Genomic DNA, 70,982 nt, shown 5'->3' with positions numbered 1-70,982 from the left:
ATATATTGAACCAACAATGGTATGAAATAGACTTACATGATTTAGACTACGAAAGAATAGAATGGTACGATTTAGAAATAAATTCAGACTAAAATGAAATACGAATATTTACAATATTGGACAGAATCTATGGAAGATATAAAATTATTAGAACAATTAATAGAAGAAAATTTATGTATGTATCAAAGAACCCAAGATATGTTATATTTAGAATATATCATAAATAATATTAATGAAATGTTCAGATTAAAACAATTATCGGAAGAATATTACAATAAATATTATTACATATTATCATGAATTTAGTACTACCTAAAAGTAATATTAAAGAGATATCAAGATTAAGACACTTAGTAAAAAAATATTATAATAAAATCTTAAAAATAAGTTACTCACCTACCACACTACCATCTACCACACTACCACTTTCATGAATTCACCAGCTACCAGTTTCGCACCGAAAAATGACACCAATAGGGACTTCTTCTTATCGAATGGTGTTTAGAAAAGCATGCCACTTACCAGCTGAATTAGAGCATAAGGCATATTGGCGGATCAAGAAGTCGAATCTTGACGTTGAGTTATCCGAAAGGAAGAGAATAACGCAGCTGCATGAATTAGAAGAGTTTAGCCTTCACGCCTATGAGAATGCTAAGTTGTACAAAGAGAAGTGAAGAGGTGGCATGAAAAGAGTATTGTGTCACGCACCTTTGAGCCTAGTCAACTAGTGCTATTGTTTAACTCAAGGTTGAAGTTGTTCCCCGGAAAGCTTTGGTCTAAGTGGAGTGGTCCTTTTGAAGTTGTGAGAATGACCCAACATGGTGTCATAGAGTTAAGGAACAAGGACAAGAGTTCTACTTTCCTTGTAAATGGACAAAGGGTCAAACACTATTTCAAAAATGATATGGATCATGAGCTTGAAGTGCTCACTGTAAATGACGAATGATTCATGAGATGGGTCGTGTCGCGACGTTAAATCAGGCACTACACAAGAGGCAAATTGTGACCCCTTGTAATAGTTAGGATTTATTTACTTTTGTTTTGATATTTAAATTCTTAGGAATTAAAAAGAATGATAAATCGATAAAAAATACAAATAAATAAGTTGTGCCATGACCAAAACCAAGGCGCTCGATAGGAGGCAACCCACCATGTTTTCCCTAATGGGTTATGAGCTTACAATGTGCAGGGATCAAGTATTTTTACCCATGGCGAGTCGCGGAGCCACTGCCTCAATTGGAATTAATTTTCTAATTTGAGGCAGACCACTCCATGTATTTGTCGCGTCGCGGAGGGGGATCCAAATTTTGAATTCGATAGGACTTAGTGTTTACGTCAAGAAAAAGGCTACTCCATGCTAGTCCCGCGTCGTAGAGCAAGGGATAAATATTGGTGTCACCCGGAACTAAATTTCCAGAGAACTCCGTAGATGGACGCGTCGCGCCCTCATGTATGAAGTTTTTTTTTTCATTAAACAATACGGGTTTGACCTGTTTTGGATGTAAAATAACCCGACCCAATCCCTTTTTAAGTCCAAATCCCCCATCCCTAAACTTATTCTACTCCAAATTTCACGGGATTTCCCCCTCCCCTTAGCTTGTGCGACTTCTCCCATTTTACTTTGTATCGTGCAGCATCACTCGCTCTTCGCTTCTTCATTTTTGTACAACCATGTGTTGCTAGGTATGTGCTCTTGTTTCATTCTTGAGATTTTAGGCATGTTTGAAGGTGTATTGACATGGATTGTTCTTTGATCGTATGTTGGGGTTTGGAAGTGTGTTTTCTGTTTGTAATGTCGTGTATTTTCATGTTTGCTTAGAGGTGTTACGAAATCTGAGTAGATACACTTCTGGTTACTTGAATGTGGATAATGGGTTAATGTGGCGAACTTGATAGGTCTTGTCTATGGGTTATGCTTGGTTTGTGTACATGTTTAGTAGTTCGTTTGAAATCTTGCAAAACCTCATGGAAATTTTGCTTGCATGTGAGTGCTAAAATCTGAAATTCTGTATTGTTTAGAAGATAGTTCGAATTATTGAGTAGAACTACCCTATTCTTGGTTGCTTGTGGGTATCGAAAGGTTTTGTGACCAAAGTCAAGGTAGAACTCACGTGGGTTAGCTTGATTGATATTGTTTGTGGTTGAGTTAAAAATGAGTGATTTTATTTCTTTGACTCACATTTCAGATGACTTCATTATGTTTGGTTGGTCATGTGTGTTGGATGCTGGACTTAGATTGTATGCTATATGTTTAGCTAGTGTGCACATTTACAGAGGGGCAGGAGTTAGCATGCGAATAGTTGGTAGTGTGGTTGCCTGAGTTTGATTGTTCCTAATGCTAGGGTAAATTTGAAGTTTGAGTAGAATGTCCTTTTCATTGCTCAAGTGTGCCAGTGTTAATTGAGTATGTGTAGACGCCAATGGGAAGTGTGAGTACCTAGGCTTCTGATTACTTTGAACTAAGTGTGGGGTGCAGAACTTTGCTATATTTAGCAGGTAATCATGTCAAGTTCACAAACACCCGGCAAGGAAGTGGCCACGTCAAGCAACAGGAAACGCGTCCAGAGTGGAAATGTCCCACCCGCACCTGCTGTGCCCAAGGGCCAAACTAGACGGTTTGGGGTCAAAGCAGTCACCAAGGAAGGCAAAGCATGGCACAAAAAGCACAGTGAGGAGTCATATTTTTCTGACGTTTTTATTGACAGGGACAGCCTGGCACGTGAATTCCCATAGATCCTGAGGAGGATTAGGGCACTAGGGATGGAGCTTCTCTTCGTTAACCCGGCAGAGTGCAACTTGCACATGGTTCGAGAGTTCTACGCCAATTGAGCGCCGAAGGCGAGATCCCATTATGTGATGGTGCGAGGAAGGAATGTGCCCATCACACCTACATGTATAAATGATATATTAGGGACACCACAAGACGCAGACCCACTCGTGCTAACAGGGTTGATCATACGCCATCCTTACTAGGCCATCTGACACACTCTGTGTGGTCCACAGTCCATTGCACAATGGACAAAGCATAGTTGGAAGAGATATCACCAATCTCTTCCCTACGCTCACATGCTTAGGCAGACACGCGTCTGGTTGAAAGTTGTCATGAATTGTCTGATACCAGGGCTCCACTACATCGACATCACTCGTGACAGGGTGTGCTTGGTATATGCCTTGATGACCGGCACGGAGCTAAACATTGGAGATATTGTGAAATCTGCTTTGCGTAAGGCCCGAGTTCATAAAAGGCACTGGTATGCTTTTGGTGGTTTGATTACATAGATGTGTCGTGCGGCAGGTGTCCCTGAAGAAAGTTTGGACTCTTTGGCACCCTTCTATCCAGCGTCGGTGGACATTACTCGGACAAATGGGCCTGACACTAAGTTTGGCCCAACTCTCTCCACTGCTGAGCGCCATCGACGCGATGAGTTGATCATGGCTAGGATGTATGGCTTAGAGATTCTGTTCCATCAGAATGGCAGCCGAGCTTCTACTGATCTACAGTTGGACGAGGACGAGAGGCGCTACCTCCTGAATGACCATGCTAATGCACTGCTGGGCATTGGTCCTGACTTTCATGAGCCGGTCTATAATGATATTTCGACCGATGTGCAGAACATGCGTACCAGCTCAGATGTACAGTCCGACTCGGAGGAGAAGATAGACCCCGTTCAGGCCGGTACTGAGGCCGACGGGGGTGATGCGATGGAGGACTGATCAGGGAGTATTTTCACCTTACTTATTGAACTATTTTGATATTTTGTACAGAACTGGGACAGTGCTATTGTATAAGTGTCGGGTGAGGGGTGAAAAACATATCTGGTCTGTATATAATTTTTTTATTGTTGAACATTGTTAGAGTTTATTTTGTCTTTCTTTGTTTTATTTTGGGTTCCTTGGAGGTTGTTTTCGGTTCTTTGGCCAAGGATAGTCCCTTTGAACCGTACAAAATACAAAAAGATTTTGTCTCTATAGGAATGAGTCAGTAGTCATAGTTGAGTCACGTTGCCCAATGATAGATGGATGGCGACCGTCTTAAGGGCAATTTCGTCAATTGAGTCTTAGGTTGGGTTGTGATGAAGCTGAAATTCTGAAAGGAATATTTATGAAAAGCATGTTTGAAATTGATGTATGAATGTAGTGAATTCTTGTATATGATTTGAATGATGCAACTTAAGCTTAATCTGAACCTTGTGCAGGATATGATTGTGTTGTTGTGATTGATCCATTCTGAGTATAACTTGTGCCGTGAGCTGTAAGTTTTTGTGAAACCCATGAATGCATCTGAGTCTAGAACTTGCCCGGCTTGTTATTGAAGCGAAATACAAGTGTTGTTGTGTTTAGAAGATGATAATAGTCCTTCTTTGAATTGTCTGGAAATTTTAGCCTTTCAGAAATAGTATCTCTAGTTTAGCCCAATTGAGCCTTTTTAACCTTGATTTTGTTCTAACCCACATAATGAAACCGAATTCCTTTTATTGATACCGTTAGCTTTGATCCCAAATGTTGAATGCACTGTATTAGAAGGAAAATTTAAAACAGCGGAAAGAGTAAATAGGGTGGAATTGTTTAGTTTGTTGGGGAAGAGTGAAAAGAAGAGGTAACTGTATACCCCATGAGAGGAAATCTGAGATTGGCCCTGGTCCTTACAAAGGCATTGTGCACTTTAGCTCGAGAGAAATCTCTAAGTCAAGGGTGGCTATTATTGAGTGTCAAAAAAACAGAAAAAAGAAATAAAGGGGCCAGTGAGAAATAAAGACAAGGTTAGTAACACTAGTGGAAACCTATGACGTCTGAGGGCTGAAGGGAAGAAAAAGTTGTAAATGTAAGAAGAAAGTAGAATATGGTGCATTAGGGAGGATAAGTCACTAATTTTATCTAAATAAATCTTTCCTTACCTTGAACCAACATTACAACCGGAACAAGTCCTATTTGATTTTGAGCATAACACATTTTATTAGTAGAGATATACATAATGGGCAAGCTTATGGTTATCAATGCATACATGTTTGATGTTGTTGTTGAGTGAAAGTGTACCTTGGTTGCAAAGTCCTTAAAATATATTCAGTTTGCTGAGTTGAGTGTGTGGACTATTCTTTGGAGTAAGGGACACTTTTTGTATGAAGGATGGGTGATACGTAATGGTGCACATGTTGTTGAATGTGTTGGTTGCAAAAACTTCTCAAGTCAATTACAGGGGTCATGCACACTTTGAATGAAATCATGCCTGTGTTAACTGTTTATAGATCCTTGGAAGAAAGTGGCGGATGCACAAATACCACAGTAGTGAGTGTAGGTCTAGGAGTAGTCAGTAAGTTGTTCGAGGACGAACAAAGCTCGAAGTGTGGGGTAGTGAACTTAGGCATATTTATATGCCTAGAAATCTAATAATGCCCATATTTAAGCTAGGTTTGAATTTAATATGTAACATTTATAGTCTTATCGAGTCTTTTGGTTGTGTATGAGCTAACCAACATGATTAGTTGTGTAGGTGAGCTTAATTGGAGAAACGAGCTCAAAAATGGACAATGGAGAACACAAAAGATCCGAGTCGAAAAGAAGCAAGGAAGAAGATTGAATAAATGCCATTCAAGGCATCTCCGTATCCTCTCCGTGTCGCGGAAAGGAATTTTAGTTTGGCTCATGAAATGGCGAATTGAGGCAGAGCCTCCGTGTAGCAGCCGCGTCGCGAATGAGTGCATTTTCTCACAAATCAAATTATGGAGGTGACTCCGTGTCGCGGAGAGGGATTACATTTTAATTAGCAAAAGTTAAGTTTGAGGCAGAACACTCCGTGGAGTGCCCGCGTTGCGAAGAAGACTAATACGCCTTGAAGTGAATCTGGGAAGCACCCCCGCGTCGCGCTCCTGAGCCCAAGTTTTTGGCTATTTCGACTTTTAGTATAAATAGGTTGTTATTTTATTTTATTACATATTCTTTTTCTGGGTTTTGAAAAATGACGACTTGGGAGAACGTGTTCACCGGTTTTAGGGTTCTTTCCTAAACTCTTTTCCTTTCGATCTCTGTATGTTTATTGAACATTGCTTGATCGTATCTTGGATTATGAGTAGCTAAATACCCTAGTTCTAGGGTTGTGGCTACAGGATGATTGTAATCTATTAAGTTTTCATTGGGTTAGTGTCAATTATCTTATGAATCTTTCTTATGTTCTTGCTTTTCGTATTTTGTGATTGAAATACATTGTCCGAATTGAACTCGGGAGAGGAATAAGAGGATAGAACGTGGGACATAAGGAGCATGATTAATTCTAAATAACTAGGGTTAGTTTCTATCTAGGATAGGGATATACCTAGAAACCATGCTTGGGTCACTATACAGGAAGAAATCGTAATGCTCGGTACTTAATCCATCCTATCCCCGCTTAATGATGTAGTTAGGGTGTTATTTATCATAGGCGATTAGAGGTCGGGAGACCATGATCATACATTTAACCCTGTGATTCATTGATTCGATATTTGAAAAATACCCATATAAATGAAATTGATTGCATGAATTCTGATAAAAGCTACAGCCCTGGACTTTACCCAATCACTATTTTTAAACCCTTGAAATTGAATCACGTTTGCTACATTTTGTTGAAGTCTTAGAATTAGAAACTAAATCACTTTTGAAATCTTGGTACCACTTGTGATTATCTTAAAGTTACAGAAATTGAGTGATTCTAAGCGTAATTCCCTATGGGTACGATACCCAGATCTTTAAAAGAGTCACTTTAATACTTGAACAACCACGTGCACTTGCCTGTCCGATTTGGGCGCAACAGCTACATCTAGTGACCTTAAGACTCAAGAAAAACTAAATTCCTTGGTAAAAACTTACTCGCTACGAAGGATGGCTCAAGTCTTAGCTCAAAATATTTATGGGGTGTTACAAAAATTCCTCTCTATTTATACCCAAATAAAGATAGTAGAACATGTGTTATTGTGTCTTATAATCGGAAATATCACAACTCTTCAAAAAAGTCACAACCACCCTTCAATATCAAAATATGCTATTCAAATTAGATTTTTTTCAAAAAAAATACTTTATTTCTTATTTACACCTTTTAATATCCAACAATAATCACCTTATAAAGCTTCGCAATGACTCTTTTGTTACATATCTCACGGACCTATAATTAATAACTACAGAAGTTTTACTCTTTGTTAACTCTATCTTCTACCAAGTAGTAACATTTGTTCTTAGAAATATTTGTTAGGGTTTTGCCCTTATTTGAAGTTTATTTTCTCCTAAAAGAAAAGACAAAACATTACCATAAATGTTTTTACTTTTCATGATAGGAAAATATATTGTTCTTCCATATTTGGTTTATTCTTTCCTTAGAGAGTAAGTTTGAAATCCTATAAGTTGAAGATCCATATTCTCAAAGCAAATCATATATCATATAATATATATATATATATATATATATATATAAAGAGAACTCTGGGCCGCCTACATGGCGCCGCCACAAACAAGAATTCCCTTTTAATTTATTCATTTCCAATACTAGACTTCCCCTTTCATGAAAAATTTTGACTTTTATGGAAAGTTGCGACTTTAATGAAAAGTTGCGACTTTTATGAAAAGTTGTGACTTTTATCAAAAGTTGTGACTTTGATGAAGAGGTGCGACTTTAATAAAAAGTTGTGGCTTTTATGAAAGGTTGTAACCTTTCCAAAGGGTTGCATCTTTTCCAAATAGTTGTAACCTTTCCGATAAGGCACAATAAACATTTGTTCACACTACCCTTTTTTATCTATAAATAGAGGTCTCATTTTAAAACAACGAAAATTTGAAGCTCTTATTCTTCTTCTTCTTCTTCTTTTTCTCCACAATTAAATATTTGTGTACTTTGCTCCTGTTGAGTGGCTCACTGATACCATTGCTTATGTTACAGATCCCGGTATGTATTTTTACGGTCATTAATTTATGCTTATATTATAAATTGTTGTTTTTGAGTACATGCTTTAAACTTTGTTGTTTATGTTTATGCAAAGTTAATGTTATAAGTATTTGTTAGTACAAATTAAAGAACAAACATTAATTGAGTACTCAAACAAGTTTTCTCTAACTGAAAATGTTGAAGGTACAATATAAAAAAAGACCTTACAAATCTCTAATTTCTTCATCAACAACGTCATTTCTTCAAATACAAGTATGCGATTTTGTGTTTTTTAGAAAATTCTCTGAGAGTGAATAACTTTGCATGCCCATATTTTTTGGTTTTTTGTTGTTGTTATCTATTTTTACTAAATTTTATCAATGGATATTATGAGTACTTTAGGAATTGAAAGTTTATTGAAGTGTTGGTCAATTTTTTGAGGTATGTTATTTCAAAACATAGAAACTTTTATGATTAGGATGATTTGTTATCATCATTGGATATCTCATAGTTTACTCCCTTTAATGTAAGTTTTTCCTCGCAGTTTTGTTGTATCCTTAAAATTATATTGATTATTTTTTGTTTGCCATGTATATGATCTCACTTGTACAAAGCTTTTCGTCCTTTTAATGTTTTTTCTTTTTTTCCTTCTCATTAGTCTGTTCTAAATATTTTTTGTGTGAGTTATGACTATTTTCGGCAAGCTTAGTTTCAAAAATATGAAACAAAACCTACTCTAAATAAAAGTAAAATCTTAAACTACAAATGATAAGTTTATTAACATAGATTTGTTGTCCTTCATGTCCCAAGTCATTGTTGAGCATTTGAGTTATCTAGGTTAGACTCATTTTTATTTTTTTAATGTTCGAGAATATTTCTTTAACATGAGTCTAGAATATAACATTTTAATCTACTTGTACTTTCATAATGCAACAATTATACATACATATTTCTGAAAAAATCATAAAGTTGCTTTGATGAAGCATCTAGAAGAGCCTTTAGATCTGCAGTTTAATGAAGAAAGAATTTCTAAAAGGGTCAACAATATTATTTTGCTGTTGTTTCAAATTTATTTTTCTCCTTCTATAAAATTTGTTAGAATAACAATAACGAAAAGTGGTGAACGTTTGACCACAGACAAGTAGATTGTCTCTAAAAAAATTATTTATGTTGTTGTGTTGTACATTTTTTAACAGTCTTAACTTATTTATAACTAATATTGATTATCAAAAACATTCACATAATTTTTCTCACAAGGAGTTATTCTAACAATAAAACTATCAGATACATATATTATGATAAATTATGGAAAAGATAAAAATGATTAGATATCACGATATTTTTAATCATTAATTATATATTTAGAGTTCTTGAGATATGTGATAATGTCAAATCATGTAATTTCAGTTGAAATGTTCTAAAAACCTATCAAAATTTACTTTTTTTTCTTATACCAGTCGATTATTGCAAAGATTGTTCAAAAGCTTAGAAAGATTATTAATGCCCGCGCTTACCTAGTCAAAATAGAATCCACAATGCAGTTGTTTATAAACTTTTGTTTATGGAGAGATTTTCTCTCTACAACTTCTATGCTTTTAATTAGTTTTTAATTATGTAGGCCAATTGGTCATATCAATAATAATATTATGTTTTTAGAGTACTTTATTTTATCTGATTTATCGTCTCTACAATTTTGCAATTGTAAGCTTCCGCACGACGCCCTATTCACTTTCAAAGCCCAACAATATCTTGGCTTCTCAAGAATTTCTATGGTGAGTTTAGATAAGGTGTACTTGTAAACAAATGATACAAAAGAGATAATTAAAAGATTTGAAAAAATCGATAAACTTAAGGAATACATTGCCACAAAAACCCATCTAGATTCTTCCATGAAATAGCTGTGTGTATAAAACAAAAAACTTATTAAGTGAAAAATGAAATAACTTTTCCAGTAAAGAAAGGGTTAGCCCATAAAAAATAATACAATGAGGCAAAACCGAGAGTTTAGGAAGGCAAAACAAAGAGTTTAGGAATTTTCTTTACAAGGGTGGTTGCCCCTCTCTTGTTTTAGCCAATGATTTTCCAAAAAAAAAAAAAAAAAACAACCCTTATGTTAATTTCCTGGTAATTACTGGATCATTGAACTTGGAAAGCATATATATATACTACTAGTTTTTTTTTGTCTGTGTTACTCTATGTATGTATGTTGATTGATTTTCTCATTTTTGATACATAAAATTTGAGGCGGTAATGATGATATCTTGTGATTCTGGGCTAACTGAATCGTGGATGGAGACTACCGATCCGTATCTTGGCTACCAATACTAACAAAACTTACTTATATTTATGAGTAAACTTAAACATTTTGCATTAGTAGATAAAAAGACAAATCACACCACATGTATCAAAAGGTACTTTTGAAAAATCCAATTTCCATGAAAAACAACAATGAGCTACTAGTTGGTAGACAGGAGCAACAAAATAGATAATAGAGACAAATCACACCAGATTAACACTACTTGTCTTTTCCAGTAAGTTGTTGAAGATGCCGAACATGCTTCTTTCCTAACCTATGTGCCTCCATCGTCTTTTCAGAGAAGGTCCCTATTTTGCATGTCTCACACCAAAATGTGAAATCCCTATTGTTTTCCTTTTCATTAGCTGTGTTGTTTCTCAAGTCATCTGCATTGTTATCTATCAACAAGGATGGTGGATCATTAACGTTTGGACTTGATATCATATCATCACAAGGACGCTCCACAAGCTGGATGAATTTTGATTTCTTTGGAAAAAGACCAATCCTCCAATTTTTGTTCTCCTCCTTGCGTTTGTGTTTTTTCACATGGAAGTGGGCATTCAGGCAATCTTGATTTGTAGTACTTACCTGACAGAGTTCACAATTCCACTCCGTAACATTTTTCACATGCTTGTCAGCAACCTCTTCAGTTAGAGTTATAGCTTTCAGTTTTTCTCCAGAGAAAATTGTGTCAGGCTTAGCCTGTATCAACACCAAAAGAAGCACTTCTCATAAATTTAAGCACCTTGTATATGGTTTACGGATCTGAAAGCAATGACGAATTCATAAACATTAAATGAATGTATAAAAGCAATAGTAGCTTCTACTAAAGCATGGAACAACGGCCTAGGGAGAACATGTTTTGGAGCACATTAAAATGAAAGCATCATCTGACCTATTTCTACTCAGCCATGCCAATACTCACCTATATAAGAATGAATGTCATCACTATTGATAACGTTTCATTTATGACTATTTCTAGTCCAGGAAATTATTACGAGGTTTGGTTGCTCAATTTAGAGATGACTTAAATAGCATTTCGGCTAGGTAAACTAGTCACCAGAAAACCAAATACATGACTAGACGGAATACCTAAAGGAAGAAAATTAGGGAATCTAGGACTTTTTTCGAAAATCAAAACAAATACGATGACACAACAATATCATGAACAAGTTTTGATAATGAAAACATGGACCAGGTTTTCAAGAGAAGAAGAACAAACAGTGAAAGACACGAGGAACTAGGAGGTTCTATTTAAGGAGAAGTTTTCTTAAAGGAGAAGTACTCTTCTTGTAGGACTGAACAAGGGTTTCATGTAGTCCTGTAAATAGATAATGAGCAAATGAGAACATTAGCTTTCACAATCATCAAACGAGTTGTTCTAAGCAGAACGTTGCAGAAGAAAGAAGAACTAGAATTAGGTTTTCTTTCTGAAGCTAGATGTTTGGTTAGTTCAACTTAGAATCGTTGATGAGTGGTAATTATTCTAAGTGTGAATCTGAGCTTGTGAGGTTTGTAATAAGAAGTGAATTTGGATTCTCAGAGATTTTGTAACAAGAACTGGGTTTGACTTCATGGAGATCAAAGTTAGCAGTTATAGTTAATCATTACAGTTGATGTACTAGAGTTAGTCCCTTTGATTATTGAGTTGTAATCTAAAGTTTCTCTTTGAAGACGCGGGAAACTAGGAGGTTCTATTGAAGGAGAAGTTTGCCTAGAGGAAAACTACTCTCCTTGTAGGACTGAACTAGGATTTCATGTAGTCCTGTAAATAGATTATGAGAACATTAGCTTTCGCAATCATAAAACGAGTTTTTTTAAGCAAGAGCAAAGATGGAGCAAAGAAGCGGAACTGCAGAAGAAAAAAGAACAAGAATTAGGTTTTGTTTCTGAAGTTAGGTATTTGCTTAGTTCAACTTTCTAAGTTTGAAATTGAGCTTGTGAGGTTTGTAACAAGAAGTGAATTTGGCTTCTCGGAGAGTTTGTAACAAGAAGTGGGTTTGACTTCCTGGAGATCAAAGTTAGCAGTTATAGTTAATCATTACAGTTGAGGTACTAGAGTTAGTCCCTTTGATTATTGAGTTATAATCTAAAGTTTTTATTTGAAGTTCAGTGAGCTGTTGTTGAAATCCTACACGTTGTAGGTCCTGGTTAGTAAGGAGGCTTTCCACGATAAATATCTTTGTCATTCTGTTACGTTATTATTTTTGCTATTACTGCAAAAACCTAGTTCTTGTATTGGTTTGCTTGTTACAGTTTCTTCAATTGGTCTCAGAGCAGGTCTTTTCACTTAAAAGGTTCAAACCTTGTAAATGATCAATGGTTGCACAATAATGCCACTATTCAATGGAATGTCTTATGGATGGTGGAAGAGCATATGCTACAACTGAAGGAGAGAAAGGAACGGGATGTTGCTGACAAGTTGGCAATTCATAACAACGCAAAGGCTAAGAAAATCTTGATATGTGGAATAGTTCCAAATGAGTATAATAGAATTTCAGCATGTCTAGATTCTAAAGTGAGATGGGAGATCCCGCAAATAGCTCATGAGGGAACAAGTCAGGTAAATAAATCCTTTATTGATAATTTGAATAGGCAGTATGAGTAAAAAAAAAATAATAGGCAGTATGAGTTGTCTAGAATGATGGAAGGAAGGATAATTCAAAACATGCATACACGATTCACTGCTATCATTAATGAAATCTACTCACTAGGAGAAAACTTCTGAATGTTGTCCCTAAGTTGAAGCAATAACTGAAGCACGTGACCTAGAAACTATGACGATGGATGAACTTTTTGGAAATTTCATGACCTATGAGATGAAAAACAATCAAGATAAGGAAATAGGAGACAAAAGGAAAGATAAGAACCTAGTCCTCAAAGCAATTGAAAAGGATGATTTCAAGGTAGAGAATGTTGCTTTAATGACAAAGAGGTTCCAAAGAATGTTGAAAAGAGGACATGAAAATCAAAGGAGAAACCCTCAGAAGATGACCGACAAAGACATAAAAGAAGAATTGTGCCACAAATGCGCAGGCCTAGATCATTTCATCAAATTTTATCCCTTGTGGACTGGAATTCAAAAGGAACAAACCAGAAAAGGAATATGATATCAGGAACGATCAGTACATTCCTTCAATTCATAGACTAAGCAATCAAGGGGCTGATTTATCTATAAATAAAGGCTTTTGCGGCAATAGGAAATTCATCAGGTGAAGAATCTGATGAGGGAGGACTTGAAAACCAAATCTTACTGGCAATGGAAGAAACATGGAATTGTGACTTTCTTGCGCTGATGGTAATAACCGAGTGAGATGATGAAGAGAACCTATGTCAGTCCAAAGAAACAATCACGACACTAATGGCTAGAACAGACTCAAAAGAAGATGAAAATGGCAAGATGTCCAAGGTAAGTTTTAATTAAATTTAAGAAAATCTTCATCTTTATTCAAAGAAGAAAATGGAATCTCTATTTTGTACCCTCATAGATGCATATCCCTCAGCATGTGCTTATGAAGAGAAAATGCCAAAAGACTATGCATCTCTAAGAGCAGAAAATGAGAATCTTAATCAACATCTTCATGAAAAAATAATTAATGACTTCAAATCCTCTAGGAAAGATAAAAATATTAAAAACAATGTTCACATGGCTCTGGAGGAAAATGTAAAAGTCTTAAGTAACAACGTGTATTCCATGACTAAAAGGAATGAAGTTCTCGTTGAGGAACTTCAAAAGACAAATATGGAATTAGAACAGAATATTGAGATGGACAAAATCCACCACAATGCTTGGTAATATCCAAAACATTCAATCATCAACTAGACAAAATCTTCAAATTTTGAACCCATGAAAATGAAATCCTAAATCCTTCACTGAGGAATACATGTTTCCAACAACCATAGATTATGAGGTTACTTGATATTCATCAAGATTGTTGTATGTGCATGAGAAACTACACACAGATGAAAGTAAATAGATAATAGATTAGTGATGCATTATCAACTTAACTTTGAATTGAATAAATAACAAACTCGAACATTCTAACCCACTCCATCCATCCACAAAAACAGAGTGAAACAAACGCAAAAAGCTACTTTAAAAACATTATTTTTCCATAATATCAATAATATCACTGGTTTCAAACTTTTTCACTACTTTATTTGATTTCAAGGTAACAACTATTGTAAAGCTATTAATGTTCAAAACTAAAATAGTCATTATTCTAAAGATTTTCTAACTACTTCTGCATGAGCCGAGAATCTATCAGAAACTTTATCTCCCACGTAGGTAAGTTCAGAGGGGAGCTAGTAATGGCTCAAGGGTTCATGCAAATAAATTACATTCTTAAATTTATTTTTTATGTATATAAAATATATGTTGACCCCCCCCCCCCTTCCCCAAGACTTCTTCGTGTGTTTATCTCTTTAAATTTTGAACCCCTTCATATCCGTCACTAAGTAAGGTCACCTTCCCCAGACCCCACTCGTGAAATTATATTGGATATACATGTTCATACTTCAATTTATAGAAAAAAAAAACTTGAAAGAGTCAATGCATATAACCTTGGTTGATAATGTTAACCACTCAAAAAGCAAGAAAGACAACATGTTAAGTGAATGACATAGAGACCTACCTGTGAAGTAAATCCCTCAGACAAACTAACTATACATATAGATAAAAAAAATTATCTACTCTGAAAATCAGCAATTTAAGAGTTAATAAACATGACAAACAATAAAGAAGAACACGAACCAACAAAATTTTGCTAAGGCTAGGTGGTAGCACTTCTAAAATTTCTGCCTTTGGACTTTGATTCAATGTTGAAATATTTGGTTCCACAGCACGGTGGCGAAAATGAATCTCTGATATGTGATCCATGTCATGTCTAGACACAGTAGAGACGCCCATTCCCAACTTTTCCTTAAACGACATGGAATTAGCCTGATTCTTGAAGAATGAAGCAAATCTATCTCCTCCAAACATTGTTATTTCTCTTTCCATCATAATTTCTCTCCTTACTTCCAACTCCAACATCTGCTTTTGAGCAACCTCTTCTGCAACGATCTCTTTCCTGATACGCTCCTTATGAATCTCATTCCTTATTTCCTCAACCATATTGCTACTACGGTTCAATGACTCGGGCTCCATCAAACTAGCTAAAATAAAAAGGAAGGTATATAAATGCACTTTTACACACAATAAAACAAGTTGATTTTTTCAAGAAAAACCTGCAGGGATGATGAGTTGAGTCGAACCTGAAATCTGATCAGATGATGTATACTCCAACACCATAGGTACAACTGCAAAAAAAAATTGATATTGAAACCTAATTAAATATTTCTAACAAACATTCGTATATTCTTTAAATAGATTGAAAAATTTTTAAAGTTCCAATTTTATGCCCAAACAGAGTTGGATCTGACATTTTAGAAGAAGATAAGTCAAACAAAGTTGCAAAATTTTACCTTGGATTTGTTGCTATTGCTTTAGACAAGGTGGCTGTCAATAGCCTGTTTCTTCAATCTAGTTCATGTGGCTTTTTCTTAGATTTGAATAAAAAAAATTATGTAACTCTTTATTAAATTATTTTTTCTTGTTCTAATTAGTTTAGGTCAAACATATCATAAATTCTATGTAATAAGGTTGCTTTGACAAAAACATGTCAATATGGACACATGTCATAAAGCCTCATGGTAAAATGATTTCAAAGTTTGAATTTAATAAATATAACTTATTTATTTACTAAGCCCAATGATTTTCATATTTCTTTTGATTCTTTTGTTTTCTATTCCCTAAGTTGCCTTAAATACCAATTGTCTATGAGGTTTGGTATCTAAAATCTTTTCAATAGCTTCATGTCGTTGGAGCCATATATGTCATGCCGTGTTGAGATTAATATTGATTGTCGCATCAAAAGCAAGCTGAATTGAAATGTTTTTCATTGGCAACATGGACTCTATCCTTTTTAATTTTATTTTGCTGGTATATGGCAGACCACTAATGGTCTCCATATGAGACTAAAAAGATAAAAATAATCTCCAACCTTGATAAACAAGTACTTGGTGCATCTTATCCTTTTTATAATGGCAAAAGAAGCAGATGAAGAGTTTAAACATTCAAACTTGGCATAGATGTTATGATGTGTTTGAACCTTAATTTGAATTTTGGCATGAAAACTTCTAGAAACTTGGCGAAGAAATGGAGTGTCCTATCCTTTCAGCCTCATTGACTTCTCACTACATCTTCACAAAAATATGTATGTCTTGATGCAGGAGATATAAAATAAAAAGGAACTTGATCCTACAAAATAAGTACTCAATGGTATGGAATATGTCAAAAATACATATCAAAATACCTCCTGGATTGATCACACTCAATTTATGAAGTTGACTTATAAATATGACATTACTACAAAAGTAGGGGATGGAATTGCTAACCTTTACAAAGATTTGTGATGATTTGTTTTTTTATATTTGCCCTAGGTCATGCCCTTTCTCTTCTAAAAAATATTATTGGGTGATAATGAGTGATTTTGGGATTTTTCCCTACATTTACAGTAACTTACACCACTATAGTGGCCCAAACCAACTACTTTTTTGTCTGCTCGATTTCTTTTATTTCACTTGTAACTATGGATGTGTTGTTATACTATCATATATTAAAGAATATAATGTAATAGTATCAAAATTAGTTTGATTAATAAATTTTAAAACCCAATAATTAATTTTATTATGTATTTTATATAGTCATACCAACCCGGTCTATATACATGGCTAAACCTAATTATTATATAGTTACTTAAATCAAGTAGGGGAAGCTATTAAGAGGGTTGGAAAGTAGATGTAAGTGTTGTTCGAATTTCAGATAGAAGATGAAGTACCACGCCTGCAAAGAAAGATAGAATATTACTCAACAAAGCTATAGTGACACAATTTCATTCTCTTTGAAGGAATTTGAAGTTAGCATCTTTCCAATGCACATATTATTTTCTTGTTTATGTGAATATCATTCATTCCATAATCTAAAACACCAAACCATGCGGTTAGAAGATGAGCAGAAAGTAAGTAATTCACTACATTCTAAAAGGTATAAGCATGAATGTAGTTTTAAGAAACAAAAAAACAAAGATTTTTTTTAAAAATATTACAAATTATATTATCATAAATATTTATAAGATTGATTTTTTTTTTTAAAAGACGAAGTGTATACATATGTCACGACCCAAAATTGGGTGTGATGACACTCGGGGGATTAATTTACGCTTAGAAGAGGTTTTGGTTGAATTTTTAGAGGTCCCAAGCTTGATTTAGCCTTTTTAGGTGTAATGTTTGTTTCTTGTGACTTTCACAAGTTTCGGGTCAAGGAGACCTTAGATTCATTTTTGGATGGTTCCATTAAGTTCAAAATGTAGAGTTTAGTCAGGTTCATATATGATTTGTGTGTACAGGGTCCCGAATGACTCCCGAGGGTCTATTTTGAGAATTTTGTGTTGGCTAATGTTACTGGTTCTACAGGACACGCGTTCGTGAAGGGTTTTCAATTTCATGACCTTTTCTATAGCGAAAGTTGGTTTGCGAAAGCGAGACTAGACGTTTTTGCGGGGTTTTCTTTAGTGATTTTTGCTTAAGCGGGCCTAGGTCACTTTTGCGAGATCAGAGGGGGTTTTGGCCTATCATTTCGAGGATTTACTCCCATTTACCCTGTTTTGAGTTTGGAAAATCCTTGGAGGCGATTTTTAAGAGATTTTTCATGGTGTATCATTTGCATAGGTCTTTGTAACGCTAAAACATAATTTCTCTTTGATCATTTGTGGATTTTAATATCAAAACTTGGAATTTTGATTGACAAATGGCTAGGTTTTTCAAGAACATGAGTTCTAAAGTAAAATGGTGATTGCGAGCTGAATTTTACTCTTTTTCCAAAATGTTTTTCATCAATGAGTTCCAAATACCTTGAGTAACATTTTCAAGTAAAGATTTTCGGGATTGAATTTTTTGAGTTGATTTGACCGAGTTTTCAAAATGTATGGTATGGGTATTGTTATTTCCAGAATGTAATTGTGATTACTTGATTAGATTAGATTGTATAGATTCAGACATTGTTCGGAAAGGAAAGGCTCAAGTCGTGGATTGAGTTTTGATTGAATTGATCTAAGTGAACTTCTAAACCTTGTAAAACAGCTTGTAGAATCTTGTATTTCCCTTTATTGTGTGTGGGGTGATGGGTGAAATTATTCCACTTGATTGATCTTAATTAATAAAATGGGTATAAATAAAAAAGGCAACTTGTTGATAGTTGTGCTTTATGGATTGCCTTGTTGTGGACCCTAATTTGTTGATTGATGAAATAATTTGATGGCATCATTGTGGACTTAAATTGCTTGAATTTCTTGTCTCTTTCCTATGGTTTGAAATTACTTATTTACATTGACTTATGTGCACCGTGATGAGATATGTGATGATCATGCTGAAGATCAATGGTTCTGACAAGTGATACTATATAAAGCCGATGACAAATGGCTTCGACTAGTGATATTGTGCCGAAGGGAAATGGTTCCGACAACTGATACAATATAAAGCCGATTGGAAATACTTTTGGCTAGTGATATTGTGCCGAAAGGAAATGGCTTCGGCAAGTGGTTCTATATAAATTCAAAGGGAAATGGTTCCAGCTGGTGATATTGTGCCCATAGGAAATGGTTCCGACAAGTGTTCGATTTTTGTGGTTTGATGAACTTGATACTTGTGATTGATTTAATTGATACTTGTGATTGACATACTTGATACTTGTTGGTTATTGAATTGTGATTATTAAGACTTGTGAACTGTGTATTGTAAAACTGTTAGGTTGGGTTAACTTGACATACTTAATACTTGTTGGTTGTTCACAATTCAACAACCAACCCGAGCCTACACCATCGACATGGCCAATTGCAACACTCAAGAACCATTGATGCCCTAAGCGAATCGTTGGCCTGACTCAACTCTCAGCAGAAAACTTACTCAAAAACATATGAACTCAAAAGTAAACTTTACTCAACTGTCTTAAAAGATAATCTCATAATATTTTAGAAATAAAGCATTCAAACTAGCCTCAAGGGCAACTCAGGTCTAGAACATAACTACTGAAATGAACAAGATTCATGAATTACTACAGTCTATCTATCTATCTATGAAGCCTCTAACAACTATGAGGGATGTCGGGACAGGACCCCCGATCATCCTAACAAACTAAATAACATAAATAAATGAGGGATCCTTTGGAAGCAAGGAGGCTCACCAAACAAAACTGGAGCTCGAATGGATCAACGAAGCAATGGTTGGTGATCCTACTTACTTGTATCTACATCATGAAAGATGCAGGCCAAATGGCGTCAGTACATGGAATGTACGAGCATGTAAGGGGAACACTGAACATAACCTGCAAGCTTGAACTGATAAAAAGGAAACATACTCACATCGACTCTACTCAACTCAACCTCAACTCATTGATATTCAACTCAATGCACCATAAAACGACGATAAAAATGCAGTTTATATAAAGCATTTAAAACAGTAGATAACAACTCAATGTATTTAAAAATACAATAATAACTCAATTTTTATGTAAAGATACAAAATAACTTTGTTTGGGAGATTCTCTAACTGACAACCATCACTATGTGCTATGTGATGATACAATATCTCTCCCACACTGCCAGAAGTTTCATATATCTTGTCGGGGTATAAAACTTATCAACTAAGTGGATCCACTAAGCTATGCTTAAAAAACAATAAGGAATCATCTAAAAAGTATGACACTTTCTACCCACGTTGGCTACATGGTTTATGAGGAATTTGAGTTATCTGAACTCGTCCCTATATCGGTGCTCAATATTATTCCTAAAATATAACTTAGCTCATATATTTAACATTTCCTCATCCTCAACTTTGAGATTATTACTCGAACGATTTCTCTTAAAATAGATAGTACTCAAAACTCCTCATGAACTCTTTCAGAAATCGATGTTTCCCCTTATTTTAAATGTGAAAATATTTACTCTTGGGAATACTTAGTTCCCATATATTATTTTTTAAAAAGGAACCCAACTCTCCTCATCATCAAACTCAAGTACTCAAGTCTTAGGAGATTGTAAAATACTTCTCAAAATAAATCGAAAGAACTCTTAAGAATTTGCTCTTAACTCTACCTTGAATTTGAGTTATGAATTCAAGGGCTATGATTCATGTTATGAACGATCTCTCGATGTTTAAATGTAGTTTAGAGTAGTTAGAATCAGTAGGGAGTAAAGGTATACTTTAAAAGAACTTAGAAGGAGCAAACGATGGAAAAAGGGTGGGCGCAGGCGACCCTGAACTTCAAAGGCTCCATTTTGGCGCACTGCTGGGGTGGCGCATCGCACCACCCCTCCCCCAGAATGACCCGACAATTTTTTTTTCTCGTTTTGTGACCCTAACTCACCTAGAATCGATTGTTTTCCTCAAATTTCCTTAGATTCAATTACTCAATACAAGTACACAAGAATCTACCCACTTTTCCTCAAGAGCAACTCTCAACAATCGAAACCCTCACCTCAAAATTCATCAAAACTTTATAAACAAAGCATGCAGAACAAAACCTCAAGAACACCCAGCAAGAAATCAAATCATTCAACCTCAAGAACGAAGTTACAGATGGAATTTACATGATTGGTGTGTGGGAGACCGAACCCAACACTATGAAAGGTTACATACCTCGATCTGGCAAATCAAATCCTCGATTCGCAAGAGATCTTGTTCGTTCTTCTTTCTGTCCTCTTTTCCTCTTCTTGAACTCTCTTCTAAATCCCTAAGCGTAATTTAGGATTTGTAAAACTGACCCAAATCAAATTTGACCCCAAAATGTCACTAAAAACGTTTTAAGCTGATCAGGTAAGAAAAAGACCAAAATACCCCTACTAATTTGGGTAACTTTCCTTAACTGGACATGATACCTTCAAGTGGACATATCTCCCTCATCCGAACTCAAAACTTAGCAAACTCGGTGCCATTGAAAAGAGGATTCAAAGACCTTTCCATTGAGCCGAATACAACTAAGATTCTATTGTATATATTTTGATCAAGATTTGAAATACAAATCTAGAAAACCAAATCAAAATTAAAGACTCAAATCTTTCTATTGTTGTCTTGGATCCACAATTAATCCTACGGATTCTCAGGATTGGTATATTAATTTCTATCCTATAGTTTGTAGTTTCCCTGAATCAAGCATAGTATTACAACTCTTTCTACCCATTCAATGTAAAGACGGTGTTCAGTGCTAGTTATCCAGTTACAGAAGCAACCCCATAGGCTTTCACTTTTGCGTCTCTCTAAAATGCAGTCATGGTAAAATCTTGGTTTATTTAATCATCAAGGACTCCCAAGAACAAGAGTTTTCTACAAATCATATATATATATATATATATATATATAAAAGAGAACCCTAGGCCCGCCTATGTGGAGCTACCACAAACAAGGATTCCTTTTTAATTTATTTATTTCCAAAATTAGCCTTCCCTTTTATGAAAAATTGTGACTGTTATTAAAAGTTTTGACTTTTATGAAAAGTTGTGACTTTTATGAAGAATTGCGACTTTTATGAAAGGTTGACTTTTATTAAAAGTTGTGACTTTTATGAAGAGTTGCAACTTTTATTAAAAGTTGTGACTTTTATGAGAAGTTGTGACTTTTACGAAGAGTTGCGACTTCTATGAAAGGTTGTAACATTTATGAAAGGTTGTGACCTTTCCGAAGAGTTGTGACTTCTCCGAAGAGTTGTGACCTTTCCAGTAAGGCACAATAAACATTTGTTCACACTACCCTTTGTTGTCTATAAATAGAGGGGTTCCCTCTCATTTTAAAACAATGAAAATTCTGAACTTCTTCTTCTTCTGCACAATTAAATATTTAATTCTGAACTTTTTCTTCTTCTTCTTCTACACAATTAAATATTTGTGTACTTTGCTCATGTTGAGTGGCTCACTGACACTATTGTTTTTGTATTATTACACTGGTGAATAAAATTGTTTCATCCTGAGAGGATCTATTGCTTTAAACCTCGGGTACTAGAGGGGAATGACTTCCTTAAGGAAACACTGTGCATTCAATGAGCTTGATTTTTCCTTTCTGTTTCATTTTATTGTTACAGATCCTGATATGCTTTTTTACAGTCATTAATTGTTGTTTTTAAGTACATACATTTCTTTACAACATTCTCCAAAGAAATATTTTCTTCTCCAAGAGATCAAGCCTAGAAATTTATATGATTTTTTGTTGTTGTCATAATAATGTTAATATTAACGGGAGTAAAAAAAAATAGAAAGTCAAATGATAGAACTAAAACTAGCAATTAATTACAATTGTATGATACACAATAGTGACTATTCTCTCGCACCAAAGTACTCTTTTGAACTTTTTTTCCCATTATCTGTTACTTCTCTTTCACCCTTTTCAAGGATCCTTAATGTTTTGTTCGTGAACAACTTCAATTCCTAAACACTATCATAACTATATTACATATGAAATTTGGATTTCGGAAGATTGCATTTTAATTTTAAAACACATAATAACTACATATTACTTATTGGTATATCATATGATTATGGAACCTTTGCTCTTGATAAACACATAAGTTATATATATATATATATATATATATATTGACGAAATTTGCAAAATATAAAATTGAGAAAAATATTTATGTGACTCTCTAATTAAAGACACTATGTAACCATGCATGCATATAGATGATAAAACTAAACTAACATAGTAAAAGCTCAAAAACAAATTAATGAATCTGTAAAATGAAATTATGTAAACTAGGAGAAAATAGTCGTATGATTTGTAATTTTGCCTTTTCTTTTAATAAAACAAATGGTAAACTACAATTTAATAACCTCTATACTCTTGAAAATAGATTTATATAAAAATGCTATAACATCAAAATACGAGAAAATTTTTGTTCTAATAAATTTTAAAGAAAAATAATCTATCCGCTTGAAGCGCGGGCCCATTAACTAGTCAAAATAGAAAATGGAAGGATTTTTATTCAACAGTATAACATGATTTATATACTCATGTCAACCAAGGTGTATGTTGATGAAGTTGTTTTGATATCTTATGGGCCACCTAATGCATTTTGTACTGAAAATTATGGTCGTTTGACGTTGACCCAAAACTCACAACTTAAGCTTAACTTGAACAAATCTCAAATTAGCTCTTTCCAAATTAGTTCTTTCTAAATTTAGCTCTTTCTAAGGTGGATGCTATGATAAATGTTCTCTAACTACCCAATAAGTAAATAAGTGAAATTTGCTAAAATATGTGTATTTGTTCCACATGCTTCAAGCAGATTGTGTGACACTAATTTTGAGATACCGCAAGCAGAAGGTGAAGTTGATTGTGAATATGAAATGTCAATGATGTAATCGGAGGTGCTATGTTTCCCTTTTCCTCAAAACTAGGTAATTTGTTCGATTTTAAATAAAAACAAACAGCAAAACACTAACAAAAATAAAATAGAATTCAATAGGATAAAAGTCAAGCCTATTGAATTTACATTGTGTTCTAAAGAATATTATTCTCCTCAATGTATCCGAGATAATGAAATATATCCTGGTAGAATTGAACAATTTACTCATCAGTATAGTGGTAATAAAAATTTTAGTGAATAGTAAACTCATTTAACAACATTAAATCACACGAGTTTTTTTTCAAGTGCAAGAAAAAGAAGAGCAGAAGATCAGAAAATAAGAAAAAACTTCTCTATTTATACTTAACAAAGGAGTAGAACAAATGATTCTTGTGTCTTATGAGAAAAATCACAACACTTAGAAAAAGTTAACCCTTTAAAAAACTCATAACCACCCTTCAATATGAAAAGATGCTATTCAAATTGTAATTTTGAAGAAAAACTACTTTATTTCTCATTTGCATTTTTTAATAGCCAACACTAATCACCTCATCAAACTTAGCAATCCCTTGTGAACTTTTGTCAAAGGCCTATATCAATCTTTCCGAAATGTCAGATCCCTTCAAAAAGGTCACAACCTTTTAAAAACATCAAAGCTCTTAAGAAAAGTCTCAACTTTTAATAAAAGTCACAGCTCTTCCTTTTCTATTCACACCTTTCAAAATTCAACCACACATCTAACCAAGATCATAGATGAGACAAATCACACCACATGTATCAAAAGTTATCATTCATAAATTTTATTTCCTTAAACAAAAAAAATGAAATAGTATTGGTAGACAGGACCACGAATCCAAAGGTAATATTGGTAACAACAGTTTTACTTGACAACAAAAATAAGCTACTATTTGTTGACACAATCATTCCTCTACATTTTTTACACTACTTGTCCTTGCGAATAAAATCATAGTTGATCGTTATCATTTGTACCTGATGATCCTTCCTTTGATTTCTTCCCTGATATCATATCATCGGAAGGATATTCCACAAGCTGGATGAATGGTGGTTTCATTGGTGAAAGACCGACATTGCAGTTTTTGTTCTCCTCTTTGCGTTTGTGTTTTTTTCCAATCTTATGTGCCTCCATCACCTTTTCAGCGAAGGAACCTATTTTGCATGTGTCACACCAAAACGTGAACCCCCTAATGTTTTGCTTTTCATGATCTGCGCTCTTTCTCATGTCATCCGCATTGTCATATATCAACAAGGATGGTGGATCATTATTTTTGGACTTGATGATCCTTCCTCTGATTTCTTCCCTAATATCATATCACCGCAAGGACGTTCTACAAGTTGGATGAATTTTGATTTCTTTGCAAAAAGACAAATGCTCCAGTTTTTGTTGTCCTTCTTCTGTTCTCTAAAAGTTGCCTCCTTGTGTTTGTGTTTTTTTCCCTGCAAGTGATCATTCAGGCCATCTTGATTTGTAGTACATACCTGATAAAGTTCACAATTCCACTCCGCAACATTTTTTAGTAGAGCACTGCTTAACGAAGGCTTATCAGCAACCTCTTCAATTAGAGTTATAGCTTTCCGTTTTTCTCCAGAGTAAATAGTGTCAGGCTTAGCCTGTATCAATGCCAAAATAAGCACTTCTTAGAAATTTAAACACCTCGTAAATGGCTTGCGGATCTGAAAGCATTAAATGAATCTACACTTGTTTTTATTAAGAAAACATATTTTGGAGTACACTTTCCTGATTTGGCTCAACATTCACTCACTTGCCATTGATAACGTCTAGGAAACAGATATAACCAGAAATTTAAGAGTTAATAATCAGGGCCAACAATAAAGAAGAACACTAACCAGCAAGATTTTGCTAAAGCCAGGGGGTTGTTCTTGTGAAATCTCCACCTCTATACTTCGATTCAATATTAAAATTTTTGATTCCCCAGCACGGTACTGAGAAGGAACCTCCGAGATCATCTCCTCAAAGGCCTCAGCCTGGTTCTTCAATCTATCTCCTTCACACATTGCTTATTCTCTTTCAATCTGAAATCACACGAGATTTATTGAAGTGCAAGAAGAAGAAGAGTAAGAAATCAGCAAATATATGAAAACTGAGGGAAACCTCTATTTATAGCAAACAAAAAGTAGTATATTTTCTCTCGTTGATGTTTTATCCTAAAAAGAACTTCATTTCTCATTAACAGCTTCTTAATTGCAATGTTTCTCTAATTGATGTTTTTTCCTAAAAGGAACTGCATTTTCATTAATACCTTTTTAAATGGCATGTTTTCTCTAATTGATGTTTTTTCCTAAAAAAAAACTTCATTTTTCATAATACCTTTTAAACGGCATGTTTTTTCTTATAGATGTTTTTTTCCTAAAAAAGAACTTCATTTTTCATTAACACCTTTTAAATTACATGTTTTCTCTAATTGATATTTTTTTTTCTAAAAAGAACTTCAGTTTTCGTTAATACCTTTTAAACGGCATGTTTTCTCTAATTGATGTTTTTTTCCTAAAAGAAAACTTCATTTTTCATTAACACCTTTTAAATTGCATGTCTTCTCTTTCTCTAATTGATATTTTTTTCTTAAAAAAAACTTTATTTCTCATTTACACCTTTTAAAAAATCAACAATATCACGTCATAAAGCTTAGCAGTGATTGTTAGAGCTGGACATAAAATATTGAAAATCGAATCGGTGAACTAAAACTTTTGATAATTTGGTATTCAATAATTCGATATTTGGTATGATATTCTGGAGTAAACTTTTTAGAATTATGGTATTCGAGTTTGAGTTTGGTATGAGACATTAGTACCATTTGGTATTCGATTTTTTTCTGAATACCAAATAATTTACTTAATGAAAGTCATATATCAACATGTTCATTACTCTTTAGTACAAATCCAAAGAGAGTTAAAGAATAAACTTAAACAACTCAAATACACACACACATATATATATATATAGTTGTATCAATCTGTTTTTCTTGATGTCTTTTTACTTGTTGATATTCTATTTTATCGTGCATCAACATAAAAAATAAAAATAATCAGAGAAATAATATTAACTTTGTAATACAATCAACTGCAACTTCAATACGATATTATCGAATATCGTACCAAATTAAAGTTTAATTTATCAATTACTAAATAACCGAATCAAAATTTAAAAATTTAGTATATGATATCTACTTTTAATTACCAATTACCGAACTCAAAATTTGAGAATCTCGAACCGAACACTGAACACGCCCCCCTAAATTAATTCTTCCCAAATATCCAACAATTAAAATTAACGAAAAGGGTTTTGTTACCGATGATTAATTAATTATTACAAAAGTTGGAATTAATCCCTCCAAAAGTTTCTCTGTGTCAACTTTATCTTCTAGCCGATAGTAATAATTGTTCCTAAAAATAAATATATTGGCTCCCCAATAATTAATGATCTTGTATGAAATAATCAAGTATTATTATAAAATATTACTCCCTCTATTTCATATTAACTGAATTTTTGAGATTTTTTTCACTGTTCAAAATAGTTGAATTGTTCAATGTTCAAGATGGATGTTAATTTTTTTTTTCAATATTTGTGCTCTTCTTTATTGAAGTTTGATATTTACTAGGAATCAAAGAGAACTACTTATAAATTAAATCATGATTTTTACTCCCTCTATGTGTTCGTTGGTTAATGAACAATTTTTTTGTTTAGTTGCCTCCCCACTTATATGAGAATACAATCTAGACCCTCCTTCTGCAACACTGAAAACAACTTAGTACACTTACTTAAGAGCAACAATATCATTCAATTTAACAACAAAATGTTGAAGCAAGAATGGGCTACAATTCACGCCGGCATGTAAGTACTCAATTAATTTAGTTATAGCCTAAATCTTTGATTATATGAAAATATGAGCAAAAGATTGAGTTATAGGATTACTAACGCAACATCTAATATTTTACATAAAGAATAAATATAATTTCTTTTTTGAAAAACCTATAAGAATTATAAAATCAAATATTTGTAGTGCATATTCTAAATTTGTTTGACATATTACATTTTGTGTTTGTTCTACTTAATAGAATGACATAATCATATTGTAACGACCATATTGAATAATTCTAATGATGAAAAAGGGGTAATAAAAAGGAATGTGATTTATTATTGGTGTGTGATGTGTTGAGAATGATTTGAAAGACTTATTGATTAATTTTTGATGTCGTACCACGATGTATTATTGTGAATTGTGCATTGTTATGGAAAAAGCCATCTCCTCATTATTTTTGTGAACATGTCATTTGCATTGGTTTTGAGACATGGCTGTGATAACTGCTATGTGAATTGCGGAAGATTAAGAAATTAAAGAGAATGTAACATTTCGAGGGACGTGTTGCACGCTGTGACATATATTATGATTCGAGGGACGTGTCAATGTGATAGATTCTATTATCGAGGAATGTGTCGCACGCTGAGATGGATTCTATTATCGAGGGACGTGACACACACCGCGATGAATTTCTATTATCGAGGATCATATTGTATGCCGCAATGGATGCATTGACAGATATGTATGTCCTCCTTAGGTCCCGGACTAAGAAACAACGGGTGTGTATCACTAGGTCAGACATGCATCACCATACTTAACATTACATTTTATTGCATTGCATATCTTTATCATTTGTGAACTTGTGAGTGCCTTTCAGTTGAACTTGTGATTGATGAAGTTGATCTTGTATGTTACTGATCTGTAATTGTTGTAATTGAGTTGTGTGCTATGAAATTGTGAATAGTTAGGTTGGGTTGATTTTATGCAGGTTGTAATTATGGAGGTTCGGTTGGGGTGGTAGGAGTACCCGTATTCTATATTCTTAACTTGTATTTAGGAGTTCGCTTGTTTAGTACCATGTGGTTTGGTACTCACGCCTTTCTTCTACATTTGTGTAGATTATTAGCCCGAATCTTCACAATACTCTCTCTTTTCTTCTTCTCTTAGGCTTCCTATGGAGATTTCTGAGGTAGTTGAATGTCATCTCATTAGACCTTTTTACTCCTACTTATGATCTTGTTCTACTTTATAGACAATATCATTTGAGACTTGTTTATTTTTTTCAAATTTATTGTAATACATTAGAGGCTTGTACACGTGACAACCAGGTTTTGGGGGTAGGATAATTATTAATTTCCACATTATTTTATAGTATTAGACTTTTATTCTCGCTTTTCTTTCACATTTAATATATTTTGTTGGGTTTTAGGTTGACTTGTTTTGGTGGAATAAGACGAGTGTCAACACATCCATTTTTTGGTTGTAAGGAAATAGTATCAGATCCCCAGGTTCATAGGTCTCACGTTTTCACAAGCCAAGTCTAGTAGATTTTCGTGTATCGGCATGGAGACGTTTGTTGTTATCTTTGAGAGGCTATACTGACTTTTAGGAAAAATCTTCACTTTTGGAATCTCTATCGTGTGTCCTTGGTCCGATCTGATTCTTATCTCTTCCTTCCATTCTCTGTAACTTATAGTGATGACTCGTGCATCGTTCTTCTTCTATGAAATTGATGTATTGTATATGGCTTTGATGTTAGACCTGATACTAAGGTGAAAGTGATAGACTTATGAGAATGATGTGTGGTCAGATTCAAAATGTTCAGTAATTTGAAGAGGTTGAGTTAGGTGATGGATCGACAAAGCATTTTGAGGATATCTAAATGATGAGGCTGGACAATGGTCCAAGGAGCTTCGTAAACGTATTATCTTTTTTGGGATAGTTATCCAACAATAGTGAATAGTAATTATGTGGTATATACAATATTTGGAGTGGTTCAGCAATTGGAAGTGGAATTATTAAAGGAATAAATAGGTATGCACATTGTGACTTTGAAAACTACAATTAGTAAAGATGTCATAACAAGTATGGATTGCTTACCGTAGGATGAGACCTATGTAGCATTAATCGAGGTCAGAATTAGTACTATGATTTGGGTGTATGTCAAAAGGGTCATGATGCAACTACTACAATGATATTGATTCTTACTTAGTTAGAGTTATGAAGTGTGTTACTCCTGCTATAGACCTGATCTGAGAAAGAATATATATCGATTTGGTTGTTATTGTAGTTACTTAATGGGAAGAAATATGTGGCTATTTGGGTACAATCTTTCTATTGGTATGATATGTTCTAGTGGTGGATCTAACTGACTTTCACGATATGGTACTAGTGGTATGTCAATTTTCAAGTGTAAATACTAACTACCTACGGAGTTATCAGTTGTACCACATGTTCATAAAATGATATTCAATGTTTCATTCATATTTAAGCACCAACTAGTTTGTTAATATAAAAACTTGGGTTAAGCATTGTTTTTAAGGAAAACTATAGTGGTGGATCTCTGGTAAGGTATTAATGTGTTCAGGTTGTGAAGTGTATTTCGCGGATCTAATTAGGATTGGTAATTTCATCGTAAGCTCCAAATAAGTGGATTGACATCGAAATGACAAGCTTATTGAAACAAAGTCCAGGGAATATACTTGTGTGAAGGCAATTAAGGATTTTCTAAGAAAGTGAGTGTAAAATTGGGTTAGTCCATTGTATTTTGTTGGTATAATTGGATCAAGTTTGTAGCTGTGGAGGTTCGCATGGGGTGGTAGGAGTACTCGTATTCTATATTCTTAATTTGTGTTTAGGAGTTCACCTGCTGAGTGTTGGGTTCAAAAGTGATTAGGGCGTTATGCAGAAGCTTACTATTGCATATCATATGGTTGATAAATCAGATGATGAAAACTTATACTAATAATAAAAAATTATTAAATGGAATTTGTCTAATTGGCCTACATATTAAAAAACATGAAAATTGTAGAGAGAAAATCTATCCATAAGCAAAAGTCTCTAAATGACTACTTTGTGGATACTATTGTTGTTCTTTATGAGAATAGAAATCTTCAATTTATAGATCTCCAAACTTTTCCTCTAAGTAAAGAATAAACAAAATATGGAAGAATATTATATTTTTCTTTCAGGAAAAGTAAAAACATTTATGGTAATGTTTTGTCTTTTCTTTTAAGAAAAAATAAACTTTAAATAAGGTGAGAAAATCAAGTCAAAACCCTAACAAATCTCCCCTTTTGGTTGGATTTTGTTGACAAAACTTGATCCACCTTCTTTTCACACATGATAATCTTGTTCTTCACGTAGTCTTCATCAGTGCTACTTGCCATGATTAAAAATAAGGTTTAAAATATATGGGTTAAAAATGGTTTAAAAATATTTTGTTTTTATTTTTAAAATTGGAGCAACAGAAATGTTGAAAATATGGTTTAAAACTTCTTCCCCCCATGTAGTTGGACAAAATCATCATTATCATCAAATTTGTTACAAATTGGTTTGAAACCGCTTGAATGCATCTTCAACCTTGATGAACCATTGGATCATGAGATCGTTGGACTATGTGCTTTGATACCACTTGTTGGGTTCGAAAGTGATTAGAGCATCATGCGGAAGCTTACAATTCCATATCATATGGTCGATAAATCAGATGACAAAAACTTATACTAAAAATCAATATATTATTATTTGATTTGATCAGTTGGTCTACATATTTAAAAATTCATAAAAAGACATTAAAAGTGTAGAGGGAAAAATCTCCCAATAAACTAAACTCTTAAAGGTCTACATTGTGGATGCTATTGTTGTTCTTTATGAGAATAGGGATCTTCAATTTATAGATCTCCAAACTTTTTCTCTAAGGAAAGAATAAACTAAATATGGAAGAATATTATATTTTTCTTTCGGAAAAAGTAAAAACATTTATGGTAATATTTTGTCTTTTCTTTTAGGAAAAAATAAACATCAAATAAGGTAAGAAAATCAGGGCAAAACCCTAACACTGAGTACCTTGTGGTTTGGTACTCACCCCTTTCTTCTACATTTCTGTAGGTTATGAGCTTGAATCTTCATGATATTCTCTCTTATCTTCTTGTCCGAGGTTTCCTATGGAGATTTGTGAGGTAGTTGATTGCCATTTGAGGAGACCTTTTTAATCCTACTTATTATCTTGTTCTACTTTAGAGACAACATCATTTGAGACTTGTTTATTTCTTTCACATCTATTGTAATACATTAGAAACATGTAAACTTGACAAGCAGGTTTTGGGGGTATATTTAAATTAATTAACAATTTCCACATTATTTTATAGTGTTAGACTTTTATTCTCACTTTATTTCTGCATTTATCGTATTGCTTGGGTATTAGGCTGACTTGTCTTGGTGGGATAATACGAATGTCATCAATTCATTTTTAGGTCATAACACATGTTCTTTTTTTTTAAATAGATGAAAATGAAAATTCATAAGTGCACACAGTTAAATGTGTAATAATCATAAACTATGATACATCTATTTGAACTTTTTTTTATAAACTGAAGTTTGCATTACTCAAATTCAAAATTTATTTGGATGTACATGATTGGTTACATATTTTTGTGTTGGATTTATATCATTTGCATTTTCTATTAGAGATGTTTATTACAATAACACTAATAGATTCTACCTTTTCTTTCACATGACATATGAAGGTGAAGATTCATATATGTACACCATTAAATTACACTATAAGGGTTGGTGGGTGTTTGAGTAATGAACTATGTTAATGGACATATAACTTATTATGACTATTGCAATGGAGATGAGAATTCCATTATTCAGATGAGGCACTGTATGAAAAAGTTTAAAGTCAATGATAAAAAGGTGAAATTTTGGTTCATGTTTGGCCTTATTTTGAGAAATGTATAAGACTTTTGTCAACTGATTTAGATATATATATAACCTTGTCTATGAAATGTCTGACAGTAGAGAAGTAGGAATATTTGTTGAGCACACGAAAGAGGACCAATGGAACTATGATGTAGTTGATTCTGAGGGCAACCCACAACAAGGCGGAGAAGATTTTGTAGATGTGAATATAATAGAGAAAAGTGATTAGTGTGATGCCACATGTGAAGAACGTGAGTCATTTAATGACTGATTATTTCTTGGAAGAAGATGATATGATTTTTGATAAAATCATTAACTCTAATGTAGAATGGGTTGGCCTTAACGGGAGAAATAGAGAAAATCAAGTTAAAGAAAAAACAATGAAGGTTAGAGTTGTCTCAAACATGTTGGCTATGTTTCCCAATGACACTCAAGAAAATGATTGTGCTACATCATATGAGGATTTAAAGAGTTTGCATGCAGAATATGATGATGAAGATCTACTGTTTTTACTCCAACTAGACATTTGGATAATCCAAAATTTAAGTTTATGCTTAATATGATTTTCGGCAATAGCAAAGAATTCAAGTGAGCAATTGAGTTACATGTTGTGTTACAAAAAAAATACATCAAGTTTAAGAAGAACGAAAGTACAAGGTCAAAGGCAATTTGTAAGGTGTCACCTTGCAAATGGTTCATATTTGCATCAAAGTTTAAAGGTGATGCACCTTTCAAAGATCAAGACAATAGGCATTGACCATTGTTGTGGCAAAAAAAGAGATAACAAGACTATTGACTATGGAGTTTTAGCTAAGAAGTATGTTGAAGAATTTAGAATAAATCCAAGTTGGGGAGTAAAAGAATTCCAAACTCAAGTGCTGAGGACTCATAATTGTACTATTACTCGAACCCAAGCTTATATGACAAAGAGGAAGACATTAGATCTAATTACAGAAGAGAAGTTTGATATGCTATGGGATTACTGTGCTTAGCTAAGGAGGAGTAATCTAGAGACTACGTGTATTTTGAAGCTAGATGAAAATAAAAAAGCAATGGTTAATGGTAGAAAAATATTTTTAAGACTTTATATATGCTTTGCAGCTTGCTAATAGGGCTTTTTAGCTGTATGTCGACCTATAATAGGGGTCGATGGATGTCATTTGAAAGGACAACAAAATGGGAGTCAACTATTGACAACAGTAGGCATTGATGTACAATAACATATATCCTATTGCATTCACAAATGTAGAAGGTGAACTAAAGGAAACATGGAAGTGGTTTTTAACGCTTCCTAATGAGGACCTAGGAATATCACTTAACCCTTTTGCATAGACTTTCATTTCTGATAAACAAAAGAGTTTAATTCCATCATTGAGATAATGCCAGATGTTGCGCACAGATTTTGAGTGAGACATCTACACAACAATTTCAAAACTGAAGGTTTTGGAGGACAATCACTAAAGGATATCCTATGGAAAGCTGCTAGGGCGACTACAAATCCTAAATTCTCCAAGTATTTGAAAGAGATGAAACAAATAGATTCAAAAGCCCCTGAATGGTTTATTAATAATCCACTCAATCACTAGTCAAGGAATTTTTTCTCTTCTTTTCCAAAATGTGATGTGTTAATAAATAATTTGTGCAAGTTATTTAATAGTGTACTTCTATATGTAAGAGACAAGTATATTTGGACAATGATTGCATAAATTAGGATCTATATGTTGTCCAGACTTCAAAAGAACAGAGATTAAATGATGAAGTATTGCCAGAGAATCTGTCCAAAGATTATGTTGAAACTAGAAAAAATTAAGGTTAAAGCCACTGAATGTATTGCCACTAATCAAAATTACAGAATCTGTCCATGAAGCCAAACATGGGTTGGCAGAAGATCAAAATTGCCAAAATAAACGTCAAGAATCACCTCCAAGTCATATTCTCTAAATGTTTGTGAGCCTCATAATAAACATGTAAATGTTTGTGAGCTCAACTTGCAACTCACTCAAATTCGTGATGAAGTTGAAGTTAAGAAGAAAAAGAGTGAAACATTTCACCAAATATTGGTGGGAAGCCCCTATAGGTGGTGACTCATGCAAGAATAGTAATTATTCATCTTTCTTAGCTGAGAATGACGTTGGAATTTTTAGTAATTATGACTTCAGGCCTGTTATGGATGCTACAAATTATCCTCATAACCATACTTTTGGTTTTGATCATCATGGGTTCTTTTAATTCTTTTTCCTCATCTTTTGGTTAAATTAAGCTATCCATAATCTCCTTTGTTATGTTATTTAATATATATGTTACATTATTAAAATGACATAAATACAGTGTTACCTTATTCATTTCTATCATGTTACTTTTTGAGAAGACTTATTTAAAACATACACAACGATAATATAGAGATTTTTTCAGTTAATTAGTTCCACTTATTTATAGTCAATTACATGTAGGTATCTTTTAGGTAATAATAAATAAAATTTCTATAACTACCCTATTGGTAAATAAGTGAAATTTGCAAAAATTCTTGTGCACTCTTTCTACATGCTTTAAGCATATTGAGTGACATTACTTTCAAGATACCGCAAGATGAAGGTGAAGTTGATTGTGAATTTACGTTATGTTTTTAGGAAAATTATATTCTCTTCAATGTACTTGAGATAACGAAATACATCCTCGCAGAACAGTGGTAATACAAACTCCAGTGAACAGTGAACTCACTCGACAACACATGAGTTTTTTTAAAGTGCAGAAGAACAGCAGAAGATCAGAAAAATTTGCATATAAAAAATGAGAAAACGCTTCTCTATTTATACCCAAATAAAGATAGCAACACATGTGTTATTGTGTCTTAAAAATCAGAAATTCACAACTCTTCGAAAAAGTCACAACCACCCTTCAATATAAAAATATGCTATTCAAATTACGTTTTTTCAAAAAAAATACTTTATTTCTTATTTACACATTTTAATATCCAACAATAATCACCTTATAAAGCTTTGCAATGACTCTTTTGGTACATATCTCACGGGCCTATAATTAATAATTACAAAAGTTTTACTCTTTGTTAACTCTATCTTGTACCTGGTAGTAACAGTTGTTCTTAGAAATATCTGTTAGGATTTTGCCCTGATTTTCTTACCTTATTTGAAATTTATTTTCTCATAAAAGAACAGACAAAATATTACCATAAATGTTTTTACTTTTCATGAAAGGAAAATATGTTTTTCGTGCATATTTGGTTTATTCTTTCCTTAGAGAGAAAGTCTGGAATCCTATAAATTGAAAATCCCTATTCTCAAAGCAAATCGTCTATCATATAATATATATATATATATATATATATAAAAGAGAACTCTAGGCCCGCCTACGTGGCACCACCACAAACAAGAATTCCCTTTTAATTTATTAATTTATAATACTAGCCTTCAACTTTCATGAAAAATTGCGACTTTTATGAAAAGTTGTGACTTTTATGAAAAATTGTGACTTTTATCAAAAGTTGCTACTTTGATGAAGAGTTGCGACTTTAATGAAAAGTTGTGGCTTTTATGAAAGGTTGTGACCTTTTCGAAGAGTTGCATACATCTTCTCCAAATAGTTGTAACATTTCCGATAATGCACAATAAACATTGTTCACACTACCCTTTTTTGTCGATAAATAGAGGTCTCATTTTAAAACAACGAAAATTATGAAACTCTTATTCTTCTTCTTCTTCTTCTTCTTCTTCTTCTTCTTCTTCTTCTTCTTCTTCACATAATATTTGTGTACTTTGCTCCCATTGAGTGACTCACTGACACCATTGCTTATGTTACAGATCCTGGTATGTATTTTTATAGTCATTAATTTATGCTTATGTTATTAAGGATAAATGATAAAATGTTATAATTTTCATTTTCATTTACATCATTAATGTCTTGTAAACTATTCGATACGACACAATAATCATTTGTTCACACTACCCTTTGTTGTCTATAAATAGATGAATTTCCTCTCATTATAAAAAAATGAAAATTTTAAACTTCTTCTTCTTCTTCTGGATAATTAAATATTTGTGTACTTTGCTCTTGCTGAATGGCTCACTGACACTGTCACACCCCTTTTTGCGCACAGCGGAAGGGTTTTTCCAATTAAAGTGACGGTATTGATTTAAGGATTATTTTAATTGTTTTTTAGAGTCGCCACTTGGAATTGAGTTATGGTGTTCCAAGTCACCTTTTTGAATCCCTAATCAATAGAAAATGACTCTTTAGTTTTGGTCTGCGAACCAGAAATTCGGGTAAGGAATTCTGTTGACCGAGGGTAAGGTATTAGGCACCTCTCAAGTCCTGTGGTTTTAGGACGGTCGCTTTTATTGACTTATACTTATTTATACTATTTTTGTATATATTGTGTCTACATGCCATAGTTTACTTATTTTTTATGGTTGAATTTTTTATTAGTCTGAACCTAGATGCATAACCGCATTCTTGGTCTTGACATTTAGAGGGATAACTGCCTTTTTCCTCTCAAGAATCTCACACCTAATAATTTTATGTCTCATATCTTGATTTTAATTAAATTAAAATATTTATTAGAATAATTTTACCAAGGAGTGTCACCACATTCTTGGATTTTTTTTTAATGTTTCAAAAAAGATGTGTAACCACATTCTTTATTGAAACTATTTCCTTTTTAATGTGTCAAAAATTTTGTCTAACATTAAAAGAAAAAAATTATTCCTTATAAGGACAAAATCAAATAAAGTAAAATAAATCTACACTTCTAGAATACAATATGAAATTTTGGATTATTTCTATTTTTTTTTATTACTTTACAAGTTAACGTCAAAATTAGCACACACTTTTTAATCCAACAAAATAATAAAGAATTGTAAAATATTTCTTATTTTTTGTTTGATAAAATAAAAATGACAATACTTTATTTAGTTATTTTAGCCTAACAATTTCTAGTTTATCATTATTATCTAAATCAAGACAAGAACAACACCATGACTTGTTCAATTGTAAGAGATCACAACTAACGAATAAAAGGAAATAAATAAAAATAATCATCGGTTGGATCTATCTTCATTCATCAAATAGAGATATAACAACTAACAAATTATTCATTTCAATCAAATTATGAATAAAAATAAAATATAAGAAAATTGGTCATAAAAATTACAACAAATTCCATAAATAAATTAAAGATTTAAGGCAAAGTTATACCTCAAATGAAGAAAATAAGTACCACAAAACCTTGATCGAAGCTCGATTAAAACACCCACAAATCTTTTGTAGATTGTATGGAGCGATATATGTATTGTGTTGGTATGAAAATAAAGAAAAATTAAGAAAAGATATGAATGTGTGTTTTTCTTTTTTTTTTTAGTCTCTGTTGCTGAATGGTTTTTCTATTGCTATCTGTTGTCCGTGTGTGTGTATTTGTATTGTTGTAGTTTAGGTGTAGTACGTGTGGTGGGTGGGTGTGGGTAGTGGAGGAAAGTGTAAGTGGGTAATGGGGTAAGTGTAGGTGGGTTGGGGTAGTGGGGTAGTTTAGGCTAATATAATATAATATAAGAATATTATTTAATTATTTTTTAAACTAGCAAAAATAAGTTATAAATGAGAAATATTAGCTTATTTATTAAGCTAAAATTAAAATAAAGAATATATTTTTGCTTTTTCAATTTTTTTTAAAAATAAACTTACTAAAATAAGACAAAATCAAAATATTGAATTTAAACATAAAAGAAATATTTAAGGAATAAAAACTAGTGTAAGACTTTATGTCCGGTCAAAAATTATGTGTCTACAATTTGCCCCTCTTTGACTGGAAACACGAAGAGTTTTCAGACAAAGAAGTAGACAAAACGACAAGATGACTCCTTAACTGTTTTTTAGCATAGACTAGTGGATCCACTTAGTTAAGGCGTTCTATATGACGGCAAAGTATAGGACAGTTCTGGCCGCGTGGGCAAGACGTTGTATCACCACTTAGGCTCATAGTGGTGGTTGTCGGTTAGAGAATCTCCCACAGAAGCGATATTACTTTCTTATATAAGTAAAGTTGAGTTTGTTATTGCTTTTGTTTAACGAACTACGTTGTTTTCTACTGTTTTAAAGGCTTTCTATATATTGCATGTGTTTTATTGTTTTATATTGAGTTAAGTTATTCAGGAGTTGAGTAAAGTCAAGGTAAGTGTTCCTTTCAAATTCTTTTCAAGCCTATGTTATGTTTAGCATTCAACTCGCATACTCATACATTCAATGTACTGATGCCAGTTAACCTGCATCGTCTTATGATGCAAACACAGGTAACCAAGATCAGCATTCAGTGCCTCGTTGATCCAGTTAAGCACTCAGAGTCAGTTAGTGAGCCTCCTAGCTTTCCGGAGGATCCTTTTATTGCTTTCAGTATTTTAGTTCATTAGGATGTCATGGGTCTTGTCCCGACGTCCATATCAGTTGTTTAGAGGCTTCATAGACATAGTTGGTTGATTTTAATTCATGAATCTTTACTTTTACTTATTTGTTAAGTTGAGACTTAAGTTGCCACTTTGGTAGTGAATGTTATTATAATACATTCTAAGTTATATTTTGAGCAGTTTAGTTTACTTGTTTTAAAAGTATTTATCTTGAGTAAAGTCTTCCGCTAAGTAAGTAAGCCAGGCCAAGGGTTCGCTTGGGGCCAACAATGGTTCTCTAGTGTCGGCCACATCCAGGGTGTAGGCTCGGGGAGTGACAAACTTGGTATTAGAGCACAGAGTTCAAGATTTCTAGGGAGTCTCTGAAGCCGTGTCTGTAGAGTCATAGTAATCAGTGTGAAGCGCACCACATTTATAATTAGGAGGCTGCAACATTTAGGAATTCCTTCACTTCTTTCATACTCAATTCGTGCGATAAAGTTTATCTCTATACTGTTTCTTTCTAACTAATGCTTACACATAACCGGTTGTGAGCTGGCCTATGGTCGAGAGTGCTTTCATTAGGTGTTTCTTTCCCCGTGAGCTAAGAGAAGCAAAGAGATGGTTGCTGACATGGAGGAGTAGGATGAGTTTATTCGTTGTTGAGTTGACTCGTCTGTCAAGTAAGGGAAGTAAGGCAGCCATGCTAATAGGTTACATGGGCATAGAAAGGCTGATGATCCATGTGCAACAAGTTGAGGAGGACCAACTGAAGGATAGAGAAGAGTTTAAGAATAAGTAGGCTAAGACATCAGAGAATGAATATGGGCAGCAAAAGGGTAATGCAAACCGGTCTTCTTTCCAACATAAGCAAAAAGGACCTGCTCCATCATCTGCTAGTGCACCTGCATCAAGGAACAAATGTGAGTACAATAGTCAGAATTCTCAGAACTTCAGAGCTAGACCTGCGCATTCGCAAAGTAGTAAGGCATAAGGGGGTACTAAGACTCCTGCATGTGCTAAGTGTGGTAAGAATCACTCAGGGGTGTGTCGTGATGGCTCCACTGGTTGCTTCAAGTGAGGCCAGAATGGTCATTTTATGAGAGAGTATCATAACAATAGGCAGAGTAATGGTAATGGGGGGCAATAGAGCCCAGTCTTTTTCAGTTGCTCCACCAGATAGAGCTGCATCTAGATCAGCTAACTCAAGGGCAGGTGAAGAAGGAAACCATCTTTATGCCATCACTAGTCATCGAGAGCAAGAGGATTCGCCAGATGTTGTCGTTGGTATGATCTAAGTCTTCAATTTTGATATTCTTATTGAGCAACTTCTTGAGCCCTTCAGTGTTTCTACACATGTTGGTAAATCTATTTTAGCATAAAGAGTCTATCGTGATTGTTCTGTTTCCGTCAATCACAAGAGTACCATGGCTGACTTAGTTGAGTTAGATATAATGGATTTTGATGTCATTCAAGGTATGGACTGGCTTCATGCCTATTATGCATCAATATATCGTAGAACTCGAGTAGTCTAGTTCCAGCTTCCAGTGAACCAGTTATAGAGTTGAAGAGTAGTTCAGCAGTGCCTAAGGGTCGTTTTATTTCATACCTTAAGGGGAGAAAGCTAGTTTCCAAAGGGTGTGTCTATCACTTAGTCTGAGTTAATGACTCTAGTGTTGAGATACCTCTTATTCAGTCAGTTTCAGTAGTAAAAGAGTTTCTAGAAGTCTTTCCAGATGATCTTACCGGAGTCCCTCTTGAGAGAGAAATAGACTTTGGTATAGATATTAGTCATGATACGCGTCTTATCTCTATTCTGCCATATAACATGGCACTAGAAGAGTTGAAAGAGTTAAAAGAGCAGTTGAAATATCTTTTAGAGAAAGGTTTCATTTGACTAAGTATTTCACCTTAGGGAGCTCCGGTCCAATTTGTGAAAAAGAAAGATGGCTCCCTTAGGATGTGTAAGATTACCGTCAATTAAACAAGGTTACCAGCAAGAATAAGTATTCTCTTCCGAGAATTTATGATCTTTTCGATCTGCTTTAGGGTGCTTTGTGTTTCTCAAAGATAGACCTCATATCAGGTTACCATCAGTTGAAAGTAAAGGAATGTGATATTCCAAAGACAGCGTTCAAGACCCATACGTTATGGTCATTGTGTGTTTCTGGTCATATCGTTTGGCTTAACCAATGCTCCTACAGCGTTCATGGACCTTATGAATAGAGTATTCAAGCCTTATTTAGATATGTTGTTATTGTGTTCATTGATGACATGTTAATCTATTCGAGGAATGAGGAAGATCATGCTAGTCATCTCAAAAAAGTTCTCCAAATTCTAAAGGATAAGGAGGTATATGCCAAGTTCTCTAAGTGTGAGTTTTGGCTTGAGTTTGTGGGATTCTTGGGCCACATAGTTTCTGGTGATGGAATTAGAGTTGATACCCAGAAGATAGAGGCAGGGCAAAATTGTCCTAGACCCACGTCTCCAATTGATATTAGGAGTTTCTTAGGGTTGGTTAGCTAGCCTTTGACCAAGTTGGCTCAGAAAATAGTGAAGTTTCAATGGTCTAAAGCTTGTGAGAAAAGCTTTCAGGAATTGAAAAAAAGGTTGACTACTACCCCAGTATTGTCCTTACCAGAAGGTACGCAAGGCTTTGTTGTATATGGTGATGCATCCAGAGTTGGTTTGGGTTGTGTGTTTATGCAAAGTTATAACTTGTGCCTCCAGACAGTTGAAGGTTCATGAGAAGAATTACCCAACCCATGAATTAGAGTTGGTTGTCGTAGTATTTGCATTGAAAATATGGCGCCATTATTTGTATTGTGTACATGTGGATGTTTTCACCGATCACAAAAGTCTTCAGTATGTGTTCACTTAGAAAGAGCGAAGGTGGTTAGAATTACTCAAGGATTATGATGTGAGAATTCTTTATCACCCAAGTAAGGCTAATATTGTTGTTGATGCCTTGAGCAGGTTATCTATGGGTAGTACCGCCCATTTTGCAAAAGAGGTGCATAGACTTGAAATACTAGGAGTTCGACTAATGGATTCCACAGAAGGAGGAGTAGTAGTGATGAATGGGGCTGAATCATCATTAGTGTCAGAAGTAAAAGAGAAGCACGACCAAGATCTTTTATTGCTTGAATTAAAGGTAAGTGTTCATAAGCAAAAAGTGATGGCTTTTAGTTCATCAAGCTATGGAGAAGGTGAAAGTGATTCAAGAGAGGTTTAAAACGGCACAGAGTTGTCAGAAATTCTACACAGATGTTAGAAGAAGAGACTTAGAGTTTGAAGTAGATGATTGGGTTTACTTGAAAGTTTCACCCCTGAAGAATGTTATGAGATTTGGTAAGAAGGGGAAGCTTAGTCCCCGATATATTGGTCCTTACAGAATTTCCAAGAGAATTGGCAAGCTAACATATGAGTTAGAGCTACCCCAAGAGTTAGCAGCGGTTCATCCGGTATTTCATGTCTCCATGTTGAAGAAGTTCATGGGAGATCCTTCACTAATATATCATACCAACTAAAGATATTGGGATCAAGTACAGTTTATCTTATGAAGAAACTCCGGTTCAAATTCTAGATCGCCAAGTTTGCAAGTTGAGAACAAAAGAGGTAGCATCAGTCAAAGTTCTATGGAGAAATCAATTTTTTGAGAAAGCTACTTGGGAATTTTAGGAGGGTATGAAGAATAGATACCCACATCTCTTTGAATTCGGAGAAGTTCCAAATTAAGGTACTAATCCTTTTCTTGGCTTTTATTTTAAGACGACATGTTGTATTTACACTTTGCTTGTTGGGTGTTTGAGCTAGGTGACGCCTTAGCCTACTAAGAGTAATCTCATTCGAGGATGAATGTTCCAAAGGGAGAGATATTGTAACATCTCGCAAATTGAAAGAACTAGAAAGATCTAGAATTAGAAAGAGTGATTTTTTGTGATAATAAAAATCTGGAAAATTAGTTAAGTTAAGTTTGAGTTTTTGGTTAACTATAAATGACCATAACTCCTATATCTGGATGAGTTAGGTGTGCTTCCAGATACCACAGAAAGATCGTTGAATTATCTTTTTAACTCCGCCGAGTTTGCGCGATTCCGAGTTCGTATGAGTGAGATATTCCCTTTGGAAGTTGGGCTATTTTGGATAAGAAAGGTCCAATCCGGATTTTAGAAGGGTATTTTGGTCTTTTCCATACCCAATCAATTAATTACGTTTTTGGTAATTATTTTAATGTCTAACTGATAGAATTTAGTTTACGCTTTTGGAATTTGAGTTAGGGTTTTGAGAGAAGAGAAAAGAAGACGAGAAAAGAGGAAAAGGAGCAAGAATCGTCAAGATCTTCAAGAATCACTTGTGGTTTTCGTCAAGGGGTGATCCCTACGAGGTATGTGAGTTCACACAAGCATTGGGTTCGTTCACCAACGCTCCAAACATGATTTATTCAGTGTAATTTCGTCCAAAAAAGATTGAGAATTTGATGTTCTTGAGTTGTATTCTTGAATTACTTTCGTTCTTGAATTTGGGAAGAGATTGAGGAGTTCTTGAGAGTTAAAGATTGATTGTTAGATTTGCTTTGAGTTAGATTCTTGTGTATATGTTGTGGGTACCTGAATCTAAAGAGATATTGAGAAAAAGAATCGAATTTTGGCGAATTGGGGTTAGAAAGAGAAAAAGAAAAAAGTCGGACAAGGAACAGGTATTAGGTTCGGGTCACGGACTTGTTCCTTTAGTGTGAAAATTTTCTTTCCGTGTAGCGGAGAGGACAAAGACTCCTCTATTTCAAAATTTAATTTCACGATCAATTATTTTAATGCATCCTGCATTGCGAACTGGCTCCAAGATGGTGATTTGTTGACATTTTCTCATGTTTAGCGATTTAAATTCACTCCTAAACATCATGAGATCTTTCCTATCACAAATCACAATCCTTGAATCCATAATTCAATTCAAGGAAAGTTAAGAATCAAGTCAAGAGAAGTTAAGAGTCAAGTCAAAGAAAAGTTAAGAGTCAAGTCAAGAGAAGATTAGAGTCAAGTCAACAGAAGTTCATAGAGTCTTCCAAAAGTCTTTTACAAATGTTTTAACTTTGTTTTAAGACTCAAGTTTTATGTTGATTAAAGAGTAAAGATTGAAGTTATTTTCTTCAAAAGAGTATATTGGGACTATGTATTCCCAAAGAGTAAATGCTTTCACATTTAAACAAGAAAGGAAACTGAGATTTCCAAAGAGCATTTGAGCTAGTTTTCAGTAAAGAGTAAGAGTAAATTTCATTCTTCAAAGATTATATCAGGAACTAAGTATTCCCAAGAGTTTAAAATGTTTTCACATTTGAACAAGAAAGGGAAACTGAGATTTCCAAGAGAGCTTTTAAGCTAAGTTTTTGAGTAATTATCTCAAACCATAAAAAGAATTTTATTTTTACAAACATATGAGCTAAATTATATTTTGGGAGTAGTATTGAGCACCGATATGGGAACGAGTTTGAGTTCAGATAACTCACGTTTCCATAAACCATGTAGCCATCATGGGTAGTAAAGGATCATACTTTTTAGATGACTCCTTAAGTGCTTTTTAGCATAGACTAGTGGATCCACTTAGTTAAGGTGTTCTATATGACGACAAAGTATAGGAAAATTCTGGCAGTGTGGGCTAGACGTTATATCACCACTTAGGCTCATAATGGGGGTTGTCGGTTGAAGAATCTCTCACATAAACTATATTACTTTCTTATATAAGTAAATTTGAGTTTGTTATTTCTTTTCTTTAATGAACTAAGTTGTTTTCTTCTATTTTAAAGGCTTTCTATATATTGCATGTGTTTTATTGCTTTATATTGAGTTAAGTTATTCAGGAGTTGAGTAAAGCCAAGGTAAGTGTTCCTTTCAGATTTTTTTCAAGCCTATGTTATGTTTAGCATTCCAACTCGCATACTCGTACATTCAATGTACTGATGTCAGTTGGCCTGCATCGTCTTATGATGCCGACGCAGGTAACCAGGATCAGTATTCAGCGCCTCGTTGATCCAGTTGAGCACTGAGAGTCAGTTGGTGAGCCTCCTAGCTTTCCTAAGGATCCTTTTATTGCTTTCAACATTTTAGTTCATTAGGATGTCATGGGTATTTTCCCGATGTCCATCTCAGTTGTATAGAGGCTTCATAGACAGAGTTAGTTGATTTTAGTTCATGATTCTTTACTTTTCCTTTTTAGTTAAGTTGAGATTTGAGTTGCCACTTTGGCAGTGAATGTTATTATAATACATTGTAAGTTATATTTTGAGCAGTTCAGTTTACTTGTTTTAAAAGTATTTATCTTGTGTAAAGTCTTCCACTGAGTAAATAAGCCAGTCCAAGGGTTCGCTTGGGGCCAGCAATGGTTCTTGAGTGCCGGCCACGTCCAGAGTGTAGGCTCGGGGAGTGACATATTGATAATTTTTTGTTTGCTATGTATATGATCTCACATGGACAAAGTGTTTCGTCCTTTTAATGTTTTTTTTTCCTTCTCATTAGTCTCTTTTAAATATTTTTGATATGATTTATGACTATTTTCGGCAAGCTTAATTTGAAGAATATGAAAAAAAACCTACTCTAAATAAAAGTAAAATCTTAAACTACAAAAGATATGTCTATTAACATAGATTTGTTGTCCTTCATGTCCCAAGTCATTGCTGAGCGTTTTAGTTATATAGGTTAGACTCATTTTTATTTTTTTAATGTTAGAGAATATTCTTTAACATGAGTCTAGAATATAACATTTTAATCTACTTGTACTTTCATAATGCAACAATTATACATACATATTTCTGAAAATCGTAAAGTTGCATTGATGAAGCATCTAGAAGGGCCTTCTGATCAACAATTTAATGAAGAAAGAATTTCTTAAAGGGTCAACAATATTATTTTGTTGTTGTTTCAAATTTATTTTTCTACTTCTATAAATTTTATTAGAGTAACAAAGTAACAATAACGAAAAGTAGTGAACGTTTGACCACATACAAGTAGATTGTCTCAAAAAAAAATTATTTATGTTGTTGTGCTGTACATTTTTTAGCGGTCTTAACTTATTTATAACTAATATTGATTATAGAAAACATTCACATAAATTTTTTCACAAGGAGTTATTCTAACAATAAAATTATCAGATACATATATTATGATAAATTATGTAAAAGATAAAAATGATTAGATATCAAGATATTTTTAATCATTAATTATATATTTACAATTCTTGAGATATGTGACAATGTCAAATCATTTAATTTCAGTTGAAATGTTGTAAAAACCTACTAAAATTTACTCTCTTTTTTTCTTATACCAGTTGATTATTGGAAAGGTTGTTCAAAAGTTTAAAAAAGATTATTAATGCCCGCGCTTTGGGTAAATTACCTAGTCACAATAGAATCCACAATGTAGTTGTTTAGAGACTTTTGTTTATGGAGAGATTTTATCTCTATAGTTTCTATGCTTCTAACTAATTTTTAATTATGTAGGCCAATTGGTCATATCAATAATAATATTATGTTTTTCGAGTACTCTTTGTTATCTGACTTATGGTCTCTACAATTTGCAATTGTAAGCTTCCGCACGACGCCCTAATCACTTTCATAACCCAACAATATCTTGGCTTCTGAAGAATTCTATGGTGAGTTTAGATAAGGTGTACCTGTAAACAAGTGATACAAAAGAGATAATTAAAAGATTTGAAGAAATCGATAAACTTAAGCGATACATTGCCACATAAACCCATCTAGATTCTTCCATGAAATAGTTGTGTGCATAAAAAGAAAACTTATTAATGAGGCAAAATAGAGAGTTTAGGAATTTTCTTTACAAGGATGGTTGCCCCTCTCTTGGTTTAGCCAATGATTTTCCAAACAAATAAAAAGCAACAACCCTTGGATTCATGTTAATTTCCTCGTAATTACTAGTTCATTGAACTTGGAAAGCATATATACACTACTGGGTTTTTTTCGCATGTATTACTCTATGTATGTATGTTGGTTGATTTTTTCATTTTTGATACATAATATTTGAGGCGGTAATGATGATATGTTGTGATTCTAGGCTAACCGAATCGGGGATGGAGACTACCGATTTGTATCTTGGCTAGCAATACAAACAAACTTACTTATATTTATGAGTAGACTTAAACATTTTGCATAAATAGATAAAGAGACAAATCACACCACACGTATCAAAAGCTACTTTTGAGAAATCCAATTTCCATGAAAAACAACAATGAGCTACTAGTTAGTAGACAGGAGCAACAAAATAGATAATAGAGACAAATCACACCACATGGATCCAAAGGTAATACTGGCAACAGCAAAACGTGAACTCCCTATTGTTTTGCTTTTCATGAGCTGTGTTGTTTCTCAAGTAATTTGCATTGTTATCTATCAACAAGGATGGTGGATCATTAACGTTTGGACTTGATATCAGATCATCGTAAGGACACTCCACAAGCTGGATGATTTTTCATTTCTTTGGAAAAATACCAATGCTCCAGTTTTTGTTCTCCTCCTTGAGTTTCTGTTTTTTCCCTTGGAAGCGGGCATTCAGGCAATCTTGATTTGTAGTACTTCTCAGAAATTTAAACACATCGTATATGGTTTACGGATCTGAATGCATTGACGAATTCATAAACATTAAATGAATGTATAAAAGCGATAGTAACTTCTACTAAAGCAAGGAACAATGGCCTGGGGAGAACATGTTTTGGAGCACATTAAAATGTAAGCATCATCTGACCTGATTCTGCTCAACCAGGCAAATACTCACTTGTATAAGAATGAATGTCGTTACCATTTGTAACGTTTCATTTCTGACTGTTTCTAGTCCAGGAAATTATTACTAGGTTTGGTTGCTCAATTTAGAGATGACTTAAACAGCTTTCTGGTTATGTAAACTAGTCACCAGAATACCACATACATGACTAGACGGAATATCTAAAGGAAGAAAATTAGGGAATCTAGGCCTTTTTCCGAGAATCACAACAAATATGATGACACAACAATATCCTGAACATGTTTTGATAATTAAAACATGGACCGGGTTCTCAAGAGAAGAAGAACAAACAGAGAAAGATGTGGGGAACTAGGAGGTTCTATTTAAGGAGAAGTTTGCCTAAATAGATAATGATCAAATGAGAACATTAGCTTTCGCAATCATCAAACGAGTTTTTCTAAGCAGAACACTACAGAAGAAAGAAGAATTAGAATTAGGTTTTCTTTCTGAAGCTAGATGTTTGGTTAGTTTAACTTAGAATCGTTGATGAGTGGTAATTATTCTAAGTGTGAAACTGAGCTTGTGAGGTTTGTAACAAGAAGTTAATTTGGCTTCTCGGGGAGTTTGTAACAAGAAGTGGATTTGAGTTCCTGGAGATCAAATTTAGCAGTTATAGTTAATCATTACACTTGAGGTACTAGAGTTAGTCCCTTTGATTACTGAGTTGTAATCTAAAGTTTCTCTTTAAAGTTTAGTGAGAAGTTGTTGAAATCCTACACGTTGCAGGTCGTGGTTAGCAATTAGGCTTTCCACGATAAATCTCTTTTTCATTCTGTTACATTATTATTTTCTCTATTATTGCAAAAACCTAGTTCTTGTATTTGTTAGCTTGTTATGGTTTCGTCCATTGGTCTCAGAGTAGGTCGTTTCACTTAAAAGGTTCAAACCTTGTAAATGATCAATGGTTGCACCACCTACTGCACATGAAGGAGCGTCATGGACAATAACACCACTATTCAGTGGAAAGTCTTATGGATGGTGGAAGAACTTATGGTACAACTCAAGACCAAGGAGAGAAAGGAATGGGATGTTGCTGATAAGTTGGCAATTCATAACAATGCAAAGGCTAAGAAAATCTTGATCTGTGGAATAGTTCCAAATGAGTATAATAGAATTTCAGCATGTCCAGATGCTAAAGTGAATTAGGAGACACCGCAAATAGCTCATCAGCGGACAAGTCAGGTAAATAAATCCATAATTGATAATCTGAATAGGTAGTATGAGTTGTCCAGAAAGATGGAAGGAAAGATAATTCAAAATATGCATACCCGATTCACTGCCATCATTAATGAAATCTACTCACTAGGAGATATAGTACCCACTGGAAAGGCTGTCAGAAAACTTCTGAATGTTGTCCCTGAATCATTGGAAAGCAAAGTTGAAGCAATTACTGAAGCACGTGATCTAGAAACTATGATAATGGATGAGCTTTTTGGAAATATCATGACCTATGAGCTGAAAAATAATCAAGAAAAGGATGAGTCCCGAGAAGAGAATATTTCTTTAATGACGAAGAGGTTCCAACAAATGCAGAAGCCTAGATAATTTGAGAAACCCTTAGAAGATCACCGACAAAGACATCAGAGAATAGTTATGCCACAAATGCAGAAGCCTAGATCATTTCATCAAATTTTATCCCTTGTGGACTCTGGAATACAAAAGGAACAAACCATAAAAGGAAAAAGAGATCAGGAATGATCAATAAATTCCTTCAAATCATAGACCAATCAATCAAGAGGCTATTTATCTATGAAATAGGCTTTTGTGGCAACGGGAAATTCATCTGGTGAAGAATCTGATGAGGGAGGACTTGAAAACCAATCTTTACTTCCATTGGAAGAAACAGGGAAGTATGAATTTCTTATGCTGATAACAATAACGGAGTGAGATGATGAAGAGAACCTATGTGACTCCAAAGAAACAATCATGACACAAATGACGTACTGGAGCAGACTCAAAAGAAGATGAAAATGACAAGATGTCCAAGGTAAGTTTTCATCAAATTAAAGAAAATCTTCATCTTTATTCAAAGAAGAAAAGAGAATCTCTCTTTTGTACCCCCATAGATGCATATCAGTCAACATGTCCTAAAAAACAGAAAATGTCAAATGACTATACATCTCTAAGAGCAGAAAATGAGAATCTTAATCAACATCTTCATGAAAAAATAATTAATGACTTCAAATCCTCTAGGAAAGAGAAAAATATTAAAAACAATGTTCGCATGACTCTAGAGGAAAATGTAAAAGTCTTAAGTAACAACGAGCATTCCATGACTAAAACGAATGAATTAGTTCTCGTTGAGGAACTTCGAAAGACAAAAATGAAATTACAACAAAATATGAGATGGACAAAATACTCCACAATGCTTGATAATATCCAAAAGAGACAATAATCAACTAGATAGAATCTTCAAATTTTGAACCCATAAAAATTAAATCCTAAATCCTTCACTAAGGAATACATGTTTCCAACAATCAGAGATTATGAGGTTACTTGGTATTCATCAAGATTGTTGTTTGTGCATGAGAAACTACACACAGATGAAAGTAAATAGAAAATTGATTAGTCATGCATTATCAACTAAACTTTGAATTGAATAAATAACAGACTTAAACATTCTAACCCACTCCATCCATCCACAAAAACAGCGTGAAACAAACGCAAAAAGCTACTTTAAAAACCTTCTTTTTCCATAATAGCAGTAATATCACTGGTTTCAAACTCTTTCACTACTTTATTTGATTTCAATGTAACAACTACTGTAAAGATTTTAAAGTTCAAAACTAAAATAGTCATTATTCTAAAGATTTTCTAACTACTTTTTCATGAGCCGGGAATCCATCAGAAACAACCTCTTTATCTCCCACGTAGGTAAAGTCGAGGGGGAAGGGGGAGCTAATAAGGGCTCAAGGGTTCATGTAAACAAATTACATTGTTAAAATTATTATTTTATGTATAAAAAATATATGTTGACCCCCCCCCCCCTCCAAGACTTCTTCATATGTTTGTCTCTTTAAATTTTGAACCCCTTCATATTCGTCACTAAGTAAGGTCACCTTGCCCAGACCCTACTTGGGAAATTATATTGGATATATGTTCATACTTCAATTTTTACAGAAAAAAAAACTTGAAAGAGGCAGTGCACATAACCGTGATTGATAATTTTAACCACTCAAAAATTAAGAAAGATAGCATGTTAAGTGAATGACATAAAGACCTGCCTGCGCAGTAATTCCCTCAGACAAACGACTATATGTTTCAAAAGATGATTCCCTTCACCCCTTCAAGACTTCTTCGTGTGTTTATTTCTTTAAATTTTGAACCCCTTCATATTCGTTACTGAGTAAGGCCACCTTGCCCAGACCCTACTTGTGAAAATATATTGGATATACATGTTCATACTTTAATTTTAACAGGAAAAAAAAACTTGAAAGAGGCAGTGCACATAACCATGATTGATAATTTTAACTACTCAAAAAGTAAGAAAGAGAGCATGTTAAGTGAATGACATAAAGACCTGCCTGTGCAGTAATTCCCTCAGACAAATGGCTACATGTTTCAAAAGATGATTCCATGCACCCCCTTCGGGGAGTTTCTTAGCTCCCTCTTTTTCTTTTAGTATACTTAGACTCAATTTAGTCTAATTTTCTAAAGTAAGGTTCAGATTAAAAAAAAGTTATTTACTCTGTAAATTAGCAATTTAAGAGTTAATAAACACAGCCAACAATAAAGAAGAACATGAACCAGTAAAAGTCCGCTAACGCCAGGGGGCTGCACTTGTAAAATCTCTGCCTTTAGACTTTGATTCAATATTGAAACATTTGGTTCCACAGCACGGTACCGAAAAGGCAGCTTTGAGATCTGATTCTTGTCATGTCTAGACACAGCAGAGACACCCATTCCCATCTTTTCTTTAAAAAACATGGAATCAGCCTGATTCTTGAAGAAAGAAGCAAATCTATCTCCTCCAAACATTGTTATTCCTCTTTCCATCATAAGCTCTCTCCTTACTTCCAACTCTAACATCTGCTTTCGAGTAACCTCTTCTGCAATGATCTACTTCCTGATATGCTCTTTATCAATCTTATTCCTTACTGCCTCAACTGCATTGCTACTACGGTTCAATGACTCAGGATCCATCAAAAAAACAAAAAGGATGGTATATAAATGCACTTTTACACACATTAAGACAAGTTGATTTTATCAAGACAAACATGCAGGGATGGTCAGTTGAGTGGAACTTTAAATCTGATCAGAGGATGGATACTCCAAAACCATAGCTACAACTATAAAAGTTTTATCGTCACTGCTGCAAAAGTTTTTCAATATTTAAATCTAATTAAATATTTCTACCAAACATTCTTCTATTCTTTAAATAGATTAAAACCTTTTTCAAAGTTCTAATTTTATACTCAAACAGAGTTGGCTCTGACATTTTAGAAGAAGATAAGTCAAACAAAGTTGCAAAATTTTACCTTGGATTTGTTGCTATTGCTTTGGACAAGGTGACCGTCAGTAGCCTATTTCTTCGATCTAGTTCATGTTGTGGCTTTTTCTCATATTTGTTTCAAAAAATTATGTAACTCTTTATTAATTTTTTTTCTTCTTCTTCTTATTAGTTTAGGTCAAACATATCATAAATTCTATGTAATAAGGTTGCTTTGACAAAAACATGTCGTTATGGAACGTTTTACGAAGCCTCATGGTAAAATGATTTCCAAAGTTTGAATTTAATAAATAAATATTTATTTCTTAAGCCCAATGATTTTCATATTTCTTTTTGGCAATTTTGTTTTCTATTCCCTAACTTGCCTTAATTACCAATGGTTTATCAGGTCTGTTATCTAAAAGCATTTCAATAGCTTCATGTCGTTGGAACCATATATGTCATGTCGTGTTCAAATTAATATTGATTGTCACATCAAAACCAAGCCAAATTGAAGTGTTTTTCATTGACAACACATAATATATCCTTTTTAAATTTTATTTTGCTGGTATATGGCGGGCCAGTAATGGTCTCCATATGAGACTAAAAAGATAAAAATAATCTCCAACCTTGAGAAAAAAGTACTTGGTGCATCTTATCCTTTTGATAATGGCGAAAAAAGCAGATGACGAGTTAAAATTTTCAAATTTGGCATAGATATTATGATGTGTCTGAACCTTTAATGTGAATTTTGGCGTGAAAACAACCTCTTCTAGAAACTTGGCAAAGAAATGGACTATCCTATCCTTTCAGCCTCGTTCACTTCTCACTACAGCTTCACAAAAATATTTATGTCTTGATGCATGAGATACAAAATAGCAAGGCTCTTTATCCTACAAAATAAGTACTCAATGGTAAGGAATATGTCAAATTTCATATCAAAATACCTCCTGGATTGATTGTAATCAAATAATGAAGTTGACTTTTAATCTGACATGACTACAAAAGTAGGGGATTAAATTGCTAACCTTTACGAAGATTTTTAATGAAAAAATTGTTGAAATGTGCCTTAGGTCATGCCCTTTCTCTTCTACAAAACATTGTTGGGCGATAATGAGTGATTTTGGGAGTTTTCCCTACATTTACAGTAACTTACACTGCTATAGCGGCCCAAATCGACTACTTTTATGTTCGCTCAATTTCTTTTATTTCAATTGTAATGATGGGATGTGTTGTTACTGTAACATCTCGACATTTTAAAGAACTAGAAAGAGATAGAATTAGAAAGAGTCATTTTTGGAAAGAATGAAAAATTTGGAAAATTGGTTAAGTTATGGTAAGTTTGAGTTTTGGGTCAACTTCAGACGACCATAACTCCTAGCTCAGAATGATTTAGGTGTGCTACCAGCACCGTAGGAGATATCTTTGAATTATCTTTCCAACGCCGCCGAGTTTGCTCAATTCCGAGTTCGTATGAGGAAGATATCCATTTAAAGTTGGGCTGTCTAGATAAGGAAAGTCAAAACTGGATTTTTGGAGAGTATTACGGTCTTTTCACTACCCAATTATTTAAATTTCTTTTGTGGCAATTAAGTTGGGGTCAAAACTGATTTGGTTCAGTTTACGTTAATAAAAAAGAGTTAGGGTTTTGAGAGAAGAGAAAAAAAGATGAGAAAAGAGGAGAAGAAACAAGGAATCATCAAGTTCTTGAAGCTACAATCGTGGATTTTGTCAAGGGGTATCCCTACGAGGTATGTGAGATCACATAGTGTTGGGTTAGTTCACCCACGCGCCAATCATGATTCAATTTAGCATAATTGTGTTCTTGAAAGAAAAAAATTATGAGCTCTTGATGAAATTTGTTTAAGTTCTTGTGGGTTATTGTTGTTGAAGTTGCTGAGAAATTTCTTGAGTTTTATTCATGATGTGATTTTGAGTAGATTCTTATATATTTTGGTGATATAGTCGAATCCAAGTGTTTAGGAAAGGAACCAATTGAATCTACAGGGGTTTAGAGTTGAAAACCGAGCAAAAAAAATTGGGAATTTTCTAGGGAGGGGTCTGGGGCGCCGCGCTAGCCAGAGCGCCCCAACTTGGGTTCTGAAGTTTGGCCCCTGGGGCGCCGGCCATCCAGTGCGCCCCAAGCCATTGATTGAAGTTTCAAGGCTGGCGCCCCGCACCACTTAGAGCGCCAGGATCGCCAGGCCTTCTACCCTTTCCCACTCCTTTCTGTTTGAGTTCCCTAGCAACGTGCCTAAGTTTTATTGTTGATTTCTACACTCTAAGATACCTCTAAACACCATGAAATCATCCATAAACATGAGATCATGAGCAATGAATCCATAATTCAATTCAAATAAAGTTAAGAGTCAAGTCAATATGAGTTAATAGAGTTTTCCAAAAGTCTTTTGCAAACGTTTTAACTTTGTTTTAAAACTTGAGTTTTGAGTTGAGTAAAGAGTAGAGATTGAACTTCATTTCTTCAAAAAGAGTATATCGGGACTATGTATTCACAAAGAGTAAATGTTTTCACATTTAAACAAGAGAGGAAACTCCAATTTCCAAGAGAGCCTTTGAGCTAGTTTTGAGTAATTCTCTCAAACCACAGAAAGAGTTTTTGTTTTTAAAACATATGAGTTGAGTATATTTTGGGAGTAGTATTGAGCACCGATATGGGGACGAGTTCATAATAACTCAAGTTTCCATAAACCATGTAGCCATCATGGGTAAGAAAGGGTCATACTTTTTAGATGATTCCTTAGTGCTTTTTAGCATAGACTAGTGGATCCACTTTGTTGAAGCATTCTATATCATGGTAAGGTATAGGAAAGTTCTAGCAGCGTGGGTGAGACATTGTATCATCACTTTAGCTCATAGTGATGGTTGTTGGTTAGAGAAACTCCCACAATACTATATTACTTTATATATAAACTGAGTTGTTATTATATTTCTTTAATACATTGAGTTGGCACCTACTCTATTAATGCTTTGTATATGCTGCACCTTTATTGTTGTTCTACTTTGAATTTGAGTTGAGTTTCCATGAGTCGAGTAAAGCTAAGGTAAGAATTCTTTTTAGATTCCTTTCATGCTTATGTCATGTTTAGTTTTCCCCTCGCATGCTCGTACATTCAATGTAATGATGCCATTTGGCCTGCATGGTTTTATGAAGCAGATACTAGTAACCAGGATCAGCATCCAGCGCTTCGTTGTCCCAACATCCTTCTTAAGATGTTGAGGCTTCATAGACAATTAGATATGAGTTCTTTAGTCTTGTATTTCTGATTTTTACTAAAAGACTTGAGTTTCCACTTTGGCTAATTTGAATGTTTATCCTTAAACGTTCTAAGTTTATTTGAGACAGTAGTTTTAAAGTGCATTTGAATTCTTGTATTAATTCTTTAAGTCTTCCGCTATAGGTTAAGCCAGGCCAATGGTTTGCTTGGGGCCAACATTGGTTCTCGAGTGTTAGTCCCGCCCAGGGTGTAGGCTCGAGGCTTGAAAAACTTGGTATTAGAGCATAGAGTTCAAGAGTCCTATGGAGTCTATGAAGCCTTGTCTGTAGAGTCCTAGTTCTCAGTGTGAAGTGCGCCACATCTATAATTAGGAGTCTACAACATTTAGGAATTTCCTTCACTTATTTCGTGCGATAGTGTTCATCTCTATAAAGTTTCTTTGAAACTCGTGCTTGCACGTGTCTTTCATATCATTCCTCCACGAAGAGCTGTCTGAGGTCATCCTTCTAGGAGGAACGTTGAGGAGCAAGAGGTACCTAATGCACCAGAAGTACAACCCCAAGGAGAGGTCACCAATGCTGAATTTCGGAAAGCAATCTGAATGCTAAGTCAAGCTGTGACCAACCAAGTTAGGGAACAACGAGGGGCTCGACAAGAAGAGGCTGATACTTCGAGGATCCACGAGTTCTTGAGGATGAAATCTCCAAGCTTCACCGGTTCAAGCACTACCGAGGATATGGGAAATTTTGTTGAGGAACTGAAAAAGGTATTTGAGGTTATGCACGTTGCCGATGTTGAGCGAGTGGAACTAGTGGCATATCAACTAAAGAATGTTGTTAGGAATTGGTTTGACCAGTGGAAAAAGGGTAGAGCTAAGGGTGCACCAATTTTAAGTTGGGCTATGTTTGATGAGGCTTTCTTGGGGTGTTTCTTTCCCCGCGAACTGAGAGAAGACAAAGTACGGGAATTCCTAACCCTTAAGCAGGATTCACTAAGTGTTCATGAGTATAGTTTGAAGTTCACCCAACTTTACCGATATGCTCTGGAGATGGTTGTGGATATGAGTAGCAGGATGAGTCTATTTGTTGCTAGGTTATCCCGTCGTTCAAGCAAAGAGGTCAAGGAGGCTATGTTAATAGGGGACATGGATATATCAAGGTTGATAGTTTATGTGCAGCAGGTTGAGGAAGAGAAGCTGATGGATAGGGAAGAGTTTAGAAACAAGGAAGCTAAGACAAGGAATGAGTCCGGGCAGCAAAGGAGTAATGTGAACCGTTCTTCCTTTCAACAAAAGAAAAAAGGGCCTACTCAATCATATGCTAGTGCACCTGCACCCAAAAACAAAGGTGAGTACAATAGTCAAAATTCACAGCACTTCAGAGCTAATCTTGCACAATCTCAAGGTAGTGTTGCACAAGGAGGTAACTGGGTTCCTACATGTGCTAAATGTGGTAGGAACCACCCAGGTAAGTGTCGCAATGGCTCCACCTATTGTTACAAGTGTGGTCAAGAGGGTCACTTCATGAAATCGTGCCCTAAGAACCTGCAAGGTAATGGGAATCACGGCAATAGAGCCCAATCTTCATCAGTTTTCCACCAGATAGAACTGCATCTAGAGGAGCTACTTCAGGAGCAGGCGGAGGAGCAAACCGTCTTTATCCTATCACAAATTGTCAAGAGCAAGACAATTCTCCAGATGTTCTCACTGGCATGATCAAATTCTTTACTCTTAATGTGTATGATTTGCTAATCCCAAGAGCGAGTTTATCTTTTGTGACTCCTTATGTTGCAATGAAATTTGATGTTCTTCCTGAGAAACTTTGTGAGCCTTTTTGTGTTTCTACACCTGTTGGGGAGTCTATTCTAGTGGAGTGAGTCTATCATGATTGTACCATTTCCGTCAATCAGAAGAGCACCATGGTTGATTTAGTTGAGTTAGAAATGATTGATTTTGATGTCATTCTGGGTATGGACTGGCTTCATGCCTATTATGCCTCCATTGACTGTAGATATCGAGTTGACAAGTTCCAGTTTCCAAATGAGCCAGTTATAGAGTGGTGTAGTAGTTCAGCACTGCATAAGGGTCGTTTCATTTCGTACCTTAAGGAAAGAAAGTTTGTTTCGAAGGGTTGTGTCTATCACTTAGTCCGAGTTAATAAATCTAGTGTTGAGACACCTCCTATTGAGTCAGTTCCAGTTGTGAGTGAGTTTCCAGAAATATTTCCTGATGAACTACCCGGAGTCCCTCCTGAGAGAGAGATAGACTTTGGTAAAGATATTCTTCCTGAAACTTGTCTAATATCTATTCTGCCATATAGAATGTCTCCAGCAGAGTTGAAAGTGCTAAAAGAATAGTTGAAAGATCTCCTTGATAAGGGTTTTATTCGACCAAATGTCTCACCTTGGGGCGCTCTGGTCTTATTTGTGAAGAAGAAAGATGGTTCCCTTAGAATGTGTATAGATTACCGCTAGTTGAACAAGGTTACCATCAAGAATAAGTATCCTCTTCCGAGAATTGATGATCTTTTTGATCAGCTTCAGGGTGCCACCTGTTTCTCTAAGATAGACCTCAGATCAGGCTACCATCAGTTGAGGGTAAGGGAATGTGACATTCCAAAGACAGCATTCAGGACCCGTTATGGTCATTATGAGTTCCTAGTTATGTCCTATGGTTTGACCAATGAACCTGAAGCATTCATGGACCTTATGAATAGAGTATTCAAGCCTTATTTAGATATGTTTGTTATCATATTCATTGATGATATACTAATCTATTCGAGGAATGAGGAAGATCATGCAAGCCATCTCAGAATAGTTCTCCAAACTCTAAGGGATAAGGAGTTGTATGCTAAGTTCTCAAAATGTGAGTTTTGGCTTGAGTATGTGGTATTCTTAGGCCACATTATTTCCGGTGATGGAATTAGAGTTGATACCCAGAAAATAGAGGCAGTGCAGAATTGGCCTAGACCCATATCTCCAACAGATATTAGGAGTTTCTTGGGGTTGGATGGATATTATAGAAGGTTCATAGAGGGGGGTCTCATTTATTTCATCCCCTTTGACCAAGTTGACTCAGAAAATAGTGAAGTTTCAATGGTCTAAGGCTTGTGAGAAAAGCTTTTAGGAATTGAAAAAGAGGTTGACTACTGCCCCAGTATTGACCTTACCAGAAGATACTCAAGGTTTTGTCGTATATTATGATGCGTCTAGAGTTGTTTTGGGTTGTGTGTTAATGCAGAATGGAAAAGTTATAGCTTATGCCTCCAGACAGCTTAAGGTTCATGAGGAGAATTATCCAAACCATGATCTAGAGTTAGTTGCCGTAGTATTTGCTTTAAAAATATGACACCATTATTTGTATGGTGTTCATGTTTATGTATTCACTAATCACAAGAGTGTTCAGTATGTGTTTAGTCAGAAAGAACTTAATCTCTTAATCTCAGACAGCGAAGGTGGTTAGAATTACTCAAGGATTATGACATGAGTATCCTTTATCACCCAGGTAAAGCTAATATTATTGTTGATGATTTGAGTAGATTGTCTATGGCTAGTACCGCCCATTTTGAGGAATATAAGAAAGAGTTAGCAAAATATGTGTATAGACTTGCATGCTTGGGAATTCGACTAATGGACTCCATAGAATGAGGGGTAATGGTGATGAATGGAGTTGAATCATCATTATTGTTTAAAGTTAAAGAGAAACAAAACCAAGATCTTATTTTGCTTGAATTGAAGGAAAATGTTCATAAGCAAAAAGTAATGGCTTTTGAACAAGGGAGAGATAGTATATTGAGGTATTAAGGTAGGTTGTGTGTTCCAAGGGTGGATGAACTCCAAGAAAGGATCATGGAGGAAGCTCATATCTTCAGATATTCTATCCATCCGGGTTCCATAAATATGTATCGTGATTTGAGAGAAGTTTATTGGTGGAGTAGTATAAAGAAGGGCATTGCAGAGTTTGTTGCTAAGTGTCTGAATTACCAACAAGTTAAGGTAGAGCATCAAAGGACCGGTGGTATGGCTCAGAATATAGAACTTCCGGAATGGAAGTGGGAGATGATCAATATGGACTTCAGCACAAGTTTACCAAGGTCTCGCAGGCAACATGATTCTGTTTGGGTGATTGTTGATAGAATGACAAAATCAGCCCACTTTTTGCCGGTAAAATTTACATATTCAAAAGAAGACTATGCCAAGTTGTACATGCAAGAGGTAGTCAGAATCCATGGGGTTCCGGTATCAATTATGTAAGATAGAGGTGCACAATTTACTGTGTAATTCTAGAAATCTTTTAAGAAAGGCTTGGGTTCAAAGGTGAACTTAAGTACTGCTTTTCATCCTCAGACAAATGCTCAAGCAGAGCGCACTATTCAGACTTAAGAAGATATGTTGAGGGCATGTATAATTGATTTCAAGGGGAATTAGGATGATCACCTACCTCTCATTGAGTTTGCTTACAACAATAGTTACCCCTCTATACTCTAGATGGCTCCTTATGAAGCTCTTTATGGGAGAAGATACAGATCTCCTGTTGGATGGTTTGAGGTTGGTGAACCAGGGTTTGATAGGACCAGACTTATTTCATCAAGCTATGGAGAAAGGGAAGGTTATTCAAGAGAGGTTGAAAACAGCGCAGAGTAGTCAAAAATCCTACATTGATGTTAGGGGAAGGGAGTTAGAGTTTGAAGTAGATCATTGGGTATACTTGAAAGTTTCACCCATGAAGGGCGTTATGAGATTTGGTAAGAAGGGGAAGCTTAGTCCCCGAGTGCCAGTCCAACCCAGGGTATAGGCTCGGGGCGTGACGACTACATTATCATATCCTAAAAATATAATGCGATAATATTAAAATTTGTTTGATTTATAAATTTAAAAGCCCAACACATAATTTTATTTTGTATTTTACAAACTCATACCAACCCGGTCTTTATACACAGCTAAACCTAATTATTATATAGTTCATTAATTCAAGTTATTAATTAATACCAAATCAAATTATTACTCCCTCCGTTTTAAAAAAGAATGAATTATTTCCCTTTTTAGTCTATTTAAAAAAGAATGATCCTTTTTTTTGTAACACTTTAATTTCAGCTTCCCACGTGACATGTTTTATTCCACAAGATTAAAGAACATTTTGATACATTTGAAATAACTTTAATGTATGACCACAAGATTGAAAAGTCGTCTTTATTGTATTAAACTTCATTTCAAGTCAAACTAGACCATTCTTTTTTAAACGGAAGGAGTAATAGATTTTTTTAGTTTGACATGATTTATTGATTTGGTGTAGTTTATCCAATTTACTTTTGTTAGAACGCCCCTAATGATTAGGGGTGTCAAATGAGAGGGTTGCTTTGAAATTGGAGATATTAAAATGGGTTGAATTAGAAATTGAGCTGGGTCCTGATCTGACCAAGTTTACTTTGAGCTCAAATTGGCTTAAAAACGGGTTGGGTCTTGACTTTCCCAATTTGACCCGCTTAATCTCAGTGATACTTAATAGGAAAAATTACCTAACTATATATACATACTTTTTTATCTTATTTTCTATTATTCCCTACCATTTTAAAAAATTACAAAAATCTCCCTTTTTTCTCAAATTATCTCTTTTCCAGATACATAACTTTCAATCTTCCAACTTCACTATTTTCTCCCTTTTTTTCATGCATATAATATCTCCACTATATCACCAGTTACCTTCATCACTCTTATTTTTTTGAATTTTAAATATTTTCTCTCTCCAGTTAATGATTTTTTTTATTTTTTTGTAGAGAAGGGATCCAAATTTTTGGAAAGAAATCAAATCAACAAATATAAAGGCTTGAAAAATGAAGTTGATGAAGCATTTATCTTATTCTTGTATGAATGAATATTACATTTTACATTTTATTATCTGGCAAAAATTAAAGGATATGTCCTTCGTCCTCCTTGTGGCGAGTCACTACAACTAATGAATGTAGCGTTTATCGCAAGAGTCGTCTGGCAATAGACTGAATTTATTTTTTTCTTTCTAGTTCTTTTTTGTACAGGAAAACATGAATAATAGGCTCAATTTATTGACTATGTATCATATGTTCGTTATGTATGTGCAGTACTATATTATAACTAAATCATTGTTTATCATATTCATAATTTTTTTTGTATATGATACATAGCTACGTCAAATTATATGGGCATGATGCATAAATACTAATTTATACTAAATGTATCGATCTCAAACCAAACAACTTATGGGCAACAAGTATATATTTAATGTATTCTGTAACAATACAATACTTATCAATTTAAACGAGATACATAAATAGTAATGTATCATGCACTAATTTTTTAGATATGATATGTAAATTCAAATTTATACTAAATGTATCAATTACATAACAACTATCACACGGTAATGTATCGATCTCAAATCTAACATCTTATGGGCAGCAATTATGCATTTAATGTATCTAGTATAAATACAATACTTATCAATTCAAACGAGATATATAAATAGTAATGTATCATGCACTAATTTTTTAGATATGATACATAAATTCAATTTTTTATAAATGTATCAATTGCATAGCAACTACCACACGGTAATGTATCGATCTCAAATCTAACATCTTATGGGCAATAATTATTTATTGTATCTAGTTTAAATACAACACTTATCAATTTAAACAAGAAACATAAATAGTAAAATGCTAAGTAGCAAAAATATTCATGATGTATCTTCTCAAAATTTTCAACAATTTTAATTCAAAATTAAAAGGATCTTCAATAAACTAGGAGAAGAATTTTGAATCTCAAAATTTTGAACCAAAATTGAAAGGATATTCAATGAACTGGGAGAGGAAAATCTTGAATCTCAAAATTGTTGATAATCTTGTCATGACCCAGACGGTCGTGGTTGGCACCCACACTAACCCTCCGGTGGGAGAACCGATACTACAATCCCAACTAACAAATTTTATGAAAACTGAAGCATTTAAAGTTACGGAAGAAGGTTTAAATGACAATAAAAATGGAGTCTCCATAAACTCCAAGGTTTTAACAAACAACCAACCAAACTAATGCGGAAGAACAACCCGTAAAACCTGAAAGTCATTGTACCAAAACTCTACTAACGACAAGTAAAAGAACAAGGGGTACAACCCTGAAACTAAAAGAACACCTTAAAAAATAGTCTAAGTCTGTAAAGAGTGGACTTAAACAAGAAAGATCCATGGCATCCCGAAAGAACTGACTCACCCTTGAATCCGGTCACGCTCATTAGTCACCTAGCTGAGGTCTATCATTAGCCACCCGAAGAAGCCCTGTACTCAACAAAGAAAGAGCAAGTGCAATATCAATACACAACCATAGTGTACGGGTAGGATCACGCGGCTATCTTATTAAGTTCAGCATAAGTAATTCAATACAACATAATAATAGCATGCATACACCGAACATATACAATATCATCATCATTTACAAATAATGAAGCATTTCACAATTCTCAAATATCACAGTTATATCAAGTAGTTGGTCCTTTCATGGAACACAAAGTCAAACAGTTAGCATAACGGAACGTGGTACCCGATCCAATTTTATGCCAGAATGTGGCAACCGATCCCAATTAGTTATGCCAGAACGTGGCAACCGATCCCAATTAGTTATGCCAGAATGTGGCAATCGATCCCAATTAATTATGCCAGAACGTGGCAACCGATCCATTCAACACACCAAAATCACAATCATAAGTATATTCTCAACATCATACAATCAAGAAGTGATTCATGGCAATAATTATTCATCTATTTTATTTACAGCTAGTGTGATCAATAATGCAACATTTGCATACATACATGTATCATAATGAATCAAGAGAAAACATACACCACACAATCATAGAATCACAACCATCACCTACCTCAAAACAACCTTGAAACCCCAAGAAACTTGATCCTTCCCTTTCCGGATTTTTTCCGCTTGTTCTTGGTTTACAAACAATCAATATAATACGGGAATCAATAAACAATCATTAATTACCCAGATTACTAACAATTCTAACAACCCTAGATCATATCCATGATCCCAAGTATCCAAATTAGGGTTATTTCCATCATAAATTCCAGATCAAAACCCTTCCCCATCGATAATTACCTATGATTATATTCTACGAACCGAAAAAATAAATTTGGGTAGTTAAAATCTTATTTTTAGCCTTAAGAATGGTGGAAACCCGTCAAGAATCGCCTGGGATTTTTTCCTTAGCTCTAAAAATAGAAAAGTGCAGAATAAATATATTTTGGGGTTTATTTAGGACTTTAAGTCGCGTCTGGCCCACCACAACGGTCGTTACCCAGCTACAGCAGCCCCACCAGAGCAGCCAAAACCACCGCCAAGGTGGCTTGCATGAAACAATGAGCTATTTTAATAACTCCAAGACCCCCATTTCATAACAAACCTTCAACCAACAACATTCAGAAGATACCGTTCACTCTAAGATCAATTCCGAAAGTACTACTCGCCCGAATTCAATTCCGTAAAGTCGGTGTAATACCTCGGAAATCTAAAGTCCTAAGCTAGAACCTAATGTGTAGTCTAGTAGCCTAATGAAGTTAAAACGTAAGGTTAAACTCCTAAAATAATTTTCCTAACTCAGTACTAGGGTTATAGTGCCTAAACGTCAAGGCACGACACCCCTAGAACCTCCCAAGGGTCCATGAGGAGGACCAAAGGGAAGGTCCAAAAGGTTGTCCAAAAATACCTTTATCCACGGAATAGGGACCACGAGGCGTAGACTGACTAACGCTCCATAGATAGGAGTTGTGAGTCAACACTTAGCTCCCTCAATTTTCCCCAAAATATCCTAGTCTCAGTCCCATTCCACGAGTGTGCAGTACAGTCTGTGGACCAACTCACGCCCCATGAAAGGGTCTCGTGGATGAGGCCTGAAGGCTGGACAAGATGACAAGCCCCAGCCTCAAACCATGAATGACTAGTATGGGTCCATGGTTCCAACCACGCTCCGTGGTTGGGGTCTCGTGGATGGGGCATGGGAAGCTGCCTTAAGTCGGCAATCTTAGGGAAAAATGGGTAAAATCCTAATTAAGGTTAGGGACGGTTATTATTAGTTACTATAAGTATATTAAAGTATTACTAACTATTAAACAACCCTTTTAACTCTCATAACTCACAAACTCAAACTCAACCAACTTCCCTCCCAAAAATATTCTCTCTCTAAACTCCATTGAAGAAAAAAGAAGAAGCTCAAGATTAGGGTTCAAGCTTCAATATTTTCACTCCAATTTTGTAGGAAAACATCAATTAAGGTTTGGGGACTTTGATTCATGGAACACTTTTCTTCATGAACCCCTTCAACTCTTGATTTTGAAATTGGTAACTTGTTCAAAAACTAGGGTTTTCATTCTAACCATGGGTTCTTCCTAAAATGATTTTATTATGTTAATTGCATTATATTATGGATGATTTGATGTTTGATGGTGATTTTTATTGTAAAACTCCCCTTGAACCCATGAACACCCCATGACCCCAATTTCAAGTATTGTGATGGGTGTATTGATGCAAGATGATTACTATGAATTGTTTATATGTGAATTTAGTTATTGAATCTTGTTTTATTCAAGTCTATTGTAGTATATTTAGGTGTAATTGTGAGACATGATTCATGACCTTGGAAAGGGGTAAATTGCTAGGGTTTGTACATATAGATGCAAGATGTGTATCATTTAGAAAGTAAATCTCCTATGACTAATGTATAAAGTATGGTATTGTTGAAAGGTTGTTCTTCCCTTACCCTTATACTTTATGATGCATGAATAGTCTAGGATGATGATGATGCATTGTGTTGATTGAAAGTCTATTTCTCATGAAAACACTAACAATGTAATGTGAAAGTTCTACTCACAAACTAATGTTGATTGTAAGGTTGAAAGTACATTATCACCTTTAATGAATCTATGAGCTATTTTGATGAATTGAATTGAAAGAATTATAGAGTATTCCTTCACACATGTAAATGCAATTTAAGATATAATTATGTAAAATTTGGGGAATAATGCTTAGCATAGAGTGGATATGGTCAATGAGGTAAAGGTCCCTCCGCCAATGCAAGAGGTTGGGTCATCCAAGCGAACTCATGAGATGGAAGCTCCTCCGCCAATGCAATAGGTCGGGTTTCTAGAAGCAATCTCCCTATCCCATAACTATGTGCCCACATAGGTCTTTCGCTAGTGGATCCACCTTATAGCTATACATTTAGTTCTACCTTAGGAAAGTAGGTTCGGTGTGGGGTTACACGACACCAGATTTGATGTGGCTCACATGGTCTATGTCGGTTATGGCAACTTTTCCCTATTTAATGAAGATAATGAATGAGATATGAACTATACTATGACTTCTTGGTAAGTTTACTTAGTAGTAGTGAGGGTATGGGACTTCACTCTCACATTGCACAAGTAGACTTATAGGATGTTGTATGTTGGTTCCTTTATATTATGATGAGATACAAATGTGTGCATGTGTGTTGAATGGATAGTTGTTATGAATGACTTTCCTTATATTCAAGTAATTTACATGACTATTTCCTTATTTGTGACTAATGATTATAATGAGGTCTAAAGATGAAATGCATGGTCAAGGTAGCTTCAAGGGGCTCTTAGTAGGGTTGGTATTATGGGATGCCAACCATACATTGCACAAGTGTTCCTTGGGTGTTACTAAGGTGATCACTTTACCATGTAATGAGCATAAAGGTGATTTTGATTTATATTGCGCATTGATGATGCATGTTGGTGCTAAACCTCGCAAATGCATACTTTTCAAATAAAATGTCCTTTTTTATTCATATTTCAAGGATTTTGTGCATATTTCCATAGTTTGTACTTTTTGTGCTAACCCATTTTCTCCTACATTTTGATAAGTGTAGGTTTCGGCTAGGTGACATACACTCTCTTTCTTGAAGAAGACTTGGATTGCTTATCTCCAAGTGTGGTGAGTCCTCTAGTCCGAGGACAGAGTAATCATTTCTTAGTTCCTATTGTACTTCTTATGTTGAGACTTTTATTGATGTAAAGGGCTAAGTCCCAAACTTTGTATTCCTATGTTTTAGATGGTAAATGAGACAAAGTCTAGATTTCCTATTACTTTCTTTTATGAAAAGTGAAGTTAGACTTCGATTGTAAAGTTTTAATTTTTCCGCATTACTTTCATGTCGTATGTAATGATGATGCTAGAGTTTTGCATAAGACCCCCTTCGGGGTCAAGTACGTTGTATCGCGTCTAGGGGCTAGCCTTGGGTCGTTACAAACTTAGTATCAGAGCATTAGGTTTTGGGAATATTATTTAGGTTGATGTCTCATGAACCACATCTAGTAGAGTATTGTTCATAAGTGTGAAGTGCGCCATACTTATGAATGAGAGGTTATAAGATGTTTAGGAACTTTCACTTCTTTCATTACTCTTTAGTCGTGCTTTGGAGTCCTAACTCTATGAAGCCCTTTCTCCTAACCTTTTTCTTGCAATTATAGGCAATGAATACAAGAAGGGCTAATGCAAGAAGGGAACAAGAGGAGAATGTGAATGAGGAGGTTCCCCCTCAAGCTCCTAATGATGAAGGGGTCATGACTAATGTGGAGATAAGGGTGGCTTTTCAAACTTTGACCCAACTCATGACGGTTCAACCTCAAGTCGTCACCACTCAAGCTCAAGACATAACGGCCCAAGCTAACTGAGAAGTTGGTCCCCGAGTAAACCCCAATGAGAGTACCATGGCCTCACGGTTGAGAGATTTTACCAGGATGAACCCTCTTATCTTCTTAGGTTCCAAAATGAATGAAGACCCAGAAGAGCTTTTGGAGGAGGTCTACAAGATAGTGGAGGCTATGGGGGTCATTCTATTGAGAAAGTCGAGTTGGCTGGGTATCAATTGAAAGATGCGGCACAAGTATGGTACACTCAATGGAATGACAACAGGCCTATAAGGGTGGGTTCCATAAGTTGGGAAGTATACAAGAAAGCCTTCCTTGATAGGTTCTTTCCCCGTGAGAAGAGGGAAGCCAAAGTTGAGAAGTTCATCAACCTTCGCCAAAGAGGTATGAGTGTCCAAGAATACTCCTTGAAATTCACTAAGTTGTCCAAACATGCCCCCTCTTTGGTTTCTAATCCAAGGGATGAGATGAGTCGATTTGTAACCGGTGTGGCCGATACTATTGAAGAAGAGTGGCGTGTGACAATGCTTCATGACAACATGGATATATCAAGGTTGATGGTTTATGCTCAACAAGTTGAGGAGTCAAGGCTTAGGAAGAAGAGTAGAGAGGTGAAGAGGGAAAGTCCCGACGATGGAAATTCTTCTAAAAGTAAGTTTGAAGGTCAAAGTGGACCAAGGTTTAAGAAGAAGTTCTCCAATCAAAGTTCCTCCAATGCTCCAAAACCCAACAAAGATAAGGTACCCAACTCTAAGCCTCAAGGAGGCAATAGGGGTGGATCTTCCATGGAGAAGCCTACGTGTGCAAAGTGTGGTAAGAAGCATAAGGGGAAATGTCTTGCTGGTATAAGTGTGTGCTATGGATGTGGGAAAAGTGGGCACCAATTGAAGATTGTCCAAACCGTACAACCAAGGGAAGAGAGGGTAATCAAGCTACAACAAGTGGTTCTAATGCCGATCCTCCCAAGAAGAATAGCTTATATGCCCTCCAATATAGAAGTGATCAAGAGGGGTCCCCGGACGTTGTTACCGGTATGTTACTAGTATTTTCAATTGATATTTATGCATAACTAGACCCCGGTGCAACTTTATCTTTTGTTACCCCTTTTGTGGCTATGAAATTTGAAGTGTCTCCCGAAGAGTTAAAAGAACCTTTTTTTCTTTTTCTACCCCGGTAGGTGATTCGGTTATAGCTAAAAGAGTGTATAGGAGATGTCCTATCTCCTTGTCTCATAGAGTCACTTTGGTTGATTTGATAGAATTAGATATGTCGAACTTTGATGTCATCTTGCGGATGGATTGGCTTCATGCTTGTTTTGCTTCCATTGATTGTAGAAGTCGGGTAGTAAATTTTCAATTTCTAAATGAGCCCGTCTTAGAATGGAAGGGGGGAAATTCAATCCCTAGAGGTCGGTTCATTTCATATCTAAAAGCTAGTAAAATGATTTCTAAGGGATGTGTCTATCATATTATTAGGGTTATGGACATTGAGTCTGAGACTCCTTCTTTAGAGTCGGTCCCCATAGTGAGGGATTTTTCGGAAGTCTTTCCCTATAACATACCCAGAATTCCTCCCGAACGGGAAATAGACTTCGGCATTAATCTTTTGCCGAATACTCAACCCATATCAATTCCTACTTACCGGATGACTCCGGCCGAATGAAAGGAATTGAAGGCACAGCTCAAGGATTTTCTAGAGAAGGGTTTCATTCAACCAATTATATCACCATGGGGTGCTCCGATATTATTTATGAAAAAGAAAGATGGGTCCCTTAGGATGTGTATTGATTACCGCCAATTGAACAAGTTAACTATAAAGAATAAGTATCCTCTTCTAAAATTGACTATCTGTTTGACCAACTCCAAGGGGCGAGTTACTTTTCGAAGATTGACTTAAGGTCGGGCTACCACCAACTTAGGGTGAGAAAGGTTGACATTCCTAAGACGGCCTTTCGTACAAGATATGGTCACTATGAATTCCTAGTCATGTATTTTGGTCTAACAAATGCCCTGGCGGCATTCATGGACCTAATGAAGAGGATATTTAGGCAATATCTTGATTCATTTGTGATCATCTTTATTGCTGATATTTTGATCTATTCAAGGAGTGAGAGTGATCATATGAAGCATTTGAAGATAGTATTGCAAGTCCTTAAAGACTACCAACTATATGCTAAGTTTAATAAGTGTGAGTTTTGGCTAAGGTCGGTTGCTTTTCTTGGCCATATTGTGTCGGGCAAGGGCATTGAGGTTGATCCTAGGAATAAAAATGCGGTCAAGAGTTGGCCTAGACATTTATCCCTTACCGATATTCGAAGATTTTTGGGTTTGGCTGTTAATATCATAGATTTGTTGAGGGCTTTTCCTCTATCGCTTCTCCATTGACGGCCTTAACTCAAAAGAAGGCTAAATTTGAGTGGACGGAGGCTTGTGAGAGAAGCTTCCAAGAATTGAAAGATAGGCTTACCTTCGGTCCGTTGTTGACCTTACTAGAGGGTACCGATGGGTTTTTGGTATATTGTGACACTTCTAGAGTAGGTTTGGGATGTGTCCTTATGCAATGGGGTAAAGTGATCGATTATGCTTTGAGGCAACTCAAGATTCATGAAAAAAATTACCCGACCCATGGTCTCGAACTAGCGACGGTGGTTTTTGCCTTGAAAATATGGAGACACTATCTCTATGGGGTGCATGTAGATGTATTTACCGACCACAAGAGTCTTTAATATGTCATTAGCCAAAAATACTTGAACCTCCGACAAAGAAGATGGTTAGAGCTTTTAAAGAACTATGACATGAGTGTCTTATACCACCCCGGAAAAGCTAATGTAGTTGCAGATGCCCTAAGTAGATTGTCCATGGGTAGTGTGGCTCATGTAGAAGATGAGAAAAAGGAATTGGTTCGTGATGTGCATAGATTGCCCCGGTTAGGTATCCAACTAGTGGATTCAACCAAGGGTGGATTCATGGTTCATCATAGTTCTGAATCATCCTTTGTTGTTGATGTGAAGTCTAAGAAACACCTTGATCCTATTTTGATGGAGTTGAAAGAATCGGTTCTCAACAAGTCCGTTGAGGCTTTCTCCCAAGGGGGAGATGGGGTGCTTAGGTACCAAGGTAGGTTGTGTGTTCCGGATGTTGATAGTTTGAGGGAGAAAATTCTTGAAAAGGTTCATGGTTCGCGGTATTCTATTCATCTGGAAGCCACCAAGATGTACTGTGACCTATGGAAAGTCTATTGGTGGAATGGTATGAAGAAGGATATAGCAGTTTTTGTGTCCAAATGTTTGAATTGTCAACAAGTTAAGGCCGAACATCTAAAGTCGGGAGGTTTGCTCCAAGATATAAATATTCCCACTTGGAAGTAGGAGGAGGTGAATATGGACTTTGTTGTGGGTTTGCCTCGTACTCGAAGGCAACACGATTCTTTTGGGTCATTGTCGATAAGATGACTAAGTCAGCCCACTTCATTCCCGTCAAGGTTACTTTTTCGGTGGAAGACTATGCTAAGTTGTACATCAAGGAGGTAGTGAAGTTGCATGGGGTTCCTTTGTCTATCATATCGGATAGAGGTGCTCAATTTACTTCACATTTTTGGAAGGTGTTTCAACAAGGACTTGGTACCAATGTTAAACTTAGTACCGCATTCCACCCTCAAATGGATGGTCAAGCCGAACGCACCATTCAAACCTTAGAGGACATGTTGAGGGCGTGTGTGATTGATTTCAAGGGTAATTGGGACGATCATCTTTCTTTGATAGAATTTGCCTACAACAATAGCTACCATTCTAGCATTCCCATGACTCCGTTTGAAGCACTTTATGGGAGAAGGTGTATATCTCCGATTGGGTGGTTTGAGATAGGTGATTTTTCTCTAATTGGTCCCGAACTAGTCTATGATGCCATTGAGTAAGTTCGACTCATTAGAGAAAGGTTGAAGACGGCCCAAAGTCGGCAAAAGTCCTGTACCGACAATAGAAGGAGAGATTTTGAATTTGAGGTTGGTGATTGGGTCTACTTAAAAATCTCACCAATGAAAGGTGTGATGAGGTTTGGCAAGAAGGGGAAACTTAGTCCC

General features: G+C 34.9%; 2 protein-coding genes and 1 pseudogene across 2 annotated transcripts; 1 reads left to right on the top strand and 2 right to left on the bottom strand.

The window, feature by feature from the left end:
• Window positions 1-10,397: 10,397 nt before the first annotated feature.
• On the bottom strand, window positions 10,398-15,327 carry LOC125863956 (uncharacterized). Its single transcript, XM_049543918.1, has 4 exons — window positions 14,932-15,327; window positions 12,133-12,186; window positions 11,965-12,030; window positions 10,398-10,880 (listed from the first exon to the last, which is right to left on the bottom strand). The coding sequence occupies exons 1-4, from the start codon at window positions 15,325-15,327 to the stop codon at window positions 10,398-10,400; spliced, it is 999 nt and encodes a 332-aa protein (XP_049399875.1).
• A 9,247-nt stretch (window positions 15,328-24,574) lies between these two features.
• Window positions 24,575-51,519, bottom strand: LOC125863955 (uncharacterized; annotated as a pseudogene).
• An 8,172-nt stretch (window positions 51,520-59,691) lies between these two features.
• Window positions 59,692-67,948, top strand: LOC125863954 (uncharacterized). Its single transcript, XM_049543917.1, has 2 exons — window positions 59,692-59,765; window positions 67,036-67,948. The coding sequence occupies exons 1-2, from the start codon at window positions 59,692-59,694 to the stop codon at window positions 67,946-67,948; spliced, it is 987 nt and encodes a 328-aa protein (XP_049399874.1).
• The last annotated feature ends 3,034 nt before the right edge of the window (window positions 67,949-70,982 follow it).

The sequence above is a fragment of the Solanum stenotomum genome, chromosome 5 (genome assembly GCF_019186545.1).
Source record: "Solanum stenotomum isolate F172 chromosome 5, ASM1918654v1, whole genome shotgun sequence".
Taxonomy (NCBI): domain Eukaryota; kingdom Viridiplantae; phylum Streptophyta; class Magnoliopsida; order Solanales; family Solanaceae; genus Solanum; species Solanum stenotomum.
The sequence above is the reverse complement of the archived record's forward strand: the minus strand, read 5'-3'. Positions and strand labels throughout refer to the sequence as shown.

Excerpts from the sequence above, each read along its gene's own strand:
- LOC125863954 (XM_049543917.1), top strand. The coding sequence starts at position 59,692 with ATGGCTCCTTATGAAGCTCTTTATGGGAGAAGATACAGATCTCCTGTT. Across the intron at positions 59,766-67,035 it reads TTTGAGGTTGGTGAACCAGG|ACCCAGAAGAGCTTTTGGAG; the intron begins GTTTGATAGGAC and ends AAATGAATGAAG.
- LOC125863956 (XM_049543918.1), bottom strand. The coding sequence starts at position 15,327 with ATGGAGCCCGAGTCATTGAACCGTAGTAGCAATATGGTTGAGGAAATA. Across the intron at positions 12,031-12,132 it reads AGAAGCCAAATTCACTTCTT|TTCCGCTTCTTTGCTCCATC; the intron begins GTTACAAACCTC and ends TTTCTTCTGCAG. Across the intron at positions 10,881-11,964 it reads TTATGATTGCGAAAGCTAAT|GCTAAGCCTGACACAATTTT; the intron begins GTTCTCATAATC and ends GTGTTGATACAG.